The 72,089-nt window shown below is 39.7% G+C and overlaps 2 pseudogenes; both read right to left on the minus strand.

Annotated features, from left to right (window-relative positions):
* Nucleotides 1–16,001: 16,001 nt before the first annotated feature.
* LOC100139973 (large ribosomal subunit protein eL19-like) lies at nucleotides 16,002–18,130 on the minus strand (annotated as a pseudogene).
* A 44,531-nt stretch (nucleotides 18,131–62,661) lies between these two features.
* Nucleotides 62,662–66,736, minus strand: LOC132344809 (T-cell surface glycoprotein CD1a-like; annotated as a pseudogene).
* Nucleotides 66,737–72,089: the final 5,353 nt, after the last annotated feature.

The raw sequence follows: 72,089 nt of genomic DNA on the forward strand, positions 1-72,089 counted from the left end.
TGCATTTCCTCACTTCTCCAATTAAGTTTGCCCTTGGGAATTCAGAGAAGGTCTAGGAGGGGAAAGCTTTTCAACAGACAAAAAGCAGAGAACACTGGGTTTGTTCCCAGAAAGGCCTTGCAGGGTCCTGCTCAGTTACCATATTATAGATCCCAGTAACTAGTATTCTTTCCCTTCTCCTGAATTCAGAATGAAATGAGATACAGATATAGAGGATAAGATATGTGGATCAAATTGTCAATTTAATTTCTGATAAACTTCCTAGAGAATTTTTCTTAAGTGTGTAATCCAAGTAATCTTGCTGGCACTGAAAATTGAAGTGGCCTTACTCACTCGTATAAACTGTTTTTGTTCAAGCCCCAAAATCCATATGTTGAAGCCCTAACTTCCTGTGCGGCTATATTTTAAAATGAAGCCTCTAAGAAAGTATTGATAATTGAGGTTAAATAATGTCCTGAGTGTGGGAACTTTTAAGAAGAGACACCAGAGAACTCTCACCTTCTGTCTCTCCCTCTCTCTCTTTCCCTTTCTCTCTCTTTCTCCTATCCCCCACCCCCCACTCACCACATGCACTGAGGAAAGGTCACACGAGGACATATCAAAAAGGTGGCTGTCTATAAGCAAGCCAAAAAGAGAACCTTCACCAGACTTCTCAAGAATTGTGAAAAAAATATGTCTGTGGTTTTATGTAACCCAGGTTGTGTGTTTTGCTATGCAGCCTAGACAGACTAATATACTCATCTAGTCCAGGCAATTCTGGAAAATCTCCAAGCACCCCCACCTGAGGATCTGTTTCTGATCAAGTCAGGGGATGGGGGAGAGACCAGAGCTGACACTTCTGAGAGCCGCTGGGCTCCAGAGACAAAGAGCAGGAAGAAGCTGTTGAGACATAACACAAACCCAGTTTCTCTCCTGGAGTCACCAGAGAGCTAATTCACTCTATTGTCATGGGAAAGAATAGGAATCAGAAAAAAAAAATATTTAGGGGAAATAAGATGTTATCAGCTCCACCCCCTGATATGACAATGCCCATCCACCCATTCAAACAGAAACCTAGAAACCTGCATTTTTTAAAAAATTATCTCTCCTTTACTCCTCACAGTCAACATGGCATTTGTCTCCATAATCTATAAAATATGCCTCTTCCTCTCTAACCTCACTATCATTTAGTTCTGCTTTCATCACATGTGGCCCAGGTCAAGGCCACAACCCCTTATCTAGACAATGCAATCCAAACCCTCTCTCTGTCTTTTCAACACTCTGGTCATAACTGCTACAAAAGAAAGCAAACTTCATCATGTCAAGTTCGTGCCTTTAATAGCTCATTTACTTTCATGAAAAAATAATCCAAACTCCTATATATGTCAGTTTTATACACAAATGTTCATATATTAATGTATCATTACCCAACAAAAAGCATTGAGGAGGTGAAAGGAGTGAGATGTGCAAGAAGGGAAACTGACAGACTATATCAGGGAACATTTATGAACATGTATCCAAGAGTCTGAAATCTGTATGAAGTGCAACAGGAAAAGAAGGAGGTGGTTATATAAGCTCTCTAGACACACATGATCCCCACAAAATAATCTGATATGGGTGGGACATCCTGATTAAAATCCAACCTGGGACTTCTCTGGTGGTCCAGTGGTTAAGAATCCACCTTGCAATGCAGGAGACATGGGTTCAATCCCTGGTCAGGCAACTAAGATCCCACATCCTGCAGAGCAACTAAGCCCACACACTGCAAATAGAGAGTCCATGCACAGCAACAAAATATCCCACATGATGCAATGAAGACCCACATGCCACAAGGAAGAACTGAGGTAGCCACATAAGTAAATAAATATTAAAAAGAATGCGCCCTGCCTGAGGGTCCTTGCCCATCATGGGGGATCCCAGTGCTCTTCCTCTGTCATCAGCCTTTCCCAGGCTCCCTCTTCTCGCCCCATTGGTGCCTAGCCACTGGTGTCCTTACATTCACCTTTGCCTGGGCTCTTACCTGGCCCTTCACCAAGCTCACATCAGTGGGTTGTTTAATCGCTAGAGATCACCATCCTCAGCACTCCACTGTTGTGTGCCCACCCCACAGTGTCACGCTCTACTCCATCATCCCCTCTCTGCCAGCAGAAACCTCACCCTCTGACCACTTCCCTGCTCAAGAAACCATACTGCCTCCCATAACATATGCCTTTTACTGGTCTTTCATTTCCCCATCAGCACTTCTTCAAGTGATTCTCTCCCCTTCCTGGCTCCCAGCAACCCAGCAGCAGTCTCTGCTTCTGTTCTGGGTCCTCCTACCTCTCACATCTACAGCAGTGGGAAGGGTACCACCCTGAGATCCAGGATAAACTTCTACTAGAATACACTGATTATTGCCCAGGGTCTCAATTTCTCCCACTGTAAAATGACTTTTTTACAGTGGGAGAAAAGAATTTGACATTCTCCAATTCTGCTTAAACTCTAACATTTTTTGACTTGGTTTGTATTTACATTTATTTTTATTCACATAGTCTTTTCTTTCTCTACGCCCTGGACCTCTTTTCTATGGTTCTATAATATTCTCTATTTACCTTTAACCTGAGTCCCCTGGGTCTCTTCTCTCTTTTATCACCACTCTTCCTTATCCATTCATTCTAAGTGCTGCCCACCACCTTGGCTAAATTTTGAAACCTAAAGCATTGCCTTATCACTGGACCTTAACTTTTCTTTGTGTAAATATATTAACAACAGGCAAAATGCTTTTTTGTGTAAAATAAAAGCCAAGAAATGAACAAGAAATAACTACCACAAGACAGGTATATCAGGTAAGCTATAGCTTTGTAAATTACTAATACATACATATGCTGACCTCACAAGATGGATAAAATCTTTAAGAAGGAACTCAAATAAGACATTGAAAATAAGAGTGGGAAATGGAAGCCAACACTTAGGCTTCCCAGGGCATTGTCATTAGTTGGTTCCCAAGACTTATGTCTATGGTAGCCACATGGTGAGGAAGTAATGTCTTGAGATCACCCCCCTCCCAAAATGCAAGTTATCCTGGGACTTTTTGGGGCTTCCCAGGTAGGGCTAGTAGTAAAGAACCCATCTGCCAATGTACAAAACATAAAAGATGTGTGTTTGATCCCTGGGTTGGGAAGATCCCCTGGAGGAGGGCATGGCAACCCACTCCAGTATTCTTGCCTAGAGAATCCCACGGACAGAGGAACCTCACAGGCTACCGTCTGTAAGGTCACAAAAAGTTGGACACAACTGAAGTAACTTAGCATGCATGAGTGCATGGGACTTTTTACTACACTCTCAGTGAAACTGGATTAGGAAAAAAGAAAATCCACCCATATGAACAGGGTAATAATAAGAAAACTTATGGTTGCCTTATGCTCTGCCTAGAAAATTTTTATGTTATTCTTATGAAAGTTCTTAATCACAGGTTTGCTAACATGAGTTTGGCATTGAAAATATCTACTTAATTTTTAATGCCCAATCTAAGAATTTAATATCTTCCCCACCCAGAGATCAAACCCATGTCTCCTACATTGGCAGGCAGGTTCTTTACCACTAGTGCCACCTGGGAAACCCATATGCCACTATACACTTGCCCAAATCCACAGAATGCCACAGGTGATACTAGACGTAAGGAACCTGCCTGCCAATACAGGAGATGTAGGAGATGTGGGTTCGACCTCTAGGTTGGGAAGATCCCCTGGAGGAGGGCATGGCAACCCACTCCAGTTTTCTTGCCTGGAGAATCTCATGGACAGAGGACCTGGCGGGCTACAGCTCATGGGTATGCAAAGAGTTGGTGACTTGAAGTGACTGAGCATGCACAGAATGCACAAAACCTTTTCTAAACAGCCAGTTTAAAAAGAAAATCAATTCTGATCAACTTATGCTAGACAACAGACTGAATTACCTTGCCATGCTCTCTAAGTAAGATGATAATTTTTTAATTTTCTTATTTATTTGGATGATACATTACTTCTGGTATTTTTTCAGCTTTTTTAAAAAACTGAAGTACAGTTTACATAAAACTGTATATAAATCACAGGCATATGATATAGTGATTCAGAATTTTTAGATGTTATACTCCATTTGTAGCTATTATAAGATATTGGCTATACTCTCTGTGTTGTGCAATATATCCTTGTTTGTCAGCCTTTTAAAATAAAAAGTTATTGTCATTTCTGTTGTGTCTTTTAAATATGGAGTATCTCATAGTTAATTTTTTAAAAGGTTTCAGACTGTTCACTTGGCAAAAGTGAACACAGAACTGAATTCTAGGAAACCATGACCAACATAATCTTCTTTTTTTCTAATATATGCTGTCCTTGCTTTATGCAATTTCAATATATAAAGGTTTTAGTTACCATGGTTTATTTAAATAATGCCAAATTCCCAACATGGCTCAAATTTCAGTTACCACAGTATTTTAAATACTAGTAATTGAATAAAGCACAAACTTTACTAGTAGCCCTTCATTCTATGAAAGACAGCGGAAATAATAAATGTGCAATCAGTAACCAATGACATCAGTGATCAATCACAACAATCACAAGCGCCTTTCAAAATTTGTTCAGTTCAGTTCAGTTCAGTTCAGTTGCTCAGTCATGTCCGACTCTTTGCGACCCCATGAATCGCAGCATGCCAGGCCTCCCTGTCCATCACCAACTCCCGGAGTTCACTCAGACTCAAGTCCATCGAGTCAGTGATGCCATCCAGCCATCTAATCCTCTGTCATCCCCTTCTCCTGCCCCCAATCCCTACTAGCATCAGAGTCTTTTCCAATAAGTCAACTCTTCGCATGAGGTGGCCAATGTTTCAGCCTTAGCATCATTCCTTCCAAAGAAATCCCAGGGCTGATCTCCTTCAGAATGGACTGGTTGGATCTCCTTGCAGTCCAAGGGACTCTCAAAGAGTCTTCTCCAACACCACAGTTCAAAAGCATCAATTCTTCGGTGCTCAGCCTTCTTCACAGTCCAACTCTCACATCCATACATGACCACAGGAAAAACCATAGCCTTGACTAGATGAACCTTTGTTGGCAAAGTAATGTCTCTGCTTTTGAATATGCTATCTAGGTTGGCCATAACTTTTCTTCCAAGGAGTAAGTGTCTTTTAATTTCATGGCTGCAGTCACCATCTGCAGTGATTTTGGAGCCCCCAAAAATAAAGTCTGACACTGTTTCCACTGTTTCCCCATCTACTTGCCATGAAGCGATGGGACCAGATGCCATGATCTTAGTTTTCTGAATGTTGAGTTTTAAGCCAACTTTTTCACTCTCCACTTTCACTTTCATCAAGAGGCTTTTGAGTTCCTCTTCACTTTCTGCCATAAGGGTGGTGTCATCTGCATATCTGAGCTTATTGATATTTCTCCCGGCAATCTTGATTCCAGCTTGTGCTTCTTCCAGCCCAGCGTTTCTCATGATGTACTCTGCATAGAAGTTAAATAAACAGGGTGTCAATATACAGCATTGATGTACTCCTTTTCCTATTTGGAACTAGTCTGTTGTTCCATGTCCAGTTCTAACTATTGCTTCCTGACCTGCATACAGGTTTCTCAAGCTTGTTAGTGACTATTAATTCCATGCACAGATAGCAAAGTGTGTACAGTTGGCCCTTGAATAATGTGATTTGAGCTACATGAGTCCACTTATAGGTGACTTTTTTTTCCAGTTAATACAGTCTACAGTATTGCATGATCAGAGGTCAGTTGAATCTGCACGTGTAGAACTGTGGTTTTGGAGGGCCAACTGTGAAGTTATACATGGATTTTCAACTACAGAAAGAGTTGGCCCCCTAACTCCAGATCGTTTCAGAGTCAACTGTACCTACATTATTTCCTTGTATTTCAATAATCAATCCATGTGACATTTATATGGACAAAAATAGAAAAAAAGGAATCAGCCAACATAGATGAAAATGAAAATGCTAGAAGTGAGATTTGAATTGAATCTAAATGAAGCCATAGGAGATATAGCAGATCTGGGGAATATTGATACCACCACTGGTTGAGAAATTATAGGTATGAACTTAAAGGAACTTAGTGAAGGCAAACTTATGAACATAAATGAGGAAAATAATTGTGACAAAAGGATGAAGGCGTCCCAGATTAAGTGACGCCTACAGAAAATTTCACATTTGAGGAACCCTCAATGTATCAAAGAGTCAGTGTTAATTGGAGACTCATCCATTCTTAGAAGGAACTATGAAATTTCACCAAGGCCTAGAAAAGATATTCCATATCTATAAGTGATATAAGGAGAATAAGGTAAGCATGGCTAAAATAGCTCTAGATAAATATTTACAAGAAAATAAAACATTTAAATTCTGGACATTTCTATTGTTTTCAGTGTTGCTGTTGTTGTTCAGTCATTCAGTCATGTCCAACTCTTTGAAACCCATGGACTGCAGCATGCCAGGCTTCCCTGTCCTTCACTATATCCCAGAGTTTGCTCAGACTCATGCTCATTGCGTTGGTGATACCATCCAACCAACTCATCCTCTGCTGCTTTCTTCCCCTTTTACCTTCAATCTTTACCAGCATCAGGGTCTTTCTCACCTGAGTTGGCTCTTATCAGGTGGCCAAAGTACTGGAGCTTCAGCTTCAGCATCAGTACTTCCAATGAATATTCAAGGTTGATTTCCTTTAGGATTGACTTTTGATCAAATCCTTTAGGATATGACTTTTGACTTCAAATCAAAAAGGATTTCCTTTTGATCTCCTTGTTGTCCACGGGACTCTCAAGAGTCTTCTTCAGCACCATAGTCTCTTTTCAGTGTTTTCACTATTTTTCTCTGTTTCACTGTTTTCAGTGACAGTGTGCTAAAGTAATAGTAGTGTTACTATTTTTTTTCAACTTCTCTATACAGTTGACCCTTGAACACCATGGTTTTAAACTATGTGAGTCCACTTTTACATGAATTCTTTTCCATAAATATGTACTACAGCACTACACAATCCGCAGACATTGAACCACAGGTATAGAGGGCCAGCCTCTGCACAGTTTTACAAAGATTTCATGACCTCAACCCCTACATTGTTCAAGGATCAACTGTGTATTTAAAACCAACAATAAGAAAATTTTGAATGCTTTGACAAAAAATTTTAAAGGTGATGGAATGATCCTAATTTTCCCATTGATAATTTAAGTCTTTCTGCTTGGTTTCACCTTGCCATGATCATTTTTTAGAGTCCCACACTATCATGCAAAGAAAAAACTGACTTTATATTGTAAGATTTAGACTCAATATTTAAAAATTATAATTTATTAACATTCATAATACCTTTTTTTTAACCACTTACTATATGTCAGGCACTGCACTAAGCATTCTACATTTTTTCCCTTTCCTTTTTTTTTAAATTTTATTTTATTTAACTTTACAATATTGTATTGGTTTTGCCATATATCAAAATGAATCTGCCACAGGTATACATGTGTTCCCCATCCTGAACCCTCCTCCCTCTTCCCTCCCCATACCATCCCTCTGGGTCGTCCCAGGGCACCAGCCCCAAGCATCCAGTATCGTGTATTGAACCTGGACTGGTGACTCATTTCATACATGATATAATACATATTTCAATGCCATTCTCCCAAATTATCCCAACCTCTCATTCTCCCTCAGAGGCCAAAAGACTATTCTATACATCAGTGTCTATTTTGCTGTCTCATATGCAGGGTTATTGTTATCATCTTCCTAAATTCCATATATATGCGTTAGTATTTTTCTTTTTCTTTCTTTTTTTTTTTTTTTTTTTGCAAATTCACTTCTGATCTATTTATTAAATGATAAATTCACATGGAACTGTTAGGCCGGCATGGGATTTATTTTTTTTTTTTCTCTCTAATTTTATTTTATTTTTAAACTTTACATAATTGTATTAGTTTTGCCAAATATCAAAATGAATCCGCCACAGGTATACATGTGTTCCCCATCCCGAACCCTCCTCCCTCCTCCCTCCCCATACCATCCCTCTGGGCCGTCCCAGTGCACCAGCCCCAAGCATCCAGCATCATGCATCGAACCTGGACTGGCAACTCGTTTCCTACATGATATTTTACATGTTTCATTGCCATTCTCCCAAATCTTCCCACCCTCTCCCTCTCCCACAGAGTCCATAAGACCGATCTATACATCAGTGTCTCTTTTGCTGTCTCGTACACAGGGTTATTGTTACCATCTTTCTAAATTCCATATATATGCGTTAGTATACTGTATTGGTGTTTTTCTTTCTGGCTTACTTCACTCTGTATAATAGGCTCCAGTTTCATCCACCTCATTAGAACTGATTCAAATGTATTCTTTTTAATGGCTGAGTAATACTCCATTGTGTATATGTACCACAGCTTTCTTATCCATTCATCTGCTGATGGGCATCTAGGTTGCTTCCATGTCCTGGCTATGATAAACAGTGCTGTGATGAACATTGGGGTACACGTGTCTCTTTCCCTTCTGGTTTCCTCAGTGTGTATGCCCAGCAGTGGGATTGCTGGATCATAAGGCAGTTCTCTTCCCAGTTTTTTTAAGGAATCTCCACACTGTTCTCCATAGTGGCTGTACTAGTTTGCATTCCCACCAACAGTGTAAGAGGGTTCCCTTTTCTCCACACCCTCTCCAGCATTTATTGCTTGTAGACTTTTGGATTGCAGCCACTCTGACTGGCGTGAAATGGTACCTCATAGTGGTTTTGATTTACATTTCTCTGATAATGAGTGATGTTGAGCATCTTTTCATGTGTTTGTTAGCCATCTGTATGTCTTCTTTGGAGAAATGTCTATTTAGTTCTTTGGCCCATTTTTTGATTGGGTCATTTATTTTTCTGGAATTGAGCTGTAGGAGTTGCTTGTATATTTTTGAGATTAGTTGTTTGTCTGTTGCTTCATTTGCTATTATTTTCTCCCATTCTGAAGGCTGTCTTTTCACCTTGCTTATAGTTTCCTTTGTTGTGCAGAAGCTTTTAAGTTTAATTAGGTCCCATTTGTTTATTTTTGCTTTTATTTCCAATATTCTGGAAGGTGGGTCAGCTGTGATGTATGTCAGAGAGTGTTTTGCCTATGTTCTCCTCTAGGAGTTTTATAGTTTCTGGTCTTACATTTAGATCTTTAATCCATTTTGAGTTTATTTTTGTGTATGGTGTTAGAAAGTGTTCTAGTTTCATTCTTTTACAAGTGGTTGACCCATTTTCCCAGCACCACTTGTTAAAGAGATTGTCTTTAATCCATTGTATATTCTTGCATAATATCTTCTTTTTGACATATCATTTTATTTTTTTTTTTAAAGAATGCCTTAATCCCCTGAAGTTTGGGAGGAATTAAGTGCATTGGATGAGGATTATAATATCATTCTGTTTATGGTATCAATTTACTGAATATAAAGCCAAACAACTACTAAGTCCATCAATTTAAAGGATATTTTTAGAAGTATACATTTGGCCTGTTTTCTAAAACCCATAATTTTATCAATATCTTCAAAATTTCCAAAAAAGTATTGAGGATTACCACAAATTGAATTCTTAATCCCATGATGACATTAGCACCTCATCTTATATTTAACAATGATTTTAATTTTATATTTATTTATATTTTCAATACATCCAAGTGCCTTTTTGGAAACTGAAAAGTGATAGTCCCATTCTTGTATGATATTTTTTTAATATAATTTAATTTTATTTTTTAACTTTACAATATTGTATTGGTTTTGCCATATATCAACATGAATCCGCCATGAGTGTACATGTGTTCCCCATCCTGAACCCTCCTCCCTCCCTATATCATCCCTCTGAGTCATCCCAGTGCACCAGCCCCAAGCATCCAGTATTGTTCATCGAACCTGGACTGGCATTTTTACTACATCTTTGCTATCAAAATTTTAAAATTAATGTGCACAGATCAAAATATATAGAATGCCATCAAAATTTTTTTAAGTATTTTAAGATGCTTGTCAATTATATTTTCCACACAGGGTGGCACTATCATATACCTGATGTTTCAAATCATTTTTGTCTGTATTCAGCTTTTGTAGCTATGCAGCAAATTTGGAAAACTCAGCAGTGGCCACAGGACTGAAAAAGGTCTGTTTTCATTCCAATCCCAAAGAAAGGCAATGCCAAAGAATGCTCAAGCTACCGCACAATTGCACTTATCTCACATGCTAGTAAAGTAACGCTCAAAATTCTCCAAGCCAGGCTTCAGCAATATGTGAACCGTGAACTTCCTGATGTTCAAGCTGGTTTGAGAAAAGGCAAAGGAACCAGAGATCAAATTGCCAACATCTGCTGGATCATGGAAAAAGCAAGAGAGTTCCAGAAAAACATCTATTTCTGCTTTATTGACAATGCCAGAGCCTTTGACTGTGTCGATCACAAGAAACTGTGGAAAATTCTGAAAGACATTGAAATACCAGACCACCTGATCTGCCTCTTGAGAAATTTGTATGCAGGTCAGGAAGCAACAGTTAGAACTGGACATGGAACAACAGACTGGTTCCAAATAGGAAAAGGAGGACGTCAAGGCTGTATATTGTCACCCTGTTTATTTAACTTCTATGCAGAGTACATCATGAGAAACGCTGGGCTGGAAGAAACACAAGCTGGAATCAAGATTGCTGGGAGAAATATCAATAAGCTCAGATATGCAGATGACACCACCCTTATGGCAGAAAGTGAAGAGGAACTCAAAAGCCTCTTGATGAAAGTGAAAGTGGAGAGTGAAAAAGTTAGCTTAAAGCTCAACATTCAGAAAACGAAGATCATGGCATCCGGTCCCATCAGTTCATGGGAAATAGATGGGGAAACAGTGTAAACAGTGTCAGACTTTATTTTTCTGGGCTCCAAAATCACTGCAGATAGTGACTGCAGCCATGAAATTAAAAGACGCTTACTCCTTGGAAGGAGAGTTATGAACAACCTACAAAGCATATTCAAAAGCAGAGACATTACACTGCCAACAAAGGTCCGTCTAGTCAAGGCTATGGTTTTTCCTGTGGTCATGTATGGATGTGAGAGTTGGACTGTGAAGAAGGCTGAGCACCGAAGAATTGATGCTTTTGAACTGTGGTGTTGGAGAAGACTCTTGAGAGTCCCTTGGACTGCAAGGAGATCCAACCAGTCCATTCTGAAGGAGATCAGCCCTGGGATTTCTTTGGAAGGAATGATGCTAAAGCTGAAACTCGAGCACTTTGGCCACCTCATGCGAAGAGTTGACTCATTGGAAAAGACTCTGATACTGGGAGGGATTGGGGGCAAGAGGAGAAGGGGACGACAGAGGATTAGATGGCTGGATGGCATCACTGATGCGATGGACTTGAGTCTGAGTGAACTCCGGGAGTTGGTGATGGACAGGGAGGCCTGGCATGCTGCTATTCATGGGGTTGCAAAGAGTCGGACACGACTGAGCCACTGATCTGATCTGATCTGATCTGATGATTTATAAAATTCCTTTCCAATCATCTCATGTACTAAGCTAGCTATTCAATACACACACACACACACACAATGTTTTATGCATTTATAAATACATAAATCTAATAATTATGTTTTACCAGGGTCATATCTGAGATGATATCATCAAATGTTACTGGAAAATATTAGCATTTCTTACCTTATTTAAATGGAGAAGGGAATGGCACCCCACTCCAGTACTCTTGCCTGCAAAATCCCATGGCCGGAGGAGCCTGGTGGGCTGCAGTCCATGAGGTCACTCCAAGTCGGACACGACTGAGCGACTTCACTTTCACTCTTCAGTTTCATTCATTGGAGGAGGAAATGGCAACCCACTCCAGAATTCTTGCCTGGAGAATCCCAGTGACGGGGGAGCCTGGTGGGCTGCCGTCTATGGGGTCGCACAGAGTCGGACACGACTGAAGCAACTTAGCAGCAGCAACAGCAGCACCTTATTTAAAATTGCTTGATTTGGGCTTCCCTGGTGCTCCAGTGGTTAAGACTCTGTGCTCCCAATGCAAGGGGAGTGAGTTCAATCCCTGGTCAGAGAACTAGGTCCCACATGCCATAACTAAGACTTCAGTTCAGTTCAGTTCAGTCGCTCAGTCGTGTCCGAGTCTTTGCGACCCCATGAATCGCAGCACGCCAGGCCTCCCTGTCCATCACCAACCCCCGGAGTTCACCCAGACTCACGTCCATCGAGTCAGTGATGCCATCCAGCCATCTAATCCTCTGTTGTCCCCTTCTCCTCCTGCCCCCAATCCCTCCCAGCATCAGAGTCTTTTCCAATGAGTCAACTCTTCGCATGAGGTGGCCAAAGTACTGGAGTTTCAGCTTTAGCATCATACCTTCCAAAGAAATCCCAGGGCTGATCTCCTTCAGAATGGACTGGTTGGATCTCCTTGCAGTCCAAGGGACTCTCAAGAGTCTTCTTCAACACCACAGTGTGTTAAGCCTACTCATTTTAAAGATGGGCCTGATTACTTCATTATCTAGGATGCTTGTAAGTCTGTACTGTTGTCTGTATTGTTTTCTGTATTGTTCTAAAGAAAAGTTATTCATTTTGCCTTGTCTCTATGTTTCTCGGTATTTGGATTTTGTTTTTGTTTTAAATTTTGTTTTTTAGTGTTGATCACTTACACTTCAAAAATATACAGAAATTTGGGGCTTAGGGAAATGTGACCTTCCCCCAGAATCATTTGTGGGTATTGACAATACAAAATCAGAATTTAATTTCAGAAATTACAATAAGCTGAAACTTGGTTACAGTCTCTGCAAAGTTACACTCCTTCAGATCTCCACCGACTTCAGATGCAGCCTTTAAGATTGTAACCCAAAGTTCAGGCCATGATACGTTTAAAGATTTGCAAGTATGTTGAAAGCTTTGATGAGCTTCTCAGTGTGGTTTTTGTTTGTTTTTCTAAGAAAGAAATGGAAAATTTTATTCAAGCCAAATTTGAGGATTATAACAAGGCACAGTTACAGAAGATTTTGGAGACAAAAGAATGTGAATTAAATGATGTGTTATTGACAGTTTACATGATCCAGATCTAAGTGTCATCCTAGCTTGTGACCCCTTATAAGATCAAGAAGGAATGAACACTTGCTGAGTACTGTGGAGTAAAATGCATATTTTATGGCAAGACTAGAGACATTTAAACATAAAAATTTGTCTCTGCCTTTGGCCTCCTCTCTGCCTCCTACTGTGCATTGTATGTCTGCATTATATATTGACCAAATATTGTCCATTGTCAGAAATACTTGCTCAACCATAAAAAGCAACATTCTCGTAACATTAATAAACAAGTCCTTAAAATATAGCTTTTTCAGTGTTTTCAGCACCTCTCATGGAATCAGAAGATGCTTGTAGTGGAAAAGCAGCCCAACTATAAGACTCGTTCTGTGAAGTTCTGTTTTCTCCTAGATATTAAGCCAGTCATTTATTTCTCCTTTGTTAGTTCCTCATTGTCTTGAGGCAGATTTTATTTCATATTTTCTTGTTTTTTATACTTCTCTTTGACAAAGAGTTGGTTCAAATTGGATAGTCCACCATTTCTAGAAGCAGAAGGCCTCTGAAAAAAGTGAAAGTGTTAGTCACTTAGCCGTGTCTGACTCTTTGTGACCCTATGCACTGTAGCCTGCCAGGCTCCTCTGTTCATTAAATTCTTCAGACAAGAATACTGGATTGAGTAGCCATTCCCATCTCCAGGGGATCTTCCTGACCCAGGGGTCGAGCCCAGGTTTCCTGCACTGAAGGCAGATTCTTTACTGTCTGAGCCACCAGGGAAGCCTTTACATTGTTTATTAATAAAACCTACCATCCTTCCATGTGTAAGCCTCAATTCCTGTCTCAGAAATCCAGGCCACAACAGAGCTGGAACAAACAAGTTGAGACTCTATAATGAGAAGTGACCCCTGAGCCTGTATAAAAAATGTGTGAATTCAAGGTGAATTTCATCACAAGTCTCCTTGACTGTGAAGTCAGTTTAAAATAATATAGTAAAGGAACCAAATTTGGTATATCTTATCTAAGCTCCCCACCTAGCCCAAACTGAAAACAAGGGCAAAAACTGGTACCAATGTTTTAAAATAGCCCATATCTAAGAGTCTCTGGTTCCTTTAACAGATTCTTTGCCACTCATCCAGAGGCAACCTAATCGAAGGCCATTGCTTATAGAATCTCATGCACATTTTTTTAAGATTTGCTTTGTGGCCTGTGTTTTCAACACTGACTTTGTGAGGTCTGTGTGTTTATTCAAGGCTTAGCAAGTAAATCTCTACTTCCATAGAAATGCACCCTTGCTCTAGCAGATGCTGTGGAGCCACCAGTGTACCCCCTTCAAGATGAGCATGCATGTTTCCTCAGTCTCAGGGAGTGTTGGCTGCTGACAGCTCACAGACATGCTCCTCTCCGGGAATTGCCTTCACTGGAAGAGGTGGTTTGTCCAAGGGAACATCTCTTCCCTGCAGAAAGCATATATCAAATATATGAGTAAAAAGTACGTCACATTACCTAGCTTTAGGAAGTCTCTGAAGGGTTCTCCTAGCTCCAGAAGTCTCTGTGAGTTTTATTAAATCCTCTACTGAATCCGCAGCACAGTTCAGCCTCACCTCTCCTCGATCCTGCTGTTGCTGAGAGCACCCCCAGCAAGCCTCCTGCACGCACCTGAGTGTGTTTCCTTAGAAACTGACCTAGGACACTCATCTGTATAAAAAATAGCCACTTGACTTGGACAAAACCATCCTAAGTAGCAGCAACCTAGCACAGTAACCCTCAAGTGAACACTAGAAGCAAATTCCTTCTAAAGCCTGTCCAGGCCACAATAAAAAGGCTACACAGCATACAAAAATCTCTATGTTGGGAATGGATAAAGAAAATGTAGCCCGTATATATAGTGGAATATTGCTCAACCATTAAAAAAAAAAGAGCAAAATAATGTCATTTGTAGCAACAGGGATGGACCCAAGACTGTCATACTGAGTGAAATAGACAGAGAGACAACATATGATGTTGCTTGTATATGAAATTTAAAAAATAGTAAAAATGAACATATTTACCAGATGCAAATAGAGTCACAGATGTAGAAAACAAACTTATTGTCACCAGGGGAAAGAGGAAGGAATAATCTGGGAGACTGGGATTGACATATACATATTGCTATATATAAAATAGATAATTAATTAGAATCTACTAAATAGCACAGGAATATACTCAATACTCTATAATAACCTATATGGGAAAAGAATATGAAAAAGAGTTGACTATATGTATACACAGAACTGACTCACCTTGTGATACACCTGAAACTAACACAATATTATAATCAACTATACTACAATAATCTTTTTAATTAAAAATTTCATAAAACTCCATGTTAAACCACATGAGCCACTGCATACTAGCAAGATCAAAACCTCATGTTGTCATTCCCTAATTTCTAAAGCCAAACATTTCTCATACATTAATTTGTTCTCCATTTCCATAATGATTTTTCCCTCCATGCTTATCTTCTAACAAAGGCCCCAGTAACCTTCATTAATTCTCTTCTGAATTAAACTTTTTATCCTAAACCATGGACATCCATTGATCTTCCATTTTACTTAAAATGAGTGAAACTGTGTGTTTAAACATTATTCCAACTTTGTTTATAAGTTACAGACTTTTCTTGGTTTTAAGTTGCAGCTCTTCTCTGAGTTCAACACAGAGAAATTTCCTTTTTCTATTTTGGATTTATCTCAGTGAGATGAATTATGAAATATTTCTCCCTACCATTTTCCCAGAAGTTCATGCTGATATCTAACATGTTTCTTATCATATAAATTTTGGAATGTCTAGTTGTATTTTCTCCTTTGCCTTAGAAAACATACAGATAAAAATAAAATTAGATACAGGTAACATAGGTGTTATTGTGAAAAATTTAATTTAGCCTTAGCAAAATTTTTTTTAAAAATCAAAGTTATCAACCTTTATTTTTTTTTTAGGCAGACAAAGACTTGTTTTATTGAACGAGTGATCTACGTAATTGCCAGTGCCACTGTGTACAGACAAGAAGGGTAGAACCTATTTCTTGGTCTCTTCTTCCTTGGACAGAGCCTTGATGCTTTCCTCCTTCTTGGCCTGGAGCCCCTCTTCAAAGTCCTTTCTGCTTTTCTAGCCTTAGATCTGAAAGGCCTAAGCCTGGTGGGCCTGAAGCTTCTTACAAGCGTTGTCCACCTTCAGCTTATGGATATGTTCTGTGAAAACACATTTGATTTGAATAAATTACCCTTCACTTTCAAGTAGAGGCTGTGATAAATATGGCAGTCATTATTCTTAGATTTGTGGTATTTTCTGAGTAGTCTGTGCACAACTCTTATCCTCATCCTCTTCATCTAGGTTACCTTTTTCAGCACTGGATACCCTTTCACATATCTATGCCCATATGCCTACCCTTTCGGCAGCCCAAGGTGTTTTTTTCAGCTTCAAGCCCAGAAATGAACAGTGACAGTGACAGGCTTCTGGATAGTCAGCCCATCTAGGATCAGCTTCTGGATCTGCTGATGGGAGTTGGCATTGGATATTTCATTAGTCTCAGTGGGGTCCAACCAGCTCTTTTTCTTGCATTGGAGGACGCTGAAGCCTGAGCATGATCGTGGCTGTGCCACAGTGGCAAAAGGAAAGCCAAAGTTATCAACCTTTCATTGATATTCAGGCAATACCCTGGATTAGTTAGAATCAAGTTCGACTGTAAGTGACAGAAATTTCAGATTAACAAAATCTTTAAAAACATGCAGTTATATGTCTTGTGAAAAGACGAGAAGCAGGTAGTTCGGTGTTGTTATGACATTTCATTGTGTGGGGGACTTGGTTCTAGTTTCCTCTTTTGTTTGGGGGGCGTGGGGTTTTGCTTTTTTGTTTTCTTTAGGTCTTTACCATGCTTGGTACTCATTCCAAAGGTCATCCTGTTCTCTGAAATAATTCAAGAGGATCTTTCATCAAGTTCTCCTTTTAATCAGCATAAGGAAAAAGGAATTTGTGAAGCATACTCATCCCACATTGCCTCAGTTCCACTTTGCAGTAGCTGTACACTATGTTGAACAGACCACAGGCACATGACCACAGCCAGCTAAAAGGTTGCCTAAGAGGTGCAGTCTTATTCTGCTGGCTATAATTGGGAGCTGATTTATTCTAGAGGAAGTACAAAGTAGATTCTTGGAGACAATCACTATTCTCTTCCATATAACCCTATTTGGCAGTATCTATCTATTTAGGTACTAAATGTATAGTTAGTAACTTAAATAGGTCATCTGGAAATATCACTGTTCAAAAACTGTGGATGTTTGTCTCAGGACAATTTATGCCCAAATTAGGGCTCATACTCATCTTAAATATTTCTCTTTCTAAAGTCTTTGGCATTCTCTTTGAAGTGTAATTGGTTGCATATTAGAGTTGGACAGAGTTGTAGGAAGGTCAAGAAAACCCTCTGTATTACAGCAGAATCAAATTATGTTTCGAGAATATTGGTCCTCACTACAGATGGCACCCCACTCCAGTACTCTTGCCTGGAAAATCCCATGGATGGAGGAGCCTGGTGGGCTACAGTCCATGGGGTCGCTAAGAGTCGGACACGACTGAGTGACTTCACTTTCACTTTTCACTTTCATTCATTGAAGAAGGAAATGGCAACCCACTCCGGTGTTCTTGCCTGGAGAATCACAGGGACGGTGGGCTGCCGTCCATGGGGTCGCAGAGTCAAATACGACTGAAGTGATTTAGCAGTAGCACAGATACTATCAGTCTCCAGAGAGCAAACCAGAGATTCAAACAACTGTCCTGGAGTAAGTATCCAAAAGCCACAAAAATTTCCAATTGCAAATTCCATCTGTATTATTAATAATCTGCCGATTATTAATGTTACTTCTCTGCATTTAACATAGTATAAAACTGTTGTACACAGGTGTACGTTAGAGTACATAACCTAAAATGTCTGCACTGATAAAAAACATAATTCAAATTATTTCAACATAAACAATATTTATGGGACTTAACAGTCTACTCACTCATGTAAGTTATGCAAAACTTGCCATTGAGTTTTCCAGAACATCAGAGAGCTGCTCCCATGGACCAGATCCTGCATGTTGTGTAAAAATACTTTGCCCATTTTTTTTTTCAGGCTGACATGATTACCCTACCTTAAGAAACTTAAACATGCCTGTGAACCTCATGAAATTTACTCAAATAATACTCCTTGAGAACATCTTTTACTATACCAAATAGTTTCTCCTCTATGAGAACTAGTGAGAGAAATTTCCTTGTGGCCTCAGGACCAAAGGTGAGGAGGTTTTGTGCATGTTTTTGTAAGTAATTTTCAATTATTTTTAGATATAAAAAGTTATTATCCATTTAAGCTTGAGTTTGTAAGCTGTTTGCTGATGTGGGGGCCTTGAAAGTGAAACAAGTGTTAGTCGCTCAGTTGTGTCTGACTCATTGTGACCCTGTGGACTGTAGCCTGCCAGGCTCCTCTGTCCATGGAATTCTCCAGGCAAGAATACTGGATTGAGTTGCCATTCCCTTCTCCAAGGAATTTTCATCATGCAGGGATCAAACCCAGATCCCCTGTATTTCAGGCAGATTCTTTACTCTCTGAGCCTAAAACTTCTAATTTTTGAATAACTAAGATGCTGAAGCTGTTTTAATCTCTATTGCCACCCGGTGGTAAAATATAGAAACTTTTCTCTAACTGTAGCTTTGCTGAGTACAAAAACCTTGACATTTTCAACCAGTGTTTTGATATTGCAGATATTTTGATTCTGTTCTTAGACATACAAGTACTTTATACAATATTATATATTTTTCCCTGAGAAGAAACTACTCATGGTGTAACCCATCATCCTAACTCTTTCATTAAATATTTTCCAATGTTTATTTTTCTGTGCTGTGTTTTGCCTTTGAAATCTTAAGTACAGATTGTTGAGTTAATCATTCTCCTCCATTATGGCCTCATGGACATCATTTGGTCCAGCAGTCTTTCTCTGTGAAATATTTGATTCATCTGTTTATCCCCATAGCCTTCTCTTTCCCACATTCTAATATATAAATATGTTATCCTGTTAGGTATTCTTATAAAATGTACTATATTTGATATGTACAACTTTAATTTCCACAAATGGTATTACACTGTATATACTTCACCTATCAATATTATTTCATTCAGCACTCTTTTAAAGATCTTCCCGTACTACTCTGTGTTGAGTCTGTTGTCTCTACTTGCTACATAGAATCCCATAATAGAGATGAACATCTAATATGCTTCCAGCACCTCACTACCATAAAAACTCTGAGATAAACATCTCTACATATGTTTCCTCTTGGAGCTGGGTAAATATTTTCCGTTACTCATAATCAGAAGTAGGATTTCAGGGTCAATATGAATGTCATTAGACAAGTTACTACAGCAAACTCTCCAGAATTACCTCATCACCATCAGTTCATTGGAATTTACACTTTCTGGGTTGGCCAAAATGTTCTTTCAGGCTTTCCATGACATTATTATGACCAAAAAAATATTTTGGTCAACTCAATTATTTCAGATCCCTGCAAACACTGGGCTGCTGCAGCTTTTTAATTTTGCACTTTAAATTGTATAAAATGAGATCTTATCTTAATTTGCATTTCTGTAGCTATTAAAGTTCAACTCTAATTTCAACAGAAGTATTGTATGTGTTCTTTATTAATGTAATTCATTCAGCACTCTTTTTTAAAGTTTCCCATATTATTCTCTGTATATATGTACAAAATACTTTTTTTTTTCAAAATTTCAAATACTTCCCTCAAGTTTTTGCCCACTAATTTTGTTAGATATATAAGTTATTGAGGAGAAAGTCTTACTTTTAGAAAGCAAAATTCAACAATTTTTACTTTTAAATTAATCCTTTTGGGCAGGGAGGGGGGGAGAAACATCAATATACCTTGTGGCACAGAAGAAAACAATATGCAAACAGTGGCACACTTATGTCACCCCCACTCCTCCTGGACATGCCTATTCCTATCCCCCAAGAAGTGGCCAGCCCAGGACCACTGCCCAGCAGGACCTAGGCTAGTTATAGGCTCTGATAGGAACTAAGCCCTTAGGAGTCAAAGCTGGGAAGGTGAGACACCAGCGCTTAGGCCCCCTTAAGTGTCCACTAGTTAACTAATCATGTATATGGCAAGGGAAGAACAACCCACCATAGGCCAGTTCTCCCAAGGCACTAGAGTTTCAAGTCTGGAAATCTAATTCAAGAAATAATTCTGCACTAAGTGTATGGCCCTAATATTCTGCCATATTATATACTATTAACTTTCTAGTATTATTGTTTGCATTTAAGACTTTATTCCATCGTGAATAAAACCTCACTCTTCTATTTAAAAAATGATTTAGACCTACATAGTTATTTATTCTTCCACATGATATAAAAAAAAATAAATTTATTAAGTACCTAGGAAAATTCACCTGGAATTTTAACTAGGAATTTACTGAAGTTATAGAATAATTTAAAGAAAATTATAATTCCTTGTAATAACTTCTTCCATTCAACTTCTATTAATTGGAAATACTCTCGTGGTCTTTGTAGTTTTTAGAATTTCTCTGCAGAATACTGTTATATTCTCTATCTGATTTTTAGCTATTTTATAGTTTTTTATGTTATTATAAATGGTAAAGAAAGAAAGTGAAGTCGCTCACCGATTCTTTGTGACCCCCATGGACTGTAGCCTACCAGGCTTCTCTGCCCATGGATGGTATCTTATTATATTTGTTTATTAGTTATATTTTTTAAAAGTTTGTTTATTTTTAATATTTATTTTGTGTCTGCATTCCTTGCTAAATTTTCGTGTTAGCTATAATGATTCACTTTTTATTACATTAGTTTTATAGGTAGAAATTTTATCATCTGAAAGAATACCAATTCTCTAGAAATCCTTTCAGTTTATATTTGGTCATTTTTAGATAATTCCTGAGTTCTTTTTATTCCCAATATTTTACTTATACATAATCATATCTTCAAATGATATTTTTTATTTTAATTTTATTTATATTGAATTATAGTTGATGTACAATGTCATACAAGTAATAGGTATACAATATTCATAATTTTTTTTCATTTCCATTCCATTTATTTATTTATTGGCCACACCCGGGGGCATGTGGGATCCTACTTCCCTAACCAGGGGTCAAACCCATCTCCCTAGTAATGGAAACAAACACTTAACCATTGGACTGCCAGGGAGGCCCCCATTTTCATTAAAGGTTAAACTCCATTTATAAAATACACAAAATTTACACAAATGCATTTATAAAATGTATAATCTCAATTTATGAAATAGTGGCTATATTCTTTGTGTTGTACAATACATCTTTGTAGTTTTTTTTAATTTATTTATTTTAAATGAAGCAAAGATGAATATTTTTAATGATAAAAGGTACAATTCACAAAGAAGATAAACATCATAAACCATTAGACACCTTAACAACAGAGAAACTGATACATAAACCAAAAATCAGAAGAAACATAAAGAAAAGGAAAAAATATAATCATAGTCAGACATTAACATTTCTCTGAGAATATTTTATCAAGTGAAGAAAAGATAAGAATAAGAGCATCTTGAATGATGTTATCGAGCCAGGGGCGGCGGCTGGGAGGAGCAACCCACGCCTCTAAACCCGAGGCCAAGGGCGGCGATGGGAGGAGCAACCGCATGACAGAGGCCAGGGGTGGTGACCAGGAGGACCAACCCCATGTCCAAGGAGCCATGGCTGCGCGGGCGCAGGAGAGCCTAGAGGAGCTATCCCACATTGAAGGTCAGGAAGGGCGACGGTGAGGAGATACCCTTTGTCCAAGGTAAGGAGCAATGGCTGCGCTTTGCTGGAGCAGCCGTGAAGAGATACCCCATGCTCAAGGTAAGAGAAACCCAAATAAGACGGTAGGTGTTGCAAGAGGGCATCTGAGGGCAAACACACTGAAACCATACTCACAGAAAACTAGTCAATTTAATCACACTAGGACCACAGCCTTCTCTATTCAATGAAACTAAGCTATGCCTGTGGGGCAACCCAAGACGGGTGGGTCATGGTGGAGAGATTTGACAGAATGTGGTCCACTCGAGAAGGGAATGGCAAACCACTTCAGTATTCCTGCCTTGAGAACCCCATGAACAGCATGAAAAGGCAAAATGATAGGATACTGAAAGAGAAACTCACCAGGTCAGTAGGTGCCCAATATGCTACTGGAGATCAGTGGAGAAATAACTCCAGAAAGAACGAAGGGATGGAGCCAAAGCAAAAACAATACCCAGTTGTGGATGTGACTGGAGATAGAAGCAAGGTCTGATTTTGTAAAGAGCAATATTGCATAGGAACCTGGAATGTCAGGTCCATGAATCAAGGCAAATTGGAAGTGGTCAAACAAGAGACGGCAAGAGTGAATGTCAACATTCTAGGAATCAGCGAACTAAAGTGGACTGGAATGGGTGAACTTAACTCAAATGACCATTATTTCTACTACTGAGGGCAGGAATCCCTCAGAAGAAATGGAGTGGACATCATGGTCAACAAGAGAGTCTGAAATGCAGTACTCAGATGCAATCTCAAAACGACAGAATGATCTCTGTTCATTTCCATGGCAAACCATTCAATATCACAGTAATCCAAGTCTAGGCCTCAACCAGTAACGCTGAAGAAGCTGAAGCTGAATGGTTCTATGAAGACCTACAAGACCTTTTAGAACTAACACCCAGAAAAGATGTCCTTTTCATTATAGGGGACTGGAATGCAAAAGTAGGAAGTCAAGAAACACCTGGAGTAACATGCATATTTGGCCTTGGAATACGGAATGAAGCGGGGCGAAGACTAACAGAGTTTTGCCAAGAAAATGCACTGGTCATAAAAAACACCCTCTTCCAACAACACAAGAGAAGACTCTATACATGGACATCACCAGATGGTCAACATCGAAACCAGATGGATTATATTCTTTGCAGCCAAAGATGGAGAAGCTCTATACATTCAGCAAAAATAAGACCAGGAACTGACTGTGGCTCAGACCATGAACTCCTCATTGCCAAATTGAGACTTAAATTGAAGAAAGTAGGGAAAACCACAAAACCATTCAGATATGACCTAAATCAAATCCCTTATGATTATACAGTGAAAGTGAGAAATAGATTTAAGGGCCTAGATCTGATAGATAGAATGCCTGATGAACTATGGAATGAGGTTCATGACATTGTACAGAAGACAGGAATCAAGACCATCCCCATGGAAAAGAAATGCAAGAAAGCAAAATGGCTGTCTGGGGAGGCCTTACAAATAGCTGTGAAAAGAAGAGAAGCAAAAAGCAAAGGAGAAAAGGAAAGATATAAGCATCTGAATGCAGAGTTCCAAAGAATATCAAGGAGAGATAAGAAAGCCTTCCTCAGTGATCAATACAAAGAAATAGAGGAAAACAACAGAATGGGAAAGACTAGGGATCTCTTCAAGAAAATGAGAGATACCAAAGGAACATTTCATGCAAAGATGAGCCCGATAAAGGACAGAAATGGTATGGACCTAACAGAAGCAGAAGATATTAAGAAGAGATGGCAAGAATACACAGAAGAACTGTACAAAAAAGATCTTCATGACCCAGATAATCATGATGGTGTGATCACTCACCTAGAGCCGGATATCCTAGAATGTGAAGTCAAGTGGGCCTTAGAAAGCATCACTATGAACAAAGCTAGTGGAGGTGATGGAATTCCAGTTGAACTATTTCAAATCCTAAAAGATGATGCTGTGAAAGTGCTGCACTCAATATGCCAGCAAATTTGGAACACTCACCAGTGGCCACAGGACTGGAAAAGGTCAGTTTTCATTCCAATCCCAAAGAAAGGCAATGCCAAAGAATGCTCAAACTACCACACAATTGCATTCATCTCACACACTAGTAAAGTAATGCTTGAAATTCTCCAAGCCAGGCTTCAGCAATATGTGAATCATGAACTTCCTAATGTTCAAGCTGGTTTTAGAAAAGGCAGAGGAAGCAGAGACCAAATTGCCAACATCCGCTGGATCATAGAAAAAGCAAGAGAGTTCCAGAAAAACATCTATTTCTGCTTTATTGACTATGCCAAAGCCTTTGACTGTGTGGATCACAATAAACTGTGGGAAATTCTGAAAGAGATGGGAATACCAGGCCACCTGATCTGCCTCTTGAGAAATTTGTATGCATGTCAGGAAGCAACAGTTAGAACTGGACATGGAACAACAGACTGGTTCCAAATAGGAAAAGGAGTTCATCAAGGCTGTATATTGTCACCCTGTTTACTTAACTTATATGCAGAGTACATCATGAGAAACGCTGGACTGGAAGAAACACAAGCTGGAATCAAGATTGGTGGGAGAAATATCAATAACCTCAGATATGCAGATGACATCATCCTTATGTCAGAAAGTGAAGAGGAACTAAAAAGCCTCTTGATGAAGGTGAAAGTGGAGAGTGAAAAAATTGGCTTAAAGCTCAACATTCAGAAAACGAAGATCATGGCATCCGGTCCCACCACTTCATGGGAAATAGATGGGGAAACAGTGGAAACAGTGACAGACTTTATTTTTCTGGGCTCCAAAATCACTACAGATGGTGACTGCAGCCATGATATTAAAAGACACTTACTCCTTGGAAGGAAAGTTATGACCAACCTAGATAGCATATTCAAAAGGAGAGACATTACTTTGCCAACAAAGGTTCATCTAGTCAAGGCTGTGGTTTTTCCTGTGGTCATGTATGGATGTGAGAATTGGGCTGTGAAGAGGGCTGAGCACCAAAGAATTGATGCTTTTGATCTGTGGTGTTGGAGAAGACTCTTGAGAGTCCCTTGGACTGCAAGGAGATCCAACCAGTCCATTCTGAAGGAGATCAGCCCTGGGATTTCTTTGGAAGTAATGATGCTGAAGCTGAAACTCCAGTACTTTGGCCGCCTTATGGAAAGAGTTGACTCACTGGAAAAGACTCTGATGCTGGGAGGGATTGGGGGCAGGAGGAGAAGGGGCCGACACAGGATGAGATGGCTGGATGACATCACTGACTCGATGGACGTGAGTCTGAGTGAACTCTGGGAGTTGGTGATGGACAGGGACGCCTGCCGTGCTGTGATTCATGGGGTCGCAAAGAGTCAGAAACGACTGAGCGACTGATCTGATCTGATCTGATATTCAATTAATTATATTTTACTAATTAATATTTAATCATATCCTACACAAATACACTTAAAATTTTGCATCTCATATGTTGTTATTAGATGTACATAGGATATTTAGAAAAACTGGCAAAAGATAAGCATTACTAAATTTCAAAAAAAATTCATTTGTGTGTGTGATTCAGTTATATGTATGTACATTTGCTATTATTGAAATATTTTTCCATTATAGGTTATTACAAGATATTGACTATAGTTACTTGTGCCATACAACAAATCTTTGTTGCTTGTTGCATATCTATTTTTTTTAACTAGAAATTTAGCATTCTAATCATACTATGTCAAACAAGTGGAGTCAAAATGTCATTAATTTTTTTTAGTATTTGTTGGAGAGCTGGTTTGACAAACAACTAATCTCAAAAATATACAAGCAACTCCTACAGCTCAACTCCAGAAAAATAAACGACCCAATCAAAAAATGGGCCAAAGAACTAAATAGACATTTCTCCAAAAAAGACATACAGATGGCTAACAAACACATGAAAAGATGCTCAACATCACTCATTATCAGAGAAATGCAAATCAAAACCACTATGAGGTACCATTTCACACCAGTCAGAATGGCTGCGATCCAAAAGTCTACAAATAATAAATGCTGGAGAGGGTGTGGAGAAAAGGGAACCCTCTTACACTGTTGGTGGGAATGCAAACTAGTACAGCCACTATGGAGAACAGTGTGGAGATTCCTTAAAAAACTGGAAATAGAACTGCCTTATGATCCAGCAACCCCACTGCTGGGCATACACACTGAGGAAACCAGAAGGGAAAGAGACACGTGTACCCCAATGTTCATCGCAGCACTGTTTATAATAGCCAAGACATGGAAGCAACCTAGATGTCCATCAGCAGATGAATGGATAAGAAAGCTGTGGTACATATACACAATGGAGTATTACTCAGCCATTAAAAAGAATACATTTGAATCAGTTCTAATGAGGTGGATGAAACTGGAGCCTATTATACAGAGTGAAGTAAGCCAGAAGGAAAAACATAAATACAGTATACTAACGCATATATATGGAATTTAGAAAGATGGTAACAATAACCCGGTGTACGAGACAGCAAGAGACACTGATGTATAGTACAGTCTTATGGACTCTGTGGGAGAGGGAGAGGGTGGGAAGATTTGGGAGAATGGCAATGAAACATGTAAAATATCATGTAGGAAACGAGTTGCCAGTCCAGGTTCGATGCACGATGCTGGATGCTTGGGGCTGGTGCACTGGGACGGCCCAGAGGGATGGTATGGGGAGGGAGGAGGGAGGAGGGTTCGGGATGGGGAACACATGTATACCTGTGGCGGATTCATTTTGATATTTGGCAAAACTAATACAATTATGTAAAGTTTAAAAATAAAATAAAATTGGAAGAATAAAAAAAAAAGTCATTAATTTTTTAGTTAGGGAAAAATTCATAAGTTCTCTAAAATATATGTATTATACCTATTATTTATATATATACATACAAAAGTTTTTCTACTATGCTTGATAAAGGCTTAAGAAAGAATATCAAAGAAAAAATAAGAAAGTTGTGTAAGTTCGAAAATATAAACTAAATGAAACGCGAGCACTGAATTTGAAATTTAAAAAGTGAAACAAACTAGATAAAGGTAAAAGATCCTCATACAGTCCAGTTGCTTTTAAAAATGGCTGCTTACTAGAAACATATCTGGAGCTCTGGCCAAAAAAAAAAAAAAAGCCATACCTAGGCAATTGTATTTTTTTTTAATTCCAAGATAATTCTGATATGCATCTGGATTTTGAAAAGTGATTACAGGTTTTTCTATTGAATGTAGTTTTGGTGATATAGAATTCTATAATTTTTCTGTTGACCATGATACAATGGTATTAAGTGAGTAGCAATTATATAATCACAATAGTAAAATATGTTTATCAGTTTTCACAATCAATAGCCAAACAAAACATAAAAGATAATAACAATTGTGAGCCATAACAGGAACATGATTAGCCTAACAATATAAAATAATTACATACAATTTGGGGGGTCAAGCAGAGTGATGTGGTAAGTGTAAATGCATACATGCACAGTTTTCATCTGCTCACCCAGTCTATGTCTTTTGGTTGGTGCATTTAATCCATTTACATTTAAGGTAATTATCAATATGAATGATTCTATTACCATTTTCTTAATTGTCTTGGGTTCATTTTCTGTAGGTAGGTCTTTTCCTTATATTGTTTTCTGCCTAGAGAAGTTCTTTTAGCATTTGTTGTAAAGCTGGTGGTGCTGAATTCTCTTAACTTTTGCTTGTCTGGTAAGCTTTTGACTTCTCCATCAAATCTGAAGGAGAGTCTTACTAGGTAGAGTATTCTTGGTTGTAAGTTCTTCCCTTTCATCACTTTAAATATGTCATGTCATTCCCTTCTGGCTTGTACAGTTTCTGTTGAGAAGTCAATTGATAGCCTGATGGGAGTTCCCTTGTATATTATTTGTTATTTTTCCTTTGCTGCTTTTAATATTTTATCTGTCTTTAATTTTTGTCAGTTTGATGACTATGTATCTGGGTATGTTCCTCTTTTGATTTATCCTGCATAGGACTCTCTGTGCTTCCTGGACTTGGTCAGTTATTTCCTTTACCATGTTAGAAAAGTTTTCAGCTATTATCTCTTCAAGTATTCTCTCAGGTCCTTTCTCTCTCTCTTCTGCTTCTGTAATCCCTACAATGTGCATATTCATGCATTTAATGTTGTTCAAGAGGTCTCTAAGGTTGTCTTCATTATTTTTCATTATTTTTTCTATATTCTGTTCTGCAGCAGTGATTTCTACCATTCTGTCCTCCAGGTCATTTATCTGTGCTTCTGCCTCAGTTATTCTGCTATGGATTCCTTCTAGTGTTTTATTCATCTGTTTATTCCTTAGCTCTTGTAGGTCTTTGATAAACATTTCTTGCATTTTCTCAATCCTGGCCTGCTTTCTTTTTCTGAGATCCCAAATCACTATCATTATTCTCCCCAGGTGAGTACGTGCCCAATATGCTACTGAAGATCAGTGGATAAATAACTCCAGAAAGAATGAAGAGATGGAGCAAAAGCAAAAACAATACACAGCTGTGGCTGTGACAAGTGATGGAAGTAAAGTCTGATGCTGTAAAGAGCAATATTGCATAGGAACCTGGAATGTTAGGTCCATGAATCAAGGCAAATTGGAAGCAGTCAACCAGGAGATGGCAAGGGTGAATATCTACATTTTAGGAATCAGTGAACTAAAATGGTCTGGAATGGGTGAATTTAACTCATATGACCATTATATTTACTACTATGGGCAAGAATCCCTTAGAAGAAATGGAGTAGCCATCACAGTCAACAAAAGATTCCTAAATGCAGTACTTGGATGCAATCCAAAAAATAAAAATAAAAAAAGAATAGGATGATCTCTGTTCATTAGCAAGGCAAACCATTCAATATCACAGTAATCCAAGTCTATGCCCCAACCAGGAATGCTGAAGAAGCTGAAATTGAACAGTTCTATGAAAACCTACAAGACCTTCTAGAACTAACACCCAAAAAAGATCTCCTCTTCATTATAGGGGACTGGAATGCAAAGGTAGGAAGTCAAGAGACCTGGAGTAACAGGCAAATTGGACCTTGGAGTACAAATGAAGCAGGTCAGAGGCTAACAGAGTTTTGCCAAGAGAACTGGTCACAGCAAACACCATTTTCCAACAACACAAGAGAAGACTCTACACATGGACATCACCAGATGGTCAGCACTGAAATCAGATTGATTATATTCTTTGCAATCAAGGATGGAGAAGCTCTATACAGTCAGCAAAAGGAAGACCAGGAGCTGACTGTGGCTCAGATCATGAACTCCTTTTTGCCAAATTCAGACTTAAATTGAAGAAAGTAGGGAAAACCACTAGACCATTCAGGTATGACCTAAATCAAATCCCTTACAACTATACAGTGGAAGTGACAAATGGATTCAAAGGACTAGATTTGATAGACAGAGTGCCTGAAGAACTGAGGTCCATGACATTGTACAGGAGGCAGGGATCAAGACCATCCCCAAGAAAAAGAAATGCAAAAAGGCAAAATATTTGTCTGAGGAGGCCTTACAAACAGCTATGAAAAGAAGAGAAGGAAAGGAAAAAAAGAAAAGGAAAGATATACCCATTTGAATGCAGAGTTCCAAAGAATATCAAGGAGAGATAAGAAAGCCTTCCTCAGTGATCAATGAAAAGAAATAGAGGAAAACAATAGAATGGAAAAAAATAGACATCTCTTCAAGAAAATTAGAGATGCCAAGGGAACATTTCATGCAAAGATGGGCTCGATAAAGGACAGAAATGGTATGGACCTAACAGAAGCAGAAGATATTAAGAGATGGCAAGAATACACAGAAGAACTGTACAAAAAAGATCTTCATAACCCAGATAATCACGATGGTGTGATCACTGACCTAGAGCCAGACACCGTGGAATGTGAAGTCAAGTGGGCCTTAGAAAGCATTACTACGAACAAAGCTAGTGGAGGTGATGGAATTCCAGTTGAGCTATTTCAAATCCTAAAAGATGATGCTGTGGAAGTGTTGAAGTCAATATGCCAGCAAATTTGGAAAACTCAGCATTGCCACAGGACTGTAAAAGGTCAGTTTTCATTCCAATCCCAAAGAAATGCAATGCCAAAGAATGTTCAAACTGCCGCACAATTGCGCTTATCTCACACACTAGCAAAGTAATGCTCAAAATTCTCCAATCCAAGTTTCAACAGTACATGAACTGTGGACTTCCAGATGTTCAAGCTGATTTTACAAAAGGCAGAGGAACCAGAGATCAAATTGCCAGCGTCTGCTGGATCATCAAAAAAGCAAGAGAGTTCCAAGAGAGTTGCTTTATTGACTATGCCAAAGCCTTTGACTGTATGGATCACAAAAAACTGTGGAAAATTCTTCAAGACATGGGAATATCAGACCACCTGACCTTCTTCCTGAGAAATCTGTATGCAGGTCAAGAAGCAACAGTTAGAACCGGACATGGAATACATGACTGGTTCCAAATTGGGAAGGGAATCCATCAAGGCTGTATATTGTCACCCTGCTTATTTAACTTAAATGCAGAGTACATCATGAGAAATGCTGGACTGAAAGAAGCACAAGCTGAATTCAAGACTGTTGGGAGAAATATCAATACCCTCAGATAAGCAGATGACACCACCCTTAGTGGTAGAAAGTAAAGAAGAACTAAAGAGTCTTTTGATGTACGTGAAAGAGGAGAGTAAAAAAGTTGGCTTAAAACTAAGCAGTGAGAAAACTAAGATCATAGCATCTGGTCCCATCACTTCATGGCAAATAGATGGGGAAACATTGACTGACTTTATTTTTCTGGGCTCCAAAATCACTGCAGATGGTGACTGCAGCCATGAACTTAAAAGATGTTTGTTCCTTGAAAGAAAAGCTATGACCAACCTAGACAGCATACTAAAAAGCAGAGACATTACTTTACCAACAAAGGTCTGTCTAGTCAAAACTATGGTTTTTCCAGTAGTCATGTACGAATGTAAGAGTTGGACTATAAAGAAAGCTGAGTGCTGAAGAATTGATGCTTCTGAACTGTGGTGTTGGAGAAGACTCTTGAGAGTCCCTTGGACTTCAAGGAGATCTAACCAGTCAAACCTAAAGAACATGAACATCATTGGAAGGACTGATGCTGAAGCTGAAACTCCAGTACCATGGCCACCAGATGAGCAGAGCCAACTCACTAAAAAAGACCCTGATGCTGGTAAAGATTGAAAAGAAAAGAAGAAGAAGGCAGCAGAGGATAAGATGGTTGGATGGCATCACCGATGCAATGGACATGAGTTTGAGTCAACTCCAGGAGTTGGTGATGGACAGAGAAGCCTGATGTGCTGCACTCCATGGGGTGGCAAAGAGTCAGACATGACTGAGCAACTGGACTGAACTGATAATCATTCTGAATTCTTTTTTTCTGGAAGGTTGCCTATCTCTACTTCATTTAGTTGTTTTTCTATAGTTTTATCTTGTCCCTTAACCTGGGATGTAACTTTCTGCTTTTTCATTCTGATTAACTTTCTGTAATATGGTTTGTTTTAGTTGCTGTGGGATTGTGGTTATTCATGCTTCTTCTCAGAAGAGATGGAGTAGCCATCATGGTCAACAAAAGAGTCTGAAATGCAGTACTTGGATGCAATCTCAAAAATGACAGAATGATCTCTGTTCATCTCCAAGGCAAACCATTCAATATCACAGTAATCCAAGTCTAGGCCTCAACCAGTAATGCTAAAGAAGCTGAAGTTGAATGGTTCTATGAAGACCTACAAGACCTTTTAGAACTAACACCCAGAAAAGATGTCCTTTTCATTATAGGGGACTGGAATGCAAAAGTAGGAAGTCAAGAAACACCTGGAGTAACAGGTATATTGGCCTTGGAATATGGAATGAAGCAGGGCGAAGACTAATAGAGTTTTGCCAAGAAAATGCACTTGTCATAAAAAACACCCTCTTCCAACAACACAAGAGAAGACTCTATACATGGACATCACCAGATGGTCAACACCGAAATCAGATTAATTATATTCTTTGCAGCCAAAGATGGAGAAGCTCTATACAGTCAACAAAGACAAGACCAGGACCTGACTGTGGCTCAGACCATGAACCCCTTATTGCCAAATTCAGACTTAAATTGAAGAAAGTAGGGAAAACCACCAGACCATTCAGGTATGACCTAAATCAAATCCCTTATGATTATACAGTGGAAGCGAGAAATAGATGTAAGGGCCTACATCTGATAGATAGAGTGCCTGATGAACTATGGAATGAGGTTCATGACATTGTACAGGAGACAGGGATCAAGACCATCCCCATGGAAAAGAGATGCAAAAAAGCAAAATGGCTGTCTGGGGAGGCCTTACAAACAGCTGAGCAAAGAAGAGAAGCAAAAAGCAAAGGAGAAAAGGAAAGATATAAGCATCTGAAAAGAGTTCAAATAATATCAAGAAGAGATAAGAAAGCCTTCTTCAGCGATCAATGCAAAGAAATAGAGGAAAACAACAGAATGGGAAAGACTAGAGATCTCTTCAAGAAAATCAGAGATACCAAAGGAACATTTCATGCAAAGATGGGCTTGATAAAGGACAGAAATGGTATGGACCTAACAGAAGCAGAAGATATTAAGAAGAGGTGGCAAGAATACACAGAAGAACTATAGAAAAAAGATCTTCATGACCCAGATAATCACGATGGTGTGATCACTGACCTAGAGCCAGACATCCTGGAATGTGAAGTCAAGTGGGCCTTAGAAAGCATCACTACGAACAAAGCTAGTGGAGGTGATGGAATTCCAGTTGAGCTATTCCAAATCCTAAAAGATGATGCTGTGAAAGTGCTGCACTCAATATGCCAGCAAATTTGGAAAAGTCAGCAGTGGCCACAGGACTGGAAAAAGGTCAGTTTTCATTTCAATCCCAAAGAAAGGCAATGCCAAAAATGCTCAAACTACTGCACAATTGCACTCATCTCACACGCTAGTAAAGTAATACTCAAATTTCTCCAAGCCAGGCTTCAGCAATACGTGAACTGTGAACTTCCTGATGTTCAAGCTGGTTTTAGAAGAGGCAGAGGAACCAGAGACCAAATTGCCAACATCCGCTGGATCATCGAAAAAGCAGGAGAGTTCCACAAAAACATCTATTTCTGCTTTATTGACTATGCCAAAGCCTTTGACTGTGTGGATCACAAGAAACTGTGGAAAATTCTGAAAGAGATGGGAATACCAGACCACCTGACCTGCCTCTTGAGAAACCTGTATGCATGTCAGGTAACAACAGTTAGAACTGGACATGGAAGAACAGACTGGTTCCAAATAGGAAAAGGAGTACGTCAAGGCTGTATATTGTCACCCTGCTTATTTAACTTCTATGCAGAGTACATCATGAGAAACGCTGGGCTGGAAGAAGCACAAGCTGGAATCAAGATTGCCAGGAGAAATATCAATAAGCTCAGATATGCAGATGACACCACCCTTATGGCAGAAAGTGAAGAGGCACTAAAAAGCCTCTTGATGAAAGTGAAAGTGGAGAGTGAAAAAGTTGGCTTAAAACTCAACATTCAGAAAACGAAGATCATGGCATCTGGTCCCATCACTTCATGAGAAATGGGGAAATAGTGGAAACAGTGTCAGTCTTCATTTTTATGGGCTCCAAAATCACTGCAGATGGTGACTGCAGCCATGAAATTAAAAGACGCTTACTCTTTGGAAGAAAGGTTATGGCCAACCTAGATAGCATATTGAAAAGCAGAGGCATTACTTTTCCAACAAAGGTCCGTCTAGTCAAGGCTATGGTTTTTCCTGTGGTCATGTATGGATGTGAGAGTTGGACTGTGAAGAAAGCTGAGCACCAAAGAATTGATGCTTTTGAACTGTGGTGTTGGAGAAGACTCTTGAGAGTCCCTTGGACTACAAGGAGATCCAACCAGTCCATTCTGAAGGAGATCAGCCCTGGGTGTTCTCTGGAAGGAATGATGCTAAAGCTGAAACTGCAGTACTTTGGCCACCTCATGCGAAGAGCTGACTCACTGGAAAAGACTCTGATGCTGGGAGGGATTGGGGGCAGGAGGAGAAGGGGGCGACAGAGGATGAGATGGCTGGATGGCATCACTGACTCGATGGTTGTGAGTCTGAGTGAACTCCAGGAGTTGGTGATGGACACGGAGGCCTTTCATGCTGCAATTCATGGGGTCGCAAAGAGTTGGACACGACTGAGTGACTGAACTGAACTGATCGGATGCTTCTGTCTGCCCTCTGATGGAGGAGGCTAAGAGGCTTATGCAATCTTCTTGACTGGAGGGACTGGTGGTGAGAAACACTGGGTCTTGCTCTTATGGGCAGGGTCTTACTCAGTAAAGCTTTAATTCATTTATCTGCTGATGAGTGCAATTGCACTCCTTCCCTGATTTCCGCCCCCCCCCCCCCCTGAGGTTACTGAGCCCTCAGTCTACAGGCTCTATGGTCAGGTTAATGGTGGCCTCCAAGAGTGTTTATGCCAAAGGAGACCTTCCCAGACAGCTGCTGCCAGTACCCCTGTCTCTGTAGTGTGCCCCTGCTAATCCACACTTCTACAGGAAGCCCTCAAATACTAGCAGGTAGTTTTGCTCCAGTTTCCTGTGGAGTCACTGCTTCTTTCCTCTGAGACTTGGTGCACACAAGGTTTTGTTTGTGCCCTCCAAGCCTGAAGTCTGTTTCCCACAGTCCTATGGAAGTCTTATAATCAAATTCTGTTGTGCTTCAAGATCAGATTCCCTGGGGATTCCCAGTCCCTTTATTGAGTCCTCAGGCTGGGAAGCCTGACATGGGGATCTGAACCTTCACAACAGTGGTAGAACTTCTTTGGTATTATTGTTCTCCAGTTTGTGGGCCACCCACCCATTGGATATGGGATTTGATTTTATTGTGATTGTGCCCATTCTACCATCTTACTGTGGCTTCTTCTTTGTCTTTGGTTGTTCAACAGCTAGTTGTGATTTTGGTGCTCTTGTAGGAGGAGATGAGTACATGTTCATCTACTCCATCATCTTGAACCAGAAGAAATAATACTTTTTGTTTAATTTCTCTTTTAATCCCTCCTTATTTTCCTTACCTTGCTGGATTAACTAGGACTCTTAGTATTCTATTGAATGGTGAAGATTAAAGCAGGCAGACAACTTGTATTTGATTTTCAATGGAATGCTTTTAAACATTCACAATTGAATTTACCTCATGTAGGCTATGTGTATTAACATCTACATTTGACAGTACAGTGGAAGTTTCCTTTTGTTCTGAGTTAGTAATGTTTTATCAGAATGGACATTTAAAGGTATCAAATGTTTTTTCTATAATTTTGGAGATGATGATATGGTTATATTTCCTTAATCTTTTAAAGAAAGGGATTCTATCAAGTGATTTTTTATTGGTAAACAATTTTTCCATTCTCTGGATAAATGCCACTTCATATGGTGCTGGTTTCTGTTTGCAAGTATTTTATTTGAGTCTATATAGAGATAGTTTCTAAATAAATGTGCATAAACGAGATTTGCTATTAGCTACTAGTTTAATATTTGTTTGTTTTTTTTTTTTTTCCTGGAAAAAATCTTGCTGCCTTTGATATAATGAAAATATTGCCTCCTAAAATCAGTTGCAATCGTTTTCCATCTTTTTCTCTACCTAGAACAATGTGCATGAAGTAAAATTACCTGCCATTCCCTATAGTCTGGATTTCGAACCTGCACAACTAGTAAAACTTTAACTACTTGTTTATTTTCCTTACCAGTTACTTATATGTTCATATTTTCTCCCTTTACTTGGAGTTTTTAAAAATAAAATTTTATCTATAACAAATGTTGATATAAATTGTACACAGCATTTTCTTATTTTAACTTCTGTATTATGCAGTAATATGTCTACTCTTCCAAAACGTATTACTCTTTTCATTAGCTCTGAGAGAGGTTTTAATATTTTTATTAATTTTCTCAAGGAATGTTCCTTAAGAACACTCCTTAAAGTGTTGTGCCACCTTTATCAATTTTTTGTTTTTCTTTTTTTTTCCACTTTTCTATGGTTACACTTTTATTGATTGTGTTGCTATAACTTCCTCAATTAAAACCTTAACTTATATGCTTTGGGTCTGTCTTATTTACAAATAAATAACTTTAAATCTGTTAATCCTTCTATATGTATCACTTTAAAATCATGTATGAACTTCTACATGAATTTTTTTTTTTCATGTAGAAAAAGATGTGTGCCCACCTATGCACAAACAATGCATGGTAATAAGACTGCAAAAACGAATCCTTAGTGACCACCATTTAAAAATCCAGAAAAGTAGAAAGTTATGAGTGAAGATGGTCAATCTCTTAAGTTCCATATTAACACTGAGGCACTGAATGTATGAATCACCACAGAAAACTGAACAAAGCATAAATGAATCACTTCTGAAACTTATAGACCACAACAATTATCAGATTGACCAAAGAAGTTTTCTAGATACCAAACTAGAGTCATACAGAAAGTGGATTTCAAAGCAAGAATGGCTAATACTAATTTCCTAGAAACATGATATACATTGGCTTTTCCTTCATTTTTGCTCAAATTCCTCCTAATCTGTTACTCCTGCCTATGATGAAACATATTTTTGTGTGCAGCTTTGGCCAGGGATCTTTTAAGAAAAGATTAGCTTTCCTGTTTCCCAGAATTGTAAATCCTTGCACTCACAAATTCTATTTAATCCTTCTTTGCAGCACTAATATATTTCCTATAAACTTGCAGTTTGCTGTCAACTTGATCAGTTAACCTTCCTCACATGTGTGAATATGAAAAAGGTTTTTAATTCACCACAAACAATTAAAATAATCAATAACTAAAGAATACATAATTAAATGTTATAAATAATAAGCATAAATATTTATAAATGTGATGATGCAATGATGTGTTACATCTCCTCTCATTTACAAAGCTGACTACAGCCATCTGGTTACATATCTGGATTTCCTTTTAAAAAAATAAAGAATCTTATACATGCCAATAAAAAATTTAGAACAAAATTAAACTCTAATTAATAAAATACTAATATACACTTTTACTATTCAACACAGTTTTACACTTTAACATCTCACCTTCCAACTTGTTCAAGTTACTTTTCTATCAAGTAATTAGGAGATAGAAATTAGGTGGGTGGGCCACAATAATTCAGAATTTTACATGTTTTCACAGTGGAGCCCATTTGTCATCCTTCACTTACTCACTTCTGTGGTCTGCCTACTAAGTTGGACAATACAGCCAACTCTTCCCAACTGTGAAATCCCAGGTTTTTCAACTTCTATTTTCTTCCCAGTGTAATTACAAACCTGCCTCACACTTTTTAAATTAATTTATTTTATTGGAAGATGGGCACTTTACAATATTGTAATGGTTTTTGCCATACACCAACATAAATCAGCCACAGGAGCACATGGGTCCCCCCATCCTGGACCACCTTACCACCTCCCCCCCACCACCCCATCCCTCCGAGTTGTCCCAGAGCACTGGCTTTTGAGTGCCCTGCTTCATGCACCAAACTTGCACCACTCATCTATTTTACATATGTCAATATACATGTTTCAGTGCTATTCTCTCAAATTGTCCCACCTTTACCTTCTCCCACAGATTCCAAAAGTCTGTTCTTTACATTGGTGACTCTTTTGGTGCCTTACATAAAGGATTGTCATTATCGTCTTTCTAAATTCCATATATATGCATTAATATACAGTATTTTTATTTCTCTTTCTGACTCACTTCATTCTGTATAATAGGCTCTTCATCCACCTCATTAGAACTGACTCAAATGCATTCCTTTTTATAACTGAGTAATATTCCATTGTGTATATGTACCACAATTTCCTTATCACTCATCTGCTGATAGACATCTAGGTTGCTTCCATATCCTAGCTATTGTAAACAGTTCTGCAGTGAACACTGGGGTACATGTGTCTCTTTCATTTCTGGTTTCCTCAGTATGCATGCTCAGCAGTAGGATTTCTAGGTCACATGGCAGTCATATTTCCAGTTTTTTAAGGAATCTCCACACTGTTCTCCATAGTGACTATACCAGTTTACATTCCCACCAACAGTGTAAAAGGGTTCCCTTTTCTCCACACCCTCCCCAGCATTTGTTTGTAAACTTTTTGATGGCAGCCATTCTGACTGTCATGAGATGATACTGGAATGGGTTGCCATTTCCTCCTCCAGGGTGAGACATTTTGATCATGGCCATTCTGACTGGCGTGAGATGATACTATATTGTGGTTTTGATTTGCCCTTCCCTAGTAAATCACTGCAGATGGTGATTGCAGCCATGAAATTAAAAGATGCTATCTCCTTGGAAGGAAAGTTATGACCAACCTAGACAGCATATTAAAAAGCAGAGGCATTACTTTGCCAACAAAGGTCTGTCTAGTCAAGGCTATTGTTTTTCCAGCAGCCATGTATGGATGTGAGAGTTGGACTGTAAAGAAAGCTGAACACCGAAGAATTTGAACACCACAGTTCAAAAGCACCACAGCTTTTGAACTGTGGTGTTGGAGAAGACTCTTGAGAGTCCCTTGGACTACAAGGAGATCCAACCAATCCATCCTAAAGATCAGTTTCCTTGTTGTTCATTGGAAGGACTGATGCTGAAGCTGAAACTCCAATACTTTGGCCACCTGATACAGAGAGCTGACTCATTTGAAAAGACCCTGATGCTGGGAAAGGGGCAGGAGGAGAAGGGAACAACAGAGGATGAGATGGTTCGATGGCATCACTGACACAACGGACATGGGTTTGGACGGACTCTGGGAGTTGGTGATGGACAGGGAGGCTTCGTGTGCTGCAGTTCATGGGGTCGCAGAGTCAGACACGACTGAGCAACTGAACTGAACTGAATAAAGAGTGATCTTTTAATATGCTTATTAGCTATCCCTATGTCTTCTTCAGAGAAATGTCTATGTAATTCTTTTGCCCACTTTTTGATTGGGCTGTTCATTTTTCTGGTATTGAGCTACATGAATTGCTTGTATATTTTGGAGATTAATTCTTTGTCAGTTGTTTTGTTTGCTATTATCTTCTTCCACTCTGAAGGCTGCATTTCAGCTTGCTTATAGTTTCCTTCATTGTACAAAAACTTTTAAGTTTAATTAGGTCCCATATGTTTTATTTTGTTTTGTTTTGTTTTCCATTATTCTGGGAGGTGGGTCATAGAGGATCTTGATGTGATTTATGTCAGGGAGTGTTCTCCCTATGTTTTCCTCAAAGAGTTTTATAGCTTCTGGTCTTACATTTCTTTTTTTTTTTTTTTTAAACTTTACAATATTGAGTTTTGCCAAATATCGAAATGAATCCGCCACAGGTATACCTGTGTTCCCCATCCTGAACCCTCCTCCCTCCTCCCTCCCCATATCCTCCCTCTGGGTCGTCCCAGTGCACCAGCCCCAAGCATCCAGTATCGTGCATCGAACCTGAACTGGAGGCACGTTTCATACATGATATTATACATGTTTCAATGCTATTCTCCCAAATCTCCCCACCCTCTCCCTCTCCCACAGAGTCCATAAGACCGATCTATACATCAGTGTCTCTTTTGCTGTCTCGTACACAGGGTTATTGTTACCATCTTTCTAAATTCCATATATATGCGTTAGTATACTGTATTGGTGTTTTTCTTTCTGGCTTACTTCACTCTGTATAATAGGCTCCAGTTTCATCCATCTCATTAGAACTGATTCAAATGTATTCTTTTTAATGGCTGAGTAATACTCCATTGTGTATATGTACCACAGCTTTCTTATCCATTCATCTGCTGATGGGCATCTAGGTTGCTTCCATGTCCTGGCTATTATAAACAGTGCTGCGATGAACATTAGGGTACATGTGTCTCTTTCCCTTCTGGTTTCCTCAGTGTGTATGCCCAGCAGTGGGATTGCTGGATCATAAGGCAGTTCTATTTCCAGTTTCTTAAGGAATCTCCACACTGTTCTCCATAGTGGCTGTACTAGTTTGCATTCCTACCAACAGTGTAAGAGGGTTCCCTTTTCTCCACACCCTCTCCAGCATTTATTGCTTGTAGACTTATGGATTGCAGCCATTCTGACTGGTGTGAAATGGTACCTCATAGTGGTTTTGATTTGCATTTCTCTGATAATGAGTGATGTTGAGCATCTTTTCATGTGTTTGTTAGCCATCTGTATGTCTTCTTTGGAGAAATGTCTATTTAGTTCTTTGGCCCATTTTTTGATTGGGTCATTTATTTTTCTGGAGTTGAGCTGTAGGAGTTGCTTGTATATTTTTGAGATTAATTCTTTGTCAGTTGCTTCATTTGCTATTATTTTCTCCCATTCTGAAGCCTGCCTTTTCACCTTGCTAATAGTTTCCTTTGTTGTGCAGAATAAAATACTTAGGAATATATCTAACTAAAGAAACTAAAGACCTATATATAGAAAACTATAAAACACTGGTGAAAGAAATCAAAGAGGACACTAATAGATGGAAAAATATACCATGTTCATGGATTGGAAGAATCAATATAGTGAAAATGAGTATACTACCCAAAGCAATCAATAGATTCAATGCAATCCCTATCAAGCTACCAACGGTATTCTTCACAGAGCTAAAACAAATAATTTCACAATTTGTATGGAAGTACAAAAAAACTCGAATAGCCAAAGCTATCTTGAGAAAGAAGAATGGAACTGGAGGAATCAACCTACCTGACTTCAGGCTCTATTACAAAGCCACAGTTATCAAGACAGTATGGTACTGGCACAAAGACAGAAATATTGATCAATGGAACAAAATAGAAAGCCCAGAGATAAATCCACGCACATATGGACACCTTATCTTTGACAAAGGAGGCAAGAATATACAATGGATTAAAGACAATCTCTTTAGCAAGTGGTGCTGGGAAAACTGGTCAACCACTTGTAAAAGAATGAAACTAGAACACTTTCTAACACCATACACAAAAATAAACTCAAAATGGATTAAAGATCTCAACGTAAGACCAGAAACTATAAAACTAGAGGAGAACATAGGCAAAACACTCTCCAACATACATCACAGCAGGATCCTCTATGACCCACCTCCCAGAATATTGGAAATAAAAGCAAAAATAAACAAATGGGACCTAATTAAACTTAGATTTCTTTAATCCATTTTGAGTTTATTTTTGTGTGTGGTGTTAAATAGTTTTTTAGCTTCATTCTTTTACATGTGGTTGACCAGTTTTCCCAGCATCATTTGTTAAAGAGACTGTCTTTTCTCCTTTGCATATTTTTGCCTCCTTTGTCAAAGATAAAGTGTCCATAGGTTCATGGACTTATCTCTAGGTTTTCTATTTTGTTCCATTGATCTATATTTCTGTCTTTGTGCCAGTACCATACTGTCTTGATGACTGAGCTTTGTAGTATAATCTGAAGCTAGGAAGGTTGATTCCTCCAGTCCCATTCTTCTTTCTCAAGATTGCTTTGGTTATTTGAGGTTTCTTGTGTTTCCATACAAATTGTGCAGTTATTTGTTCTATTTCTGTGAAAAATACCATTGGCAGCTTGATAGGGATTGCATTGAATCTATAGATTGCTTTGGGTAGTATACTCATTTTCACTATATTGATTCTTCCAATCCATGAACAGGGTATATTTCTCCATCTATTTGTGTCATCTTTGATTTCTTTCATCAGTGTCTTATAGTTTTCTACATATAGGTTCTTTGTTTCTTTAGGTAAATTTATTCCTAAGTATTTTACTCTTTTCATTGCAATGGTGAATGGGGCTTTTTCCTTACTTTCTCCTTCTGTTTTTTTATTATTACTGTATAGGAATGCAAGGGATTTCTGTGTATTAATTTTATATTCTGCAATTTTACTATATTCATTGATTAGCTCCAGTAATTTTCTGGTGGTATCATTAGGGTTTTCTATGTATAGGATCATGTCATCTGCAAACAGTGAGAGTTTTACTTTTTTCCAATCTGGATTCCTTTTATTTCTTTTTCTTCTCTGACTGCTGTGGCTAGGACTTCCAAAACTATGTTGAATAATAGTGGTGAGACTGGGCACCCTTGTCTTATTCCTAATTTTAGAGCAAATACTTTCAATTTTCAGCATTGAGGATAATGTTTGCTGTAGGTTTGTTGTATATGTCTTTTATTATGTTGAGGTATGTTCCTCCTATGCCTGCTTTCTGGAGAGGTTTTATCATAAATGAGTGTTTAATTTTGTCAAAGGCTTTCTCTGCAATCATATGGTTTTTGTCTTTCATTTTGTTAATATGGTGTATCACATTGATTGATTTGTAAATATTGAAGAATCCTTGCATTCCTGGAATAAAGCCCACTTGGTCATGATGTATGAGCTTTTTAATATGTTATTCTGCCTCCCATTTTATGTTAGGATCTTGACCCTTCCTTGGGGAGATTCTCTGTAGCAGAAACTTCTATTCCCTCAGCAGGAGCCCACCATGACTGAGACAGAGTATTCGTTTAAGAAATTGACAAGAATGTATAACAAGAAAGAGGAAGGTTCTATATTCATCCTATGCCAAGGATAATAAAGCCCACTAATAGTGCAAAGGAGAAATAATTTTCAGAGATTTTATAGATAGTAAGTTGTTTAACAGAAAAATTGGAAAACAAAGTCTACAGAGATTTCTGAGGGACATCCCTGGTGGTCCAGTCGCTAAGCCTCCATGCTCCCAATGCAGGGGGCCCAGGTTTGATCCCTGGTCAGGGAACTAGATTCCACATGCTGCAATTAATAAAAGATCTGGCATACTGTAGTTGTTACAAGCTTTATACCCCACACCATAATATGTTGCAGGACCCAGCATAACCAAATAAATTAATTTTTTTAAAGCATTCTGAAGTTTGACTCTGGGTAATTAAATATAGACATCAAAACAGATATAAGTTTGGAGGAAGAAATTACTCATTGTGTTTTAAATACCTAGAGACCCAGTTGATTCTCATATTTTAAAAACACTTTGAATATGTTTAACATAAAAATATTAACAGCTGAATACGTGATCAATGAATGAATAAACAAATGAACAAACATTTTTTAGGAGTAAATCCAAGGAAAGTATCTTGTATTTTGATTATTTAACTGTTATAATAACGGCATTTCACATTTATCCAACGCTGGTGTTAGATTGTCTTTTCATCCTGATGAAAACCCTGAGAGTATGAATTTTTGTCTCCATTTAATTAAAGAACACAACGAGGAACAAGGAGCCTTTCCAAGTCACTCACACAGCAGCAGGACGAGCACTTTGATCCCTGATTGGTGGTTTGTTAGACATATATGAGAAGAGTCCAGGAGGAGGATTGACCCAGATGTCATAGTTAACAAGACAGTTTAAGAGTTTAACAAGGTGAAAACACATATTAAAAAAAAAAAAAGACAAGAGGTTAAGAAATCAATGTTAAAGAATCAGATCAGATCAGATCAGTCACTCAGTCGTGTCCGACTCTTTGCGACCCCAGGAATCGCAGCACGCCAGGCTTCCCTGTCCATCACCAACTCCCGGATTTCACTCAGACTCACGTCCATCGAGTCAGTGATGCCATCCAGCCATCTCATCCTCTGTCGTCCCCTTCTCCTCTTGCCCCCAATCCCTCCCAGCATCAGAGTCTTCCAAGGAGTCAACTCTTCACATGAGGTGGCCAAAGTACTGCAGTTTCAGCCTCAGCATCAATCCTTCCAAAGAAATCCCAGGGCTGATCTCCTTCAGAATGGACTGGTTGGATCTCCTTGCAGTCCAAGGGACTCTCAAGAGTCTTCTACAACACCATAGTTCAAAAGCATCAATTCTTTAGTGCTCAGCTTTCTTCACAGTCCAACTCTCACATCCATACATGACCACAGGAAAAACCATAGCCTTAACTAGATGGACCTTTGTTGGCAAAGTAATGTCTCTGCTTTTGAATATGCTATCTAGGTTGGTCATAACTTTCCTTCCAAGGAGTAAGCGTCTTTTAATTTCATAGCTGCAGTCACCATCTGCAGTGATTTTGGAGTCCAGAAAAATAAAGTCTGTCACTGTTTCCACTGTTTCCCCATCTATTTCCCATGAAGTGATGGGACTGGATGCCATGATCTTGGTTTTCTGAATGTTGAGCTTTAAGCCAACTTTTTCACTCTCCACTTTCACCTTCATCAAGAGACTTTTTAGTTCCTCTTCACTTTCTGCCATAAGGATAGAAGCAAAGTCCGATGCTGTAAAGAGCAATATTGCATAGGAACCTGGAATGTCAGGTCCATGAATCAAGGCAAATTGGAAGTGGTCAAACAAGAGATGGCAAGAGTGAATGTCAACATTCTAGTAATCAGCAAACTGAAATGGACTGGAATGGATGAATTTAACTCAGATGACCATTATATCTACTACTGCAGGTAGGAGTCCCTCAGAAGAAATGGAGTACCCATCATGAGCAACAAAAGAGTCCGAAATGCAGTACTTGGATGCAATCTCAAAAACGACAGAATGATCTCTGTTCATTTCCAAGACAAACCATTCAATTTTAAAGAATAGAGGGGGGGAAAAGGTGAAAATGAAGAGGAGTCTTTCAAGTAAGAGTAAAAATTAGCTGAGAGTCCCCTTAAGTTCATGTATGTCAGAGAAGATGTTTTTGTCACACTAATGAGAGAAAAATCCAACTGGTGAGACTGAAACAAAATGGGATTTATTGAATGACACAAATGAAAAGCCCAGGGTAATTCAGGCTTTAGCTACAGGTTAATCTGGACTCAGCAGATGGTGATTGCAGCTATGAAACTAAAAGACGCTTACTCCTTGGAAGGAAAGTTATGACCAATCTAGACAGCATATTCAAAAGCAGAGATGTTATTTTGTCAACAAAGGTCCATCTAATCAAGGCTATGGTTTTTCCAGTGGTCATGTATGGATGTGAGAGTTGGACTATAAAGAAAGCTGAGCACTGAAGAACTGATGCTTTTGAACTGTGGTGTTGGAGAAGACTCTTGAGAGTCCCTTGGACTGCAAGGAGATCCAACCAGTCCATCCTAAAGGAGATCAGTTTTGGGTGTTCATTGGAAGGACTGATGCTGAAGCCGAAACTCCAATACTTTGGCCACCTGATGCAAAGAACTGACTCATTGGAAAAGACCCTGATGCTGGGAAAGATTGAGGGCAGGAAGAGAAGGGGATGACAGAGGATGAGATGGTTGGATGACATCACCGACTCGATGGACATGGGTTTGGGTAGACTCCAGAAGTTGGTGATGGATAGGGAGGCCTGATGTGCTGTGTTTCATGTGGTTGCAAAGAGTCGGACATGACTGAGCAACTGAACTGAACTAAATTTGGACTCTTCTGTGGTCAGTTGTCTCTGTCTTCTTTTTCTTAATGTTTTGTTGTAGATGTTGTTTTCTATTCTGCTGCTGCTAAGTCACTCTAGTCATGTCCGATTCTATGCGACCCCATAGACAGAAGCCCACCAGGCTCCCCTGTCCCTGGGATTCTCCAGGCAAGAACGCTGGAGTGGGTTGCCATTTCCTTCTCCAATGCATGAAAGTGAAAAGTGAAAGTGAAGTCACTCAGTCGTGTCCGACTCTTTGAAACCCCACGGATTGCAGCCCACCAAGCTCCTCCGCCCATGGGATTTTCCAGGCAAGAGTACTGGAGTGGGGTGCCATTGCCTTCTCCAGTTTTCTATTAGAGAAATATAACTGACAAATGAAAATTGTACATATTTGAAGTGTACAACTAGATATTTTATATACATATAAACTGTGAAATTATCAATACCATCAAGCTAAATAATATATTCACCACCTCAAAGCATTGCCTTTGTGTGTGTGTGTGTGTGTGTGTGGTGAGAACACTTTAGACCTACCTTCTAGCAAATTTCAGTGGTACAATGACCTGCTTTATTGTATGCACTATTTCTTCCTCAGGCTTGTTTATCTTGTGCTGGACAAATAGTTGTAGTTGTTGCAAACTTTATACCCCACACCATAACATCCAGGACCAGAGAGAACATATCTTTACCCCACTATGAAACTCAAGAATTGGGCCTCATAGAGTAAATGCTTCACCCTGAACCATCACTCTAATCATGGATATATATGATGATTGACTTAAACTGTAAGTTACCTGTCCATCTTTTAACGCATTGTCAAGGATGCTTTCTCAGAATGGTCTTAGGCTGATCAGAGTCCAGAACTACAGATGAGGGTGGAGTCAACAAACCAAACACCACACAGCTTTTATGCAAGTGTGACGAGGTAGATTCAAACCTAGAGAAGTAACTAACCACTGTAATGCAGGTAGGAAGATTGCAACAGCTCCTTTGTTTGCCCTCCCCCATCCCATATTCTTCACCTTTGCTCCCTCTCCCATCACAACTTCGTTTTTCAAAAACAACCACCTGCACTTGGTCCATCCAGATGTTCTGCATTCCCTGGGCCTCCTCTCTCAGCCCCCTAACCAATTTAAAGCAATCAATTTAGGATTAAGCTGCTTTTCCCTGCTGCTGCTGCTAAGTTACTTCAGTCGTGTCCGACTCTGTGGGACCCCATAGATGGCAGCCCACCAGGCTCCCCAGTCCCTGGGATTCTCCAGGCAAGAACACAAGAGTGGGTTGCCATTTCCTTCTCCAATGCATGAAAGTGAAAAGTGAAAGGGAAGTCGCTCAGTCGTGTCTGACTCTTCGCGACCCCATGGCCTGCAGCCCACCAGGCTCCACAGTCCATGGGATTTTCCAGGCAAGAGTACTGAAGTGGGGTGCCATTGCCTTCTTAGTTCAACCCAAATAAGTTGCCGTACTAAGAAACTAAGAAGCAACAAACTATGAAAACAGTAAACCGTGAAATCAAATTAGCAAGGCAAAACTTTCCAGCTCAGAAGACAATGATGATCTTTCTCTTCCCATGTCTCATTGTTCACTGAACCCAGGGCAGACAAAGTAAGAGTGCTGAAAATGGAAGAAAATGTAGGAAGCCATAGGAACTGCTGCTGCTAAGTCACTTCAGTCGTGGCCAACTCTGTGCGACCCCACAGAAGGCAGCCCACCAGGCTCCCCCATCTCTGGGATTCTCCAGGCAGGAACACTGAAGAGGGTTGCCATTTCCTTCTCCAATGCATGAAAGTGAAAAGTGAAAGTGAAGCCGCTCAGTCATGTCGGACTCCTAGCAACCCCATGGACTGCAGCCTACGAAGCTCCTCCCCTGGGATTTTCCAGGCAAGAGTACTGGAGTGGGTTGCCATTGCCTTCTCCCATAGGAACTGCAGACATGTTTTATTCTCCAGTGGCTGCCGCAGCAGCAATGCAAACATAGCTGACACAGCAGAGGCAGCCACAAGGGCTTTTCAGGTGGTGCTTATATAGGTATACAGACCAAAGGTGGCACGTGGCCAAGTGAGTACATCATGATGCATGTACACATTGTTATAAATGACCTCAGCTGTTACATGACCATGCAAAGTCATTATTTACAGAATGTAGAGTGAGAGCGAGAGGATGTGGGATGAGAGAGCCTGACCACCACCATCTTGGCTAATTACTATTTCCCTACACCCCACTACTTTGTACTCACTATGTCCCTGCTGTATGGTAAGTGCCTAATAAGTATTTGATTAATTAATGGATCCTAAAATAATTGAAATCTAGACATGGATAGCTTAACTCACCCTGTCTTTTGGGGCATTAGTCATGAAGAATCGATTTTCACCATTCTCCAATTCTGCATATGTTAGTTGGCCTACCTGCAAAAATTTACCTGTAACCATCAAAACAATACTCACAATGCTTTCACAGTCATTCATGGACATGTTCAGAGTGGCTCAAAATGCCACCCACCTAACTAGTTCCCAGATGAGGTTGCACAAGGTGATGTTCTGTCTTTTTTTTTCAGTTCTCAAACTTCAAATGTGTCCTTTTCACTGTCTGTCTAGTGCCACATTTGTTGTGTTCTTTGTTGGTGATTTTTATGCTTAAAGTAGCCCTACATCAAAATGCCACAGTGTTGTCAAGTGTTGCTAAGCACAAGAAGGCTGACAAGAAGGCTGATATATGCCTTATGGAGAAGATACACATGTAGATGACATTTGTTCAGGTATGAATTGTAGGGTTGTAAGCCATGAGTTCAGTGCTAATGAATCAACAGGAAAAGAAGAGGAAATTCATTTATCTGTGTGTGGAGACACTTCAGAAAGTGCTAAAATACTATCTATAATGCTATGATAAAAATATGGTAAAGGAGCTAGACTTGTGAATTCATGATGTTATGGATGGTTTTTGTTTGTCTGTTGTTTTAAAAATATAGTGGAGGGCAAGCTGTGTGCCTGAAAGCCAAAGAAATTTATGTCTGCGTTACCCAGGATTATGACAAGGTTAAACACTTCTTAGCTGGTATTTTATTATAAAGAAATACTGCATACGATAAATTATTTGGAAATATATATATATATCTTTTTATCTCTAAGTCAGCATTCCCTGTGACTTTAACAGAACATCGATGAAAAACAAGAACATGTTCTACATAGTCTCATTGCCTTGATCTCACTTCAGTCCTGAGGATCAAGACTCTTATTTTCTTGATCAGCTTCATTTCAGAGACACACTCCCACTACTGCCTCTCAGATGTCACCCATATCAGTGACTCTCAAATTTTAATGCACCTATGAACCCCTTCTGATTTTGCAGAAATGCAGATTATGAATCAGGACGTTTAAGGTGAGGTCCAAGACTCAGTATTTCTTTCTTTTTTTTTTTTAATTTTTAAAAGCAAAAGTTAAAAAAAATGGACACTTACATTTACCTTTTTTTTAAAAAGAGGGTTTGCAGTGATCCTGATCACAACATGACTCTCTCTTGTTATCTGATGTTTTCTTGAGATAAGGAAAAGGATGCAGTCACCAGTAGCATATTGAGAGTTGTTCAAAATATCAGCATGCCCATGGGAGTGTATCCCATGGTGAACATCATCCATGACCTGGGTCATGGCAGAAAAGAAATGGAGAATCTTCCATCCCTTTACTTTGGGAAGGACCCAAGGATTCCATTACATTCAAAAGAACAATGATTTTTGTCATGTCCTCTAGAGAGAAATCTCCCATCCTATCTGGGGTCAAACAAGCCTTGGGGTCAGGAAATTCTTCCTTTTGCTTAACACTAATGAGGCCATTCTTTTTGTGTTCTTGGCAGCAGAGAAAAAAATAGCCATCATCCTCTATGTTGTGACTCTTCTGAAGTCTATGCTCAGTGTTGATGCTTCTCAAGTGATCCTGTAGCTTTTTCTCTCTACAGTAAATAATCACAGGTCTTTAGCCCTTCTTTGCTGGTCACTGATTGACTGTTTTGCTTTTATTCTGAACTCTTTCCATGTTCTCTCAACCCCATTGAGCAATGGAGACCAGAGCTGGCCCAGCTCCATAACAGTTCTGATATGTGCGGACCAGTATAGCAGTTACCTCATGATACAAACATGCTTCTCATTTGCCAGTTTTCTGCTTGTATTTTTTTCAGTCAACAGAACTGCAGAGTTGTGGCAATTCCTGCTGGTCAGCTGGCTATTAAATAAAGCTATACTTTTAATTTTCCACTCAATTGCCTTTGAGTGGCCGACATCTTGCCCTTGAATGTATTTACTTTTCAACTCCAAGTGCATAATCCTTAATTTTTTTCTCTTCTGAACTGCATCCAGTCTATGTCCCATTATTCCAGTTGACCAGTATTGCCTTGTATGACCACTGTAGCCTACAGAGATATTTCCTTTTTGTGACACTTCAGGGTTTGGGTTATTAGTTGCCTGGTCCCTACATACATTTTCTGTTGATCAGTGTATTAGTCATATTACGTTAAATTATACTGCTGTAAACAAATCATCTTCAAATCTCAGTGGCTTATAATCATAGTTTTGAGTTTTCTTTTTTTCATTCATACTACATTTCCTACACTGGTCATCAGAGGGACTTTGTTCATCATAGTCACTCCATGGTCCACTTTGGTCCATCTTGTGGTGCAACCACCTCAATGCAAGGCTTCAGGGTTTGCTGGGACAGGGACACAGAGCATGGAGAATGGAAGAGTTTGACATGTTTATTCCATCTAGAAGTGATACACATTTCTTATGCTAACATTTTTTTGGCTAAAGCAAGTCACGTTACTGTGATTCACTCCAAGAGCAATATGGGCCCCAAAGGAAAGAAGAACTGGAGAGAAATCCTGGTGTTACTGACTCCAAGCTCACTCTGCTTATCACACAACAGGCCAATGAATCTGAGAGATGAGCTGTTGAGGCAAGAAATATGACTTTGTTCAGAAAGCCAGCTGACCAAGAAGACAGCAGACTAATGCCTCAAAGTAACCATCTTACTGGGGCCTAGAAACCAGGTTCTTTCATACAGTCAGAGAGAGAAGCATTGAAGAACTAAAGTCAAAAGGCAGAATAGAGAGGGAGGGGCAGGGAAGTAAAGTAAAAAGCATCTATAGTCTTGCAGAATATCTCCCAGAAGGGCCAGCCTTTGGAAGGGTTGTGTTAATCTCTTGTTTTTATAGCCATTCACGAGTGAGTGGAGTCAGATTATCACTTTGTGAGCTAAACAAAGGCACTTTAACAGTCACACAGAGAGGCAGGGTCCCTTGAGGCAGACCATTATGTATGATTAACAAAGGCTAATAATAACAAATTATTAACAAAGGCTAATAGAGTTTTGCCAGAAGAATGCACTGGTCATAGCAAACACCCTCTTCCAACAACACAAGAGAAGACTCTACAAATGGACATCACCAGATGGTCAACACCAAAATCAGATTGATTATATTCTTTTTTATTTTAAATTTAACTTATTTATTTTAATTGGAGGCTAAATACTTTACAATATTGTAGTGATTTTTGCCATACATCAACATGAATCAGCCATGGGTGCACATGTGTTCCCAACCAGAAACCCCTCCCACCTCCCTCCCCATCCTATCCCCCAGGGTCATCCCAGTGCACCAGCCCTGAGCACCCTGTCTCATGCATCTAACCTGGACCAGCGATCCACTTCACACATGACAATATACATGTTTCAAGGCTACCCTCTCAAATCATCCCACCCTCGCCTTCTCCCACAGAGTCCAAAGGACTGTTCTTTACATCTGTGTCTCTTTTGCTGTCTCGCATATAGGGTCATCATTACAATCTTTCTAAATTCCACATACATGCGTTAATATGCTGTATTGGTGGAGAAGGAAAGGGCACCCTACTCCAGTACTCTTGCCTGGAAAATCCCATAGGTGGCGGAGACTGGTGGGCTGCAATCCAGGGGCTGAGAAGAGTTGGAGATGACTGAGTGACTTCACTTTCACTTTTCACTTTCATGCATTGGAGAAGAAAATGGCAACCCACTCCAGTGTTCTTGCCTGGAGAATCCCAGGGACGGGGGAGCCTGGTGGGCTGCCGTCTATGGGGTCACACAGAGTCGTACACGACTGAAGTGATTTAGCAGCATGCTGTATTGGTGTTTTTCTGTCTGACTAACTTCACTCTGTACAATAGGCTCCAATTTCATTCATCTCATTAGAACTGATTTAAGTGTATTCTTTTTAATGGCTAAGTAATATTCCATTATGTGTATGTACCACAGCTTTCTTATCCGTTCATCTGCCAATAGACATCTAGGTTGCTTACATGTCCTGGCTATTGTAAACAGTGCTGCAATGAACATTGGTACTTGTGTTGCTTTCAATTCTGGTTTCCTCAGTGTGTATGCCCAGAAGTGGGATTGCTGGGTTGTATGTCAGTTCTATTTTCAGTTTTTTAAGGAATCTCCACACTGTTCTCTATAGTGGCTGTGCTAGTTTGCATTCCCACCAGCAATGTAAAAGTGTTCCTTTTTCTCCGCACCCTCTTCCAGCATTTATTGTTTGTAGACTTTTTGATAGCAGCCATTCAGACTGGCATAAGATGATACCTCATTGTGGTTTTGATTTGCATTTCTCTGATAATGAGTGATGGTGAGCATCTTTTCATGTGCTTGTTAGCCATCTGTAGTACTTGGATGAAATCTCAAAAACGACAGAATGATCTCTGTTCATTTCCAAGGCAAACCATTCAATATCACAGTAATCCAAGTCTATGCCCCAGCCAGTACTGTTGAAGAAGCTGAAGTTGAACGGTTCTATGAAGACCTACAAGACCTTTTAGAACTAACACCCAAAAAAGATGTTCTTTTCATTATAGGGGACTGGAATGCAAAAGTAGGAAGTCAAGAAACACCTGGAGTAACAGGCAAATTTGGCTTTAGAATACGGAATGAAGCAGGGCAAAGACTAATAGAGTTTTGCCAAGAAAATGCACTGGTCATAACAAACACCCTCTTACAACAACATAAGAGAAGACTCTATACATGGACATTACCAGATGGTCAACACTGAAATCAGACTGATTATATTCTTTGCAGCCAAAGATGGAGAAGCTCTATACAGTCAGCAAAAACAAGACCAGGAACTGACTGTGGCTCAGACCATGAACTCCTTATTGCCAAATTCAGACATAAATTGAAGAAAGTAGGGAAAACCACTAAATCATTCAGGTATGACCCAAATCAAATCCCTTATGATTATACAGTGGAAGCGAGAAATAGATTTAAAGGCCTAGATCTGATAGATAGAGTGCCTGATGAGCTATGGCATGAGGTTTGTAACATTGTACAGGAGACAGGGATCAAGACCATCCCCGTGGAAAAGAAATGCAAAAAAACAAAATGACTGTCTGGGGAGGCATTACAAATAGCTGAGCAAAGAAGAGAAGTGAAAAGCAAAGAAGAAAAGGAAAGATATAAACATCTGAATGCAGAGTTCCAAAGAATAGCAAGAAGAGATAAGAAAGCCTTCTTCAGCGGTCAATGCAAAGAAATAGAGGAAAACAACAGAATGGGAAAGACTAGGGATCTCTTCAAGAAAATCAGAGATACCAAAGAAACATTTCATGCAAAGATGGGCTTGATAAAGGACAGAAATGGCATGGACCTAACAGAAGCAGAAGATATTAAGAAGAGATGGCAAGAATACACAGAAGAACTGTACAAAAAAGATCTTCACTACCCGATAATCACAATGGTGTGATCACTAACCTAGAGCCAGACATCCTGGAATGTGAAGTCAAGTGGGCCTTACAAAGCATCACTACGCACAAAGCTAGTGGAGGTGATAGAATTCCAGTTGAACTATTCCAAATCCTGAAAGATGATGCTGTGAAAGTGCTGCACTCAATATGCCAGCAAATTTGGAAAACTCACCAGTGGCCACAGCACTGGAAAAGTCAGTTTTCATTCCAGTCCCAAAGAAAGGCAAGGCCAAAGAATGCTCAAACTACCACACAATTGCAGTCATCTCACACACTAGTAAAGTACTGCTCAAAATTCTCCAAGCCAGGCTTCAGCAACATGTGAACCATGAACTTCCTGATGTTCAAGCTGGTTTGAGAAAAGGCAGAGGAACCAGAGATCAAATTGTCAACATCCGCTGGATCATGGAAAAAGCAAGAGAGTTCCAGAAAAACATCTATTTCTGCTTTATTGACTATGCCAAAGCCTTTGACTGTGTGGATCACAAGAAACTGTGGAAAATTCTGAAAGACATGGGAATACCAGGCCACCTGATCTGCCTCTTGAGAAATTTGTATGCATGTCAGGAAGCAACAGTTAGAACTGGACATGGAACAACAGACTGGTTCCAAATAGGAAAAGGAGTACGTCAAGGCTATATTGTCACCTTGTTTATTTAACTTAAATGCAGAGTACATCATGAGAAACGCTGGGCTGGAAGAAACACATGCTGGAATCAAGATTGCTGGGAGAAATATCAATAAGCTCAGATATGCAGATGGCACCACCCTTATGGCAGAAAATGAAGACAAACTAAAAAGCCTCTTGATGAAGGTGAAAGTGGAGAGTGAAAAAGTTGGCTTAAAGCTCAACATTCAGAAAACGAAGATCATGGCATCTGGTCCCATCACGTCATGGGAAATAGATGGGGAAACAGTGGAAACAATGACAGACTTTATTTTTCTGGGCTCCAAAATCACTGCAGATGGTGACTGCAGCCTTGAAATTAAAAGACGCTTACTTCTCGGAAGGAAAGTTATGACCAACCTAGATAGCATATTCAACAGCAGAGACGTTACTTTGCCAACAAAGGTCCATCTAGTCAAGGCTATGGTTTTTCCTGTGGTCATGTATGGATGTGAGAGTTGGACTGTGAAGAAGGCTGAGCCCCAAAGATTGGATGCTTTTGAACTGTGGTGTTGTAGAAGACTCTTGAGAGTCCCTTGGACTGCAAGGAGAACCAACCAGTCTCTTCTAAAGGAGATCAGCCTTGGGATTTCTTTGGAAGGAATGATGCTAAAGCTGAAACTCCAGTACTTTGGCCACCTCATGCGAAGAGTTGACTCATTGGAAAAGACTCTGATGCTGGGAGGGATTGGGGGCAAGAGAAGAAGGGCACGATAGAGGATGAGATGGCTGGATGGCATCACTGACTCGATGGACATGAGTCTGGGTGAACTCCGGGAGTTGGTGATGGACAGGGAGGCCTGGCGTGCTGCGATTCATGGGGTTGCAAAGAGTCGGACACGACTGAGCGACTGATCTGATCTGATCTGATGTCTTCTTTGGAGAAATGTTTGTTTAGTTCTTGGCCCATTTTTTTTATTGGATAGTTTATTTTTCTGGAATTGAGCTGCAGGAGCTTCTTGTATATTTTGGAGATTAGTTCTTTCCCAGGTTCTTCACTTGCTGTTATTTTCTCCCGTTCTGAAGACTGTGTTTTCACCTTGTTTAGAGTTTCCTTTGTTGTGCAAAAGCTTTTAAGTTTAATTAGGTCCTATTTGTTTATTTTTTCTTTTATTTCCAATATTCTGGAGGTGGGTCATAGAGGATCCTGCTGTTATTTACATCGGAGAGTGTTCTGCCTATGTTTTCCTTTAGGACTTTTATAGTTTCTGGCCTTACATTTAGATCTTTAATCCATTTTGAGTTTGTTTTTGTGTATGGTGTTAGAAAGTGTTCTAGTTTCATTCTTTTACAAGTGGTTGACCAGTTTTCCCAGCACCACTTGTTAAAGAGATTGTCGTTTCTCCATTGTATATTCTTGCCTCCTTTGTCAAAGATAAGGTGTCCATAGGTACATGGATTTATCTCTGGGCTTTCTATTTTGTTCCATTGATCTATATTTCTGTCCTTGTGCCAGTACCATACTGTCTTGATGACTAGCTTTGTAGCAGAGCCTGAAGTCAGGCAGGTTGATTCCTCCAGTTCCATCCTTCTTTCTCAAGATTGCTTTGGCTATTCGAAGTTTTTTACATTTCCATACAAATTGTGAAATTATTTGTTCTAGTTCTCTGAAAAATACCGTTGGTAGCTTGATAAGGATTGCATTGAATCTATTGATTGCTTTGGGTAGTATACTCATTTTCACTATATTGATTCTTCCAATCCGTGAACATGGTATATTTCTCCATCTATTTGTGTCATCTTTGATTTCTTTCATCAGTGTTTTATAGTTTTCTATATATAGGTCTTTTGTTTCTTTAGGTAGATTCATTCCTAAGTATTTTATTCTTTTCATTGCAATGGTGAATGGAATTGTTTCCTTAATTTATCCTTCTGTTTGCTCATTGATACTGTATAGGAATGCAAGGGATTTCTGTGTGTTAATTTTATATCCTGCAACTTTAGCATATTCATTAATTAGCTCTAGTAATTTTCTGGTGGAGTCTAAAGGGTTTTCTATGTATAGGATCATGTCATCTGCAAATAGTGAGAGTTTTACTTCTTCTTTTCCAATCTGGATTCCATTTATTTATTTTTCTTCTCTGATTGCTGTGGCTAAAACTTCCAAAACTATGTTGAATAGTAGTGGTGAGAGTAGGCACCCTCGTCTTGTTCCTGACTTTAGGGGAACTGCTTTCAATTTTTAACCATTGAGGATAATGTTTGCTGTGGGTTTTTCATATATAGTTTTCATTATGTTGAGGCATGTTCCTTCTATTCCTACTTTCTGGAGGGTTTTTATCACAAATGGATGTTGAATTTTGTCAAACGCTTTGCCTGCATCTATTGAGATAACCATATGGTTTTTATTTTTCAATTTGTTATTGTGGTATATCACATTGATTGATTTGCGGATATTGAAGAATCCTTGCATCCCTGGGATAAAGCCCACTTGGTCATGAGGCATGATCTTTTTAATATGTTGTTGGATTCTGTTTGCTAGAATTTTGTTAAGGATTATTGCATTTATGTTCGTCAGTGATATTGGCCTGTAGTTTTCTTTTTTTGTGGCATCTTTGTCAGGTTTTGATATTAGGGTGATGGTTGCCACATAGAATGAGTTTGGAAGTTTACCTTCCCGTGCAATTCTCTGGAAGACTTTGAGTAGGACAGGTGCTAGCTCTTCTCTAAATTTTTGGTAGAATTCAGCTGTGAAGCCGTCTGGTACTGGGCTTTTGTTTGTTGAAAGATTTCTGATTACAGTTTCAATTTCTGTGCTTGTGATGGGTCTGTTAAGATTGTCTATTTCTTCCTGGTTCAGTTTTGGAAAGTTATGCTTTTCTAAGAATGTGTCCATTTCTTCCAAGTTGTCCATTATATTGGCCTATAGTTGCTGATAGTAGCCTCTTATGAGCCTCTATATTTCTGTGTTGTCTGTTGTGATTTCTCCATTTTCATTTCTAATTTTCTTGATTTGATTCTTCTCCCTTTGTTTCTTGATGAATCTGGTTAATGGTTTGTGTATTTTAGTTATCTTCTCAAGGAACCAGCTTTTAGCTTTGTTATTTTTTACTATGGTCTCCTTTGTTTCTTTTTCACTTATTTCTGCCCTAAATTTTATGATCTTGGGTTCTTCATTTCTTCCTTTTCTAGTTGCTTTAGGTGTAGAGTTAGATTGTTTATTTGCCTTTTCTCTTGTTTCTTGAGGTAGGCTTGGATTGCTATGATCCTTCCCCTTAGCAATGCTTTTACTGAGTCCCATAGGTTTTGGATTGTTGTGTTTTCACTTTCATTCATTTCTATGCATATTTTTATTTCTTTCTTGATTTCTTCTGTGATTCATTGATTATTCAGAAGTCTGTTATTTAGCCTCCATATGTTTGTACTTTCAATAGTTTTTTTCCTGTATTTGACATCTAATCTTCCTGCATTGTGATCAGAAAAGATACTTGGAATGATTTCAATTTTTCTGAATTTACCAAGGCTAGATTTATGGCCCAGGATGTGATCTATCCTGGAGAAGATTCCATGTGCACTTGAGAAAAAGGTGAAATTCACTGTTTTGGTGTGAAATGTCTTATAGATATCAATTGAGTCTAACTGGCCCATTTGGAGAAGGCAATGGCAACCCACTCCAGCACATTTGCCTGGAAAACCCCATGGACAGAGGAACCTGGTAGGCTTCAGTCCATGCGGTGGCAAAGATAGGACACGACTGAGCGACTTCACTTTCACTTTTCACTTTCATGTATTGGAGAAGGAAATGGCAACCCACTCCAGCACTCTTGCCTGGAGAATCCCAGGGATGGTGGAGCCTGGTGGGCTGCCATCTCTGGGGTCGCACAGAGACGGACATGACTGAAGAGACTTAGCAGCAGCAGCAATTTGTCCATTGTATCATTTAAAGTTTGTGTTTCCATGTTAATTTTCTGTTTAGTTGATCTATCCATAAGTGTGAGTGGGGTATTAACGTCTCCCACTATTATTGTTTTACTATTAATTTCCCGTGCATATTTGTTAGCATTTGCCTTACATATTGTGGTGTTCTTATGTTGGGTGCCTATATATTTATAATTGTTGTATCTTCTTCTTGGATTGACCCTTCGATCATTACATAATATCCTTCTTTGTTTCTTTTCATGGCCTTTATTTTAAAGTCTATTTTATCTGATATGAGTATTGTTACTCTTGCTTTCTTTTGGTCTCCATTTGTGTGAAATATCTTTTTCCAGCCCTTCACTTTCAATTTGTATATGTCCCTTATTTTCAGGTGGGTCTCTTATAGGCAGCATATATAGGGGTCTTATTTTTTTATCCATTCAGCCAGCCTTTGTCTTTTGGTTGGGGCATTCAGCTCATTCACGTTTAAGGTAATTATTGATAAGTATGATCCCGTTGCCATTTACTTTGTTGTTTTGGATTCAAGTTTATAAACTTTTTCTATGTTTTATGTCTAGAGAAGATCCTTTAGCATTTGTTGAAGAGCTGGTTTGGTGGTGCTGGATTATCTCGGCCTTTGCTTGTCTGTAAAGCTTTTGGTTTCTCCTTCATATTTGAATGAGATCCTTGCTGGGTAGTAATCTGGGTTGTAGGTTTTTCTCTTTCATCACTTTAAGTATGTCCTGCCATTCCCTTCTGGCCTAAAGAGTTTCTATTGAAAGATCAGCTGTCATCCTTATTGGAATTCCCCTTGCTTGTTTTTTGTTGCTTTCCCCATGATGCTCTTAATATTTGTTCTTTGTGTTTGATCTTCATTAATTTGATTATTATCTGTCTTGGGGTGTTTTGCCTTGGGTTTATCTTGTTTGGGACTCTGGGTTTCTTGGATTAGGGTGGCTATTTCTTTCCCCATTTTAGGGAAGTTTTCAACTATTATCTCCTAAAGTATTTTCTCAAGGCCTTTCTTTTTGTCTTTTTCTTCTGGGACTCCTATGATTCGAATGTTAGGGCATTTGACATTGTTCCAGAGGTCTCTCAGGTTGTTCTCACTTCTTTTAATTCTTTTTTCTTTTTCCTCTCTTCTTATTTCCACCATTCTGTCTTCCACCTCACTTATCCTATCTTCTGCCTCAGTTATTCTACTATTGATTTCCTCCAGAGTGTTTTTGATTCTCAGTTATTACATTATTCATTATTGATTGACTCTTTTTTATTTCTTCTAGGTCTTTGTTAAACATTTCTTGCATCCTCTCAATCCTTGTCTCCAGACTATTTATCTGTAACTCCATTTTGTTTTCAGGATTTTGGATCATTTTTACTATCATTATTCTGAATCCTTTTTCAGGTAGACCCCCTATCCCCTCTTCTTTCGTTTGGTTTGGTGGGCATTTATTGTGTTCCTTTACCTGCTGAAATGCAAATCAAAACCACAATGAGGTGCCATTTCACACCAGTCAGAATGGCTGCTATCCAAAAGTTTACAGGTAATAAATGCTGGAGAGGGTGTGGAGAAAAGGGAACCCTCTTACACTGTTGGTGTGAATGCAAACTAGTACAGCCACTATGGACAACACTATGGAGATTCCTTAAGAAGCTGGTAATAGAACTGCCTTATGTCCAGCAATCCCACTGCTGGGCATAGACACTGAGAAAACCTGAATTGAAAGAGACATGTGTACCCCAATGTTCATAACAGCACTGTTTATAATAGCCAGGACATGGAAGCAACCTAGATGTCCATCAGCAGATAAATGGATAAGAAAGCTGTGGTACATATACACAATGGAGTATTCAGTTCAGTTCAGTCGCTCATTCGTGTCCGACTCTTTGCGACCCCATGAATCACAGCACACCAGGCCTCCCTGTCCATCACCAACTCCCGGAGTTCACCCAGACTCACGTCCATCAAGTCAGTGATATCATCCAGCCATCTCATCCTATGTCATCCCCTTCTCCTTCTGCCCCCAATCCCTCCCAGCATAAGAGACTATTCCAATGAGTCAACACTTTGCATGAGGTGGCCTAAGTACTGGAGTTTCAGCTTTAGCATCATTCCTTCCAAAGAAATCCCAGGACTACTCTCCTTCAGAATGGATTAGTTGGATCTCCTTGCAGTCCAAGGGACTCTTAAGAGTCTTCTCCAAGACCACGGTTCAAAATCATCAATTCTTTGGCGCTCAGCCTTCTTCACAGTCCAACTCTCACATCCATACATGACCACAGGAAAAAGCATAGCCTTGACTAGATGAACCTTTGTTGGCAAAGTAATGTCTCTGCTTTTGAATATGCTATCTAGGTTGGTCATAACTTTCCTTCCGAGAAGTAAGTGTGTTTTAATTTGATGGCTGCAGTCACCATCTGCAGTGATTTTGGAGCCCAGAAAAAAATAAAGTCTGACACTGTTTCCACTATTTCCCCATCTATTTCCCATGAAGTGATGGGACTGGATGCCATGATCTTCGTTTTCTGAATGTTGAGCTTTAAGCTAATTTTTTCACTCTCCTCTTTCACTTTCATCAAGAGGCTTTTTAGTTCCTCTTCATTTTCTGCCATAAGGGTGGTGTCATCTCCATATCTGAGGTTATTGATATTTCTCCCAGCAATCTTGATTCCAGCTTATGTTTCTTCCAGTCCAGCGTTTCTCATGATGTACTCTGAATATAAATTAAATAAGCAGGGTGACAATATAGAGCCTTGATGTACTCCTTTTCCTATTTGGAACCAGTCTGTTGTTCCATGTCCAGTTCTAACTGTTGCTTCCTGACCTGCATACAAATTTCTCAAGAGGCAGATCAGATGGTCTGGTATTCCCATGTCTTTCAGAATTTTCCACAGTTTCTTGTGATCCACACAGTCAAAGGCTTTGGCATAGTCAATAAAGCAGAAATAGATGTTTTTCTGGAACTCTCTTGCTTTTTCCATGATCCAGTGGATGTTGACAATTTGATCTCTGGTTCCTCTGCCTTTTCTCAAACCAGCTTGAACATCAGGAAGTTCACGGTTCACATATTGCTGAAGCCTGGTTTGGAGAATTTTGAGCATTACTTTACGAGCGTGTGAGATGAGTGCAATTGTGTGGTAGTCTGAGCATTCTTTGGCATTGCCTTTCTTTGGGATTGGAATGAAAACTGACTTTTCCAGTGCTGTGGCCACTGCCGAGTTTTCCAAATTTGCTGGCATATTGAGTGCAGCACTTTCACAGCATCATCTTTCAGGATTTGGAATAGCTCAACTGGAATTCTATCACCTCCACTAGCTTTGTTCGTAGTGATGCTTTCTAAGGCCCACTTGACTTCACATTCCAGGATGTCTGGCTCTAGGTGAGTGATCACACCATCATGATTATCTGGGTCATGAAGAGCTTTTTTTGTACAGTTCTTCTGGGTATTCTTGCCACCTCTTCTTAATATCTTCTGCCTCTGTTAGGTCCATTCCATTTCTGTCCTTTATCAAGCCCATCTTTGCATGAAATGTTCCCTTGGTATCTCTGATTTTCTTTTTTCTTTTTTTTTTTTTTTAACATTAACACAGCAGTTCTCACAATTTTCATTTCATGACTCACTCAGTTAGAAAATGATCAATGGAAGGAAACTGGTTAAACGACAGAAAATGCTCTCAGTTGGAGGTATCTGGCCTCAGTGTTTTTCCCAAAGGATCCTTATCTGTAACCCATTTGCACTTCATCAGTTGAGAAGCACCAAATAAAAATGATTAGCTGGAAAAGTACTAAAAATCTCATTATTTTAACAAGCGACAACAAAGGAGTCAGTAAAATCCAACTTCTGTATCTGATTAAAATTTTGGAAAAATAAACTAGGAAGTTTGATTTCTTAATATGATTGTCTGGATATTTTAAAATAGAAACTAACAGTAAACACAAGCCAGAAGTGTTTCCTTTACAGTACGATCAAAGTTGCTTCTTGCTTCTGATTCTGTTTAGTTTGGCAGAAGACATATGAGTGAAGCTGGGTCTGATCCTTGAGATCTCTAGTCGTTCCCATTCTGTTGTTTTCCTCTATTTCTTTGCATTGACCGCTGAAGAAGGCTTTCTTGTCTCTTCTTGCTATTCTTTGGAACTCTGCATTCAGATGTTTATATCTTTCCTTTTCTTCTTTGCTTTTCACTTCTCTTCTTTTCACAGCTATTTGTAAGGCCTCCCCAGACAGCCATTTTGCTTTTTTGCATTTCTTTTCCACGGGGATGGTCTTGGTCCCTGTCTCCTGTACAATGTCATGAACCTCATTCCGTAGTTCATCAGGCACTCTATCTATCAGATCTAGGCCCTTAAATCTATTTCTCACTTCCACTGTACTCATCCATTAAATAGAATACATTTGAATCAGTCCTAATGAGGTGAATGAAACTGGAGCCTATTATACAGAGTGAAGTAAGCCAGAAAGAAAAACACCAATACAGTATGCTGCTGCTGCTGCTGCTGCTAAGTTGCTTCAGTCGTGTTGGACTTTGTGGGACCCCATAGACGGCAGCCCACCAGGCTCCCCCATCCCTGGGATTCTCCAGGCAAGAACACTGAAGTGGGTTGCCATTACCTGCTCCGATGCATGAAAGTGAAAGTGTAGTTGCTCAGTCGTGTCCGACTCTTAGCGACCCCATTGACTGCAGCCTACCAGGCTCCTCCGTCTATGGGATTTTCCAGGCAAGAGTACTGGAGTGGGGTGCCATTGCCTTCTCTGCCAATACAGTATACTAACGCATATATATGGAATTTAGAAAGATGATAACAATAACCCTGTATATGAGACAGCAAAAGAGACACTGATGTATGGAACAGTCTTTTGGACTCTGTGGGAGAGGGAGAGGGAGGGATTGTTTGGGAGAATGGTATTGAAACATGTATAATATCATGTATGAAGCGAGTCGCCAGTCCAGGTTCAATGCATGATAGTGGATGCTTGGGGCTGGTGCACTTGGACGACCCAGAGGGATGGTATGGGGAGGGAGGAGGGAGGAGGAGTCAGGATGGGGAACACGTGTATACCTGTGGTGGATTCATGTTGATGTATGGCAAAACCAATACAATATTGTAAAGTTAAAAAATAAAAACACACACACAAACGAAATATATATTAATATATAATATTTAATATATTAATATATTATAAATAAATAAAATATATGTAATATGAAATATATTCCTTATCATATTCTTTTATATATTCATATATATATATATATAAAAGAACTGATTCACACTGCTTTAGAGCAGAAATTCACACAAAATTGGAAATCAACTATACTTCGGTAAAACAAAAAGTTTTTTAAAAAGAGTGGTCAATGGAAAATTGCATCTGTTTCAACTCAAAGAAATCACTAAATAACTAGGAAAGTGCAAAATTTTTTGCCAAAGTGAGACTTCTAACCAGACAAGCATCAGATGCCTCAATACAACAAAGATGGCCTAAAGGAAAAGAGTTTTAGAAGACTATAAATTTGGTGCAAATTCAACACAGACTTTTACTGAGAGCAATAGTGCATGCAGGTAAGACAATGTGACAGGGATACAAATAGTAAAAAGACGTGGATGTTGCTCTCAAAAAGCTTAAAAATTAAAAGGGAAAAGGAACTGAAATAGCCACAACAAAAGGTCTAAAATGAGGAGAAGATTTAGCAAAATCCAGTTAAATTGTGATAGCACTTTAGATGAGGCAGAGACAGCTCCCGCTGTGGATCAGGGAAGGTCTTCTTCAGGAAGTGACATCTGAAATAAGCCTGATGGTCTATTCACATCTAAATACATGAATGGCCCTTGGGCTTAATTCCATTCAGAATTTAAATTATGAATTTTAAAGCCTTTTAACACGGATAGAAAAATAATTCTGCAAAATTACATTTAGCTTATATCGATCATTAGGTAGAAATAAATAACCAAAACAGGTACACAAGGAAAGTGGAAAGGTCATCATCACTGTCCTATGTCTACATGTGTCCTGAGCTCTTGAGCTGCTGGGATCTCTTTCCAAAGAGAGAAGTGTGCTTGGGGGTTCACAGTGTGTCCTGATGAGCATAGAGATGGAAGTCATTCTACATGGGATGGAGGTGAGAAGGAAGGGGCTGATAGATAAGAAGAAAGGGGCTGGGAGGAGGAAAACTGAGAAAAGAGAGAAAAAAAAAAGATGGGCAAGCAAGTGGAGACTGAGGGAAAGGGTAGGAAAAATGGACAAAAAACTCACCAGTGCTTCCTAAGCCAAAATGCAAGACCTGTTAGGAGTACCAGGGGCACAATCACTGCCAAAATGATCCAACCCACATAGCAGTGACGGTCTGCAGATGGATGTGCACACAAGGGTGTCCTCTCAAACCGACCCACTGTTTTACTGCATAGTATCTGCCTCAACAACCTCCTTCTTCCCTATTTCCTCTCCTATCCCTCATCAGTGATGACTGCATCTAACCTCCTTCCTATATCTATGGGGCTCTCATTTTCAACTCCCGTATTTCTTATTTTTATTCCTTTTGGGTCTGGAGTCCCTGTGAAAGGGAAAGTGAAGTCACTCAGTCATGTCAGACTCTTTGTGACCCCGTGGACTGTAGCCTACCAAGCTCCTCCATCCATGGGATTCTTCAGGCAAGAATACTGAAGTGGGTTGCCATTTCCTGCTCCAGGGGGTCTTCCCAACCCAGGGATCAAACCCAGGTTTCCCGGCATTGGAGGCAGACGCTTTAACCTCTGAGCCACCAGGGAAGCCCAGAATCCCCCAATTTTTCATCTAGCTCTCCTGCTCTGCTTGAGGACCACCTATTCCCATCCCAGCAGGTCTCCAGTAGAGGATGATGTCCTGGACTACTAGACTGCTATGCCTCACCTGACAACAGAGGCCAGATTCCTCACTGGCTTCCACATCCAAGGAAACCCGAAGATACCACGTCCCATCAGTTTTAGCCAAGACATCACTTTTCTGAGTGCCCTATTGCTCCTGCTCACCCCAAATCCACATCACCCAAAGGGGCTTTGGGTAGAAGCCAGAGGCATGACAAACCAGCAACAGATGGCCAGGGCCAGGATGGGGCCAAGGGAGAGCCAGGCCTCTTGTCTTACTGCATAAGACAGAGGATATAGTCAGATGAGGACTCTAGTCCAGACTCAGAGGTTCAGAGCTTCATGTCACTTTAGATGGACATACTTTTTTCCGACCATTAGCAGTCGTCACCCATTATCCCCTCCCCTACTTGACTCCTTGTTAGGAAGATGAGAAGGTGTGATTTTAGCACAAAAAAATTGTGGAGAGAGGGTGCAGGACTGACTTCATCTCTGGAGATACGCCTTTCCTACCTCAAGACAACCCAAGAGGGAACATGGGCAGACGTGACTCAGCAGCTTATGTATTTCCCGGGTGTGTCCGTAAAAGCTGAATAGTCTGCTGACCAACGTAACTTGTCTGGAAGCTCAGCAGTTCTGATCCTTGATAAGCAAACTACACAAAGTCTATTGAGGCTTTACCAGCATGCAACTCACAGCCTTCTGTTATCTGTATTTCAAAGGGATCTAGGGAAGAGGAGTTACCAATCAGAGAAAAGAAGACATTAAAAGGAAAGAGTGAATCAAAAGATGATGGAAGCAGAAAGAAGAAGTTTAAAAGATTTGAGGAAATGAAGCAAGATTGGCTTGATAAAAGTTCAAAGAAAAGGAAATTGGTGGTAGTTAGAGATTGAGAAAGAGATGAATGACATGAGGAGAAGTGTTTGAAGAAGATATAAAGGATGTGGATAATAAATAATAATATAATAAGGAAGGACTTAGTGTGAGACAATGGGGAGTATAATAATCAAGAGTGAGTGGAATGCAATAGGTTATATTGAGTGTGTAAACAGAGATGGCTGAAGAGATTGATGGGGAGGAAAGTCACATTTTAAGGAGTCCATCATAGAGTGAGGAAACTGAAGATACCTAGTCAGAGTCGAGTGAAAGGGGCTGTCCCACTGTTGGAATATAATAAACCGCAAGCCTGCAGTCAATGAGAGGGAAATGTATAAGTAAGTAGCAGAAGTCTTGAACATTATGGGAAGACAGGATCTGGATTACACCCCTTGACCAACTGCTGTTCCATGGTAGGGAGAGGTAAGGTTCAGAATTGAGTGGAAATTGATTGGAGGATGTATATTAGAGAAATAAGAAACTCAGAGATACACACACACACACACCTGGCACTGTATCCCCAATCCCCATTGAGGGAATGGAACTTACATTCAAGTTGCCATTTATTGACATTGTTGTGAAATACCTGCAAAACTATAGTGAATCTCCTGTGAGATACACTTTGCAGTTCCATTAACTCCTCATTATTGAAGTGGCCCTTGGACCAAGGCCAAAGGTAAATGACTGTGTGAGAGCTGCTTTTCCAGCCATGAGTCTGCAAGTCACCCAACTAAGCTAAGCCCAGATTTTGTACCCAGGGATGGTTGTAAAATCATAAAATCCAAATGTATTAGAAGGAGATTGGCTCCGGGAAGCCTGTGGGGAAAGAACAAAGAGAATGAGAAGGGACATTGGGAAGGAGAGAGAATGGAGAAAGAAAGGTACCAAAGAGGGGAAACTTGGTATATAATAGAAAAGGCAAGCCATCGATATCTCAGTGGACATTTGGCTGCCCCAGCGTCCCAAGAGTTAGTTATATGCAGCCTTCAAGAGAGCACAGAGACCTGGAGTCAGGGATACTTAGAATGGAACTGGGCTGATAACTCTCAGTCTCCAGCTTGGGGAAACCATTACACAGGCACACATGCATGCACGCGAGCACACACACACACACACACACACACACACACAAACCTTCCTGGATAAGAGCTCTTACCCTCTTCATTGTCACCACCTGGGAGGAGAGTAAGGAACAATGAAAGTTGCAGAAACAGCATCTCATTTACAGATGTCCTTTCTCACAGAAAAGTAGGTCTTTGATTTCTGTTCTAAACAAACCTACCTCAAAACACCTCTATTCTGACTTCCTCTTCCTGCCAACAGACAAACCTTTCCTTTAGTCACTGACTGAAAAAAGAAAGCTTGCTCCTTCCCTAAGCCCTGGACCACATACTCAGATATTCATTTCCCTTCCAGTTCTGATACTCCTCTCTGGATTCCAGTTTCTCTCCTTGTCACCAACATCCATTCTGCTCACCTTTCTATAATTTAACTGCTATGGACCAAATCTTGTTGGAAAGTCAATGTATGTGTAAGGCTTCTTTTCTCATTCATACAATAAAAGAATGAAGCTAAACATCTTCTTAGCATCATATCTAATATTCTCACGCGCCTGCTTTTTCCGTCAGTCTTTCTCTTGCTTTTCTGAATATTTCCTCAAATATTCTCTTCCTCTTTCTCACCTTCACCCCACCACCTCATTCATATCTCTGACTTGTCTTGGTTCCTTTATTAGCTTTCTCAGAATCCCCTATGAGTTCTCTGAGAAACAGTATAAACTGATACATATTCTTCATTATTCGTAGGGAATAGCCAGTAGCCATTACAAAGACCACAGGAATATTGAAACATATTTGACCTGTATTGACATATATTCACTCACCAAAGAATCCCTTAGCATCTGCCTAAACCAAACGTCTATTACACCTGTAAATTGTGTTATGTAGTGGCTGAAAATACAATCACTTTATTCAAGGATGTATTAAATTCCTTGGAAGAAAAAACATCTAAAACAAGAATTGTAAATCTTGGTGTGCTGAGACTTATTATAAAGTATAAACTCTAAACAAACAACAACAAAGAAAAAAAAAAAAAAAGCCTCCTTGAAATATTTGCCAAAATGGTGGCCCTTAACAGTTTTGTTTACCCAACAAGATCTTGTCTTCAGAGGTTGCCTTCAGGTATTTGATCTATAGCCTGTTTAAAAAATTGTTTTCACTGAGTAAATTTGAAGATCTAATGGACTTTATTAGATGATTCATGAATTGGGCAGCATTCTTTCTAGCAGCTGGAAGGGTACACAGAGGAACAGTATAAAATGGAGGGTTTTTATAGGAAGAAAGGTTTTGCAGAGGAGCAATTTTCAAAAGAAAAGAAAGGGTTATTTTAAGGCAGGACATATTTTTGAGGGGAAGGGAATGGCAAGAATTTTATCATGTAGATTGCCTCTTCTGCCTCTGGAAGGTGGAGAGGGCCTACCTGGAAGATTATCTCATCGGTGCCCATTCAAAATTACAAAATGGTTGATTATGATTACATTTCCGATGAAGGCCGAAACTGCAATTAAGTTAGATATTGAATCAAGGTTTGAACATTCTTTCAACTGCCCTTCTTTGAGACTGTAATGAAAACATCCTTTCCAGACTTATGGCCACTGCTGACTTTTTCAAATTTACTGACATATTGAGTGCAGCACTTTAACAGCATCTTCTTTTAGTTAATAACTCAGCTGGAATTCCATCACCTCCACTAGCTTTATAGTAATCCTTCTTAAGGTCCACTTATATGTGGGCCAACAGTGAGAACCTTACATGGAACAGCTGACTGGTTCAAAATTAGGAAAGGAGTACCATAGACTATATATTGTTCCCCAGTTTATTTAACTTATATGAAGAGTACCTCATGCAAAATGTCAGGCTAGATGAATCACAAGCTGGAATCAAGATTTCTGGGAGAAATATCAACAACCTCAGATATGCAAATGTCACCACCTTAATATCAGAAAATGAAGAGGAACTAAAGAGCCTTTTGAGGAAGGTGAAAGAGGAGAGTGAAAAAGCTGGCTTACAACTCAACATTCAAGAACTAAAATCATGGCATCTGGCCCAATCAGATCAGATCAGATCAGTTGCTCAGTCGTGTCCGACTCTTTGCGACCCCATGAATCGCAGAACACCAGGCCTCCCTGTCCATCACCAACTTCCAGAGTTCACTGAGACTCACGTCCATCGAGTCAGTGATGCCATCCAGACATCTCATCCTCTGTCGTCCCCTTCTCCTCCTGCCCCCAATCCCTCCCAGCATCAGAGTCTTTTCCAAGGAGTCAACTCTTCGCATGAGGTGGCCAAAGTACTGGAGTTTCAGCTTGAGCATCATTCCTTCCAAAGAAATCCCAGGGTTGATCTCCTTCAGAATGGACCGGAAGGATCTCCCTGCAGTCCAAGGGACTCTCAAGAGTCTTCTCCAACACCACAATTCAAAAGCATCAATTCTTCGACACTCAGCCCTCTTCACAGTCCAACTCTCACATCCATACATGACCACAGGAAAAACCATAGCCTTGACTAGACGAACCTTTGTTGGCAAAGTAATGTCTCTGCTTTTGGATATGCTATCTAGGTTGGTCATAACTTTCCTTCCACTTCATGGCAAATAGAAGAGAAAAAAGTAGAAGTGGTGACAGATTTTACCTTCTTGGGCTCCAAAATCACTGTGGATGGTGAATGCAGTCATGAAATTAAAAGATGCTTGCTCCTTGAAAGGAAAGTTAAAACAAAACTAGACAGCATATTAGAAAACAAAGACATCACTTTGCTGACCAAGGTCCATAGAGTCAAAGCTATGGATTTTCCAGTAATCATGTACAGGTGTGACAGTTGGACCATACAGAAGGTTGAGCACCAAAGAACTGGTGCTTTCAAATTGTGGTGCTAGAAAAGACTTCTGAGAGTCCTTTGGACAGCAAGGAGATCAAAACCAGTCAATCCTAAAGGAAATCAACCCTGAATATTCATTTGATGGACTGATGCTGAAGTTGAAGCTCTAAGACTTTGGCCACCTGATGCAAAGGGCTGATTCACTGGGAAAGACCCTGATGCTGGGAAAGATTGAAGGCAAAAGGAGAAAGGGTGACAGAGGATGAGATGGTTAAGTAGCATCACCAACTCAATAGTCATGAGTTTGAGTAAACTCTGGGAAATAATGAAGGACAGGAAGCCTGGTGTGCTGTAGCCCATTGGTCCCAAAGTCAGACCTGACTTAGCAACTGAACAACAGCAAAAAACCTTACTTGATGAAATGAGAAACTTTAGGGTTTTTTGTTTTTTGTTTTTTGTTTTTTGTTTTGGACTAAAGTACATGCTAATAAGTATGATGTTTACACAAAGGATCCTGCTGTAAATCTCTTATTAATGATGTAAAAATTAATAAACAAAAACCTCAATTAAATAAAGTCAGGAAACCCAAAGTGGGGGTTCTCAGAATTTCACATGGCTGACCATGATTGCAGATGCCAAACTGCAATTCTTTGTTCTTCCTGAATAAACCCATCTTGTCTGGGGATATACCTGGTCATCTATTTGTTTTAGGTCAACAAATAAAAAGAAACTAGTAATAATATGTGGGAAGTCAAGTGAATAGAATATTCTGGAGTTATTTATACAAGATTCTCTTCTTATTGGTCTTCCCTGAATGTTCCATGCTTGCTTTATCATATGCTGCTCTCTGCTTGAAATGCTGATCTCCCTCATTCATGCTGTTTATAACTATTTAAAGTCTCTTAAATATTTGTTTTGGAGAAGGCAATGGCATCCCACTCCAGTATTCTTGCCTGGAAAATCCCATGGATGGAGGAACCTGGTAGGCTGCAGTCCATGGGGTCGCTAAGAGTCGGACACGACTGAGCGACTTCACTTTCACTTTTCACTTTCATGCATTGGAGAAGGAAATGGCAACCCACTCCAGTGTTCTTGCCTGGGGAATCCCAGGGACGGGGGAGCCTAGTGGGCTGCCGTCTATGGGGTCACACAGAGTCGGACAAGACTGAAGCGACTTAGCAGCAGCAAAGTCTCTTAAATATTTGTTTATGCTACTTATCACCTGGATAGATGCATTTAGGCTATTTATTTTCTTATTTCTTGGTATATAACTAATCAGAAATTATCTTGAGCTAATTCAAAGAAGAAAACTTTTTGGAAAATTAAGATTAGAAAATAGAAAGCCGGAAAGAGCTTCACTTGAATACTTGTAATTTTTAAAAGCTGGATAAGCAAAATCACAATTTAGCTTGAAACCATCACAATACTGAAGTATCAAGACCACCAATTAACCCAAAACCTAAGGAAATACTTATTCCTCCAAGGAAATAAGAAAAGCAAATCCTTGTTTATTTGGGACAGATGCCAGATGCTGCACAAGACAGTAAGAATAATTCAGCTAAAACTGTTAATAAATTCCTAAAGGCTAAAAAAAAAAATCCTAAAGGCTAGTGTGAATATATAAAACCCTTAGGATCCACAGACAAGGGAAATTCACTTTTTTCCATGTATCTCACCAATGGCTCCTGAAAGACTGGAATCAAGTATATAGACCAGAGAAATCCTTCCTCGCGGTACAAGCCTGAGACCTGAGAAAGGCAGGAAGTCCCTACCAGATCTTGCCCCACTATCTCCCATATGGAAAAGGAGGCTGGGAGCATGGGAGGGGGAAGGGAAGAAAGTTCTATTGTCTTCAGAACACGGGTGAAAACACACAGCAGCTGGAGGAAGGAGAAAAGTGGAGAAGGGATGCTAAAAGAGCCTGTCCTCACCTATTAGAGATTCCATCCGGCTGAGAGCAATGTGGGAACACTTAGAAGGCCCAAGTCCCTTAAGAATAAGACAGAGCCAGATTAAGATAATGCCCCTACTTCCTCTTCCAAGCAGGTGAGCAAACAAGGAGTAGTAGGAACTTTCCACTGATGCAAGAGAGGCAACAGTGTGACCATAAATCTTCTTTAAGAACCTCACAAAGGAACTTTTCACTGATACAAGAGAACAAAGGAAATATCAAAAGCCTGCAAGCCTGCAAGAGAACCAAGAAAGGCATTTTTCCCCTGCTTTTTAAATATGAGGTCCCACATTTATATTTGGTGCTGGACTCCAAAATTGTGTAGCCACCAGTGCTTATACCATTCACTGTAGACTGGGGAAAAGCAAGGAGGAGGCAGTTTGAGTTTGGGTGGGAAGAAGAGGAAGAGGAGTTAACTACCTGAGGAATGGAGGCTGGAAACAACAGGTTGGGAGCAAGGCAGAGAGACCAAGGACATAACAGATGGAGGAGGAGAGGAGGAAGCCCAGAAGATGAAGAGGGGAGGAGGGAGGAACAAGAAGAAAGAGGAGGAGAGTGGCAGAGGCTGGAATGGAAGGAGGAAGGAGAGGAAGCTGAGAGGGAGGAGCAGGAGGAGGATTGGAGAGAGAAGTGGGGCAGAGCTGCTGATTCTTCAACTCAGCTTCTGTGGGCAACGTTGGTCCTAATCAGGGAGCAGGAAGCAGCTGGTACTTGAGTTCTGGCCCCACTGTGGACCTGCAGCTTCCCAAGGAGCTCCACTCCTGAGCATACACTCAGCAATGGTGGATGAAGGACACTCTGAAGGAGCAGAAAGGATAGGGGTTTCTCAGGAGCTGACTGAGAAATACTGAGAAACGGGGGAGCTGAGAAAAACCAGAATTGGAAGCCAAACTCAAGGGATAAGGTGGGGACAGGTGTGAGATGACTGTGACCAGAGCAGAGGCGGGGAGAAAGAAAAGAACTAAGAGATCTGCTCCCTGGACCAGCAAAACCTAGAAGAGAAATCTGGGCATGTTGGGATATACCTTGATTATAAATCAAGTTGGTTGGATATCCTAGGGGAGTCCGGTATTCTTCCCTGGATCACCAGACCTCCCTGAGGATCCTTCTTGATGCATTGGTCAAGACTTAAATCATTGGTGCTTAGGCCACCAGCAATCTCATATTCTTTCTAACAATTGTCTCTTGGTGCTCCTCCATACACAATCTAGCTCTTTAATTCCATCCCCTCAGGATCCATGTGT

The sequence above is a fragment of the Bos taurus genome, chromosome 3 (assembly GCF_002263795.3).
Source record: "Bos taurus isolate L1 Dominette 01449 registration number 42190680 breed Hereford chromosome 3, ARS-UCD2.0, whole genome shotgun sequence".
Classification (NCBI taxonomy): Eukaryota; Metazoa; Chordata; class Mammalia; order Artiodactyla; family Bovidae; genus Bos; species Bos taurus.